Source organism: Sarcophilus harrisii, chromosome 1 (genome assembly GCF_902635505.1).
Source record: "Sarcophilus harrisii chromosome 1, mSarHar1.11, whole genome shotgun sequence".
Lineage (NCBI taxonomy): Eukaryota > Metazoa > Chordata > Mammalia > Dasyuromorphia > Dasyuridae > Sarcophilus > Sarcophilus harrisii.
Window position 1 is genome coordinate 440,309 of NC_045426.1, and position 70,098 is coordinate 510,406.

Here is a 70,098-nt window from a genome sequence, read left to right on the forward strand (position 1 = left end):
TGAGGATTCACCCGTTTGGGAGGATTCGCACCTTTGGGAGGATTCGCCCCTTTGGGAGGATTCGCCCCTTTGGGAGGATTCGCCCCTTTGGAAGGATTCACACCTTTGAGAGTTCACACATTAGCTCACACACTGGGTTCATGTTGGGGAGATTGATTTTGGCGGGCCACAATCGACCCTCAGAGGAGGGCCCACCTTTGGGTTCACACTTAAGAGATCATATAGAAGAAGCCTTAGAGCCTGGCGTCAGTTGGGGAGATTAAAAGCAGAGACTGCAGTCGGGCAGAAGGAAGGGTTCGGAGGAGCAGAAACAAGATTCGGAGGGAGCTGGAGGCAACAGAGGACAAGCTGCAAGAGCTCTTGGAACCAAGCAGAGAGAGAGGCCTCTAAGAAAGCTGCCCGGGCTATTTTGGAAGAGACAATAAAAGACTGTACTTAAATCCCTGGCTGCGTTTGGGGTGATTATTACTTTGAACCAAAACTAAGGCTGCCTCCAGAAACCTGCTCCCAGAGAACCATCATATATCTTAGAAAAAGAAGAGAACACCACTCCTGGTTATGTTTAACTTCCTGCCCTGGGCCCCCCTTCTAGAGGCTGGGGCAGAGACAGCCGGAGGCTTTAGGGCCACAGGTTTGGAAAGAAACTGATGAAAAGTGAAGAAATAAAAGCACCTCTGGAGGTCTCTAGGAAGCTGTTTGGGGGAAATGGCCTGGGAAGCTCAGCCGCCTGTGGTTGGATTGTAGTCGTCCTTCCCTGCCGGGAATGCTTCTGCAGAACCGGCTGATGGAGACCCGCCAAGGAGCTAAGCCAGATGTGCACTAGAGCCCATGAAGACGTGCGCTTCCTTTTAAAGGTCATTTCCCACAAGGAGGCCAACCAGAAACGTGGGTTTTCTGGGCTGGTGGATAGGTCATGGACTGGCCCCTCCCCCTCAGGGATGGAATAAGAAAGCAAGGATTTTGAATCACCAAGCAGTGGTCAACAGGAATCATAGGTGAGAAACACCAAAGGAAAGAACAGTACGATAGCTGTTGCCCAAGCCAAACTGTCCACCCCGGGAGAGGGAGGAACTATATGTAGTTGAGAAATAAAAGTAAATGGAACCAGGCCCAGGAAAAACTGACAGGATCGATTCTGTAGCTTTAGCAGCCTTGAAGAAATGTCTTCAGCATTCTCAGAATACTTTCTGCTTTAAGGAGCTAATGTCTTTTGCACTGACATTAGACACTGTAAAACCTCCACAACTCATTGTTCTTTTGAGCAATCCCCTTACAAAGTCCTACCAGATCTTTGGGATTAGCCCTTTTATTTTCACATCTCTGGCAGTTCATGACTTCGTTTTTTACCTCTTCTATTTTTGTAACTTCCAGGATCATTTTCCTATCTTTAATCTCTGTTGTTATCTAACTAAGACATATGAACAGTTGTCTACTTTTTTCCCTTCAATAGAGCTCCACAGCTGCCATTAAAAGGCTTAAGATTAATATTACATGAACATGAAAAGAATGCGACATAAGTGTTATTTCAGTTTTGGAGTTAATTCTTTTATATGTCATTCATTCATAATGTGCTGTTCGCCATGCTAGCATTCAGTCTAGTTTGGGACCCCATCCTCCTGGTTTCTCAGTTCCCATCCTCCAATTTTGACTTGGCTATCCTCTAGCCAGATTAATCCTATAGCCTGGAGTTGGGCTAAATTAAATCATTGCAGAATAAGGGGGGTTCCTGCTTAGTGAAGAACTTAGCACCATGGGGTGCAGTTGGCATGAACAAGGAAGGCCCAGACCAACCACAGGCTCCTATCATCACCAGTGATTCATACAGATAACCTCAGTAGGATCAGATGTCACAGGAGCTGAGAAAATTCTGATTAAAATAGGTCCAGAAGACCCCTCCCAGCAGCTGACAAAGGAAGCAGAAAGGTTTGGCTTTCTACTGATAGTAGTTATTGGAGGGGAAGAGAGTTACATTTGATTCCAAGGACCAACCCCTATTGTCCATTTCAACTCCCAAACTGAACATTTATGTTGCATTCTTTTCATATTGTTTTTTGGCAATTCCTCTCCAGTAAGATCACAAATCTATCCCTAAATGAAGCAAAGGTCACTTTTTGTGTATTTGAGAAATGGGAAAAGGACTGAGTAAGGAGTACATCCAACAGAATTTCTTTTTAGCTTTGAGAGGAGCATTTCTGAAGAAACAAAAATGTCACTCTTTGCAGATACGATGGTATAACTAGAGGATTAACTAAACTACTAGAGACAATAACTTTAGCAAAATTCCACTTAATCACCAGTATTTCTATATTTTACCAACAAAGCCCAGCAGCAAGAGGTAAATCCAATTTAAAATAACTGTAGACAATATATTTGGGAGTCTATCTGTCGAGAGAAAGCCAAGATATGAACACAATTACAAAACAAGATCCAAAGAACTGGAAGAGTATCAAGTGCTCCTGAGTAGGCCAAGGTAATATAATAAAAATGACAGTTTTATCTAAATCTATTCATTGCTATGGCAATTTAAACTGCCAAGAAATTATAGAGCTAGAAAAAAAATAATTCATCTGAAAGAACAAAAGGTCAAGAATTTCAAAGGAATTCAAGAACATCTATCTCTTGGGAGGACTGAGGAAAGAAATAAGATCTTGCCATTTTATATGAGTGTTCAAGGAGGTCCACCACAGTGATAGAAGGATAGGGCTTTCCCAAGAGCATCCTGGAAGCACTAAGAAAATAGATCTTTGATCTAAATGAACCTGAAGTTTTTTGTTTTTTTTTAAATATTTTTATTCAAAGTTTTGAATTTAAAATTCCAACCCCCCCCCCCAAGACAAGTAAGCAATCTTACTTGAATTAGGGTTATGTGAAATTATGTAAAAAGTTTCCATATTAGTCATTTTGTATAAGAAGACTCTAAAGAAAAAAATTTAAAGCAGAGAAAAACATGCTTCAGTCAGCATTGAAATAGCAGTTTGGAGGCAGAAAATATGCTCTGTTAGTCCTTTGGAGACTTGTGTATTTTAGATAACTCAGCCAATTGTGAACACTTGTGGTCACTGAGCTCCTTGTACTCTTTGCCAGGAAAAAGGCCTACTTTCCCTTTTGTAAAGGAAAACAGGGACATATTTCACAAACCCAAGAGCAGATCCTAAAACTAGAAGAGATTTGGGAATGTGGAAGAATAATCAAGTCTCTGATTTATCGACTAACCCTAACCCTAACCCTAAATGTATTTTAGGTCCTACAAAACCTTTTGGTCTAAAGCCACGAGAGAGCTGAATCATGGAAAGGTTTCTTAACATTCCTGGAAGGAAAGACTGGTCTTCAGAGACAGCCTGGGGCCATCAGTTGGATTCCCTGCTGTTTAGGAAGAAGTCTTGATTAAAAAGGAGGAGCCAGGTAGTTTGGGGAGCCCTTTTTTGGGACTCATGAACTAAAGTGGGAAAGTGGTCAGTCTACATATAGTCTCCTCCACCCCCTCCTCTCAAAGTCAGAAGGGTGAGAAATATGGAGCATTAAATGTAGAAAGCCACATTTTCATCTCATTTTTGGAAGGAAGTCTGTGCAGACATAGCTTTGTACGCAAATGGTACCCTTCTGTACCTGGTTCCATGATTGCTGCTCCCGTCAGGTCACAAGATCAAGGAGACTTTATGAGGGATGTCTATCTACAAGGCTTAATTTCTGCCCCCCCACCATGATGTCTCAGCAAGTTGCTATCATGAAGTTCTCATCTGTTTCTTGGTCTTTCTAGGACCACAAAAGAGTGCGTGAACCATATGTCAATACTAACCCAAAGGCCTCTTTTCTTGTTTAAACACAATTTCTAATGAAGTCTTTCCTACGTGAATGGAAGGCATCCTCCATAAACACATCCTTTAGCAGGCTTTTAGGAGAGTTATTCAACAAAAAGCTACATCTTTGTCCTGTCACAGTTAGCTGCCATGAGTCTGAAAAATGTTTGTGAATAACAAAAAAGCATTGAATTTGGAAGAGAAAACCATCACCTTAGTGTCTTTTCGAGTTCCGTCTCCCACCCCTCCATCAAGATCATTTAGAATTACATGAAGAGCCAACATCCAAAATGACGTCCTGTTTATTGCACTGATTTCTTCTTTTGAACGGATACCCTAGAGTGCTTGTATCTCAGATGTCAATTGGAATGCAAGCTCAGGCCAGAGTTGAGAAAACAACCAGGATGGATAGGTTTCAGAAAACTACAAAGTTCTTTTGTGACCCCATGCCTTATGGGACTGTGAAATGTGGAAGTAAGGGATTGTAGGACAAGAAAGGGCAAAGACAGTCATTGGGAGAAAGGGAAGAGGACTCCACTGGTGTCATCGTGATATAGAGAGCAATCAAAGGCAGCCTTTGGGTGTCCTCCCTGTAGTGAAGACCTAGGAGCACATGGACAAGAATCCCACAAGATGGCAAGCCTAGATGGGATGGGAACAGCAAGGTTGAAGAGGTCTCTTTAATCTGTGTGATCCAATTTGCAGAACATCTGCATTTGGGCATAGCCTTCTATGAGGGCAAGTTGAAAGTATTAGGTATAAACACGGTAAGATAATGGTCTTTGAGCTCAAGAGCTCAAGTTGTTTTTATGAATTTATCTCTTTGAAGTGGAGGAAGGGATTTGGGACAGGAATACAGCCCCATGTACTTTCTAAATGACTCTTGGCCGGCTGGGTGGAAGGCAGTTTGACTATAGTTCAGAGGTTGGATTCAAGCGCATACAAGTCCCTTGGGCCATACAAGTTCAGTATTCATGCCGAAGCATCCCACAGTAACCTAGAGAATGATCCTGGGTGTAAGAAGGAAGACATAAAGTGGCTGGGAGGCTGGCAGCTGTTGGAATTTGATGCTCCTCAGCATCAGCCCTTGGAACCTGTGGTACAATGTCAGTGATCCATCAAAGAGCCAGACTGCTCTGCCCCATTGCAGAGGATGAGACCAACTGAATTTTGAAGGAAAGATTCATGTTTTTTCAACAGTTTTCCTTCATAACTTATTCCACCTCCTAACTCTGAAGAGACTCAATATGTCCCCATTTCATCAATATAGAATAAAAGATCATAGTTGTGAAATGTGGGAGACGTAGCAAACTATAGTGTTTATCACTTAATGAAGCTACCCTCCCCTTTCATTGTGCTCTCTAGATAAATTTGATTTCTTCCTACATCTGGACTTAACTCCCTTTTGGATCTGATTCTCTCCTGATGACACGGCCTCCCTGTTCTCCCTTTTTAGCACTGACTGCACCTTCAGGCTCCCCAAATCAGTGGTCCAGATGGGGCAGTTGTAATACTCTAAACTCCCTATTGACACTTCTAGGTTCTCCTCTACCTACCTCCATCACTTAGGAACTTCTCTTCCTTTGAGGTTCATGCAGTCCAAATCTACCACCCAATCAAATTTTTTTGGCTTTAGGCCAAAAGGCTTAGGCCCCAGTCTTTAGGATGCTTCCCTTTTTCCTTCAGTAAGTCCAATGCCTGATTCATGCCTTTCTCTCCTCCCCCTTCCTACTCCCTGCCCTCATACAAGGGGATTTCAATATATATAATCATACTCCCCCAGGTACCCTAATAGTGTGAACAGGTCCTCAATTTACGTCATGTTTTTGATTGACCATAAGTGCTCTACATTCCTATTCTTGAACTCTGAAATTCTCTCATCTAGTCCCATTCTGTTGTCATTGTACTTATTTTGTCTTGCAACTACAAATCCAATTCTTCATCATGACTTCCCAGTCCCTGGACTCAATTCTTTCCTAAGCCAGCACCCCTGCCCTAGATACCTTTTCTTCTCTTCCCTGTTCTGACCTCTGCACTGTCCTTTTCTTTTAAATGTCTTATTCCTTTTAATTGACTACAAAACTTGCTTTGCTCAGCCCTGGATTCTTACACCTGCTATCTTCATTTCTACTCATCACCAAGTGAAGTTGGAGAAAAATCGCAAAAATGTTCTGACTATATCAATTGCTAGTTAATTGCTTGAGCTTGTAGAAACTTTTATTGGGTCTGGGGTTATTTAAGAGATTGAACAGTAATCCACACAAATCTCTCCCAAATGCTTATATTCCAATACATACTGTCAACTTCAAAGAAAAAAAGGTGGGAATGACCCCCGAAGACAATATGTATAATTACTATTTTTTTTGATTATTAATTGTGACATGGATTTAAATTGGACAAGACCAACCATGAATAGATCACGATTCTGTTGGTGGACATGTTGACAAACCCAGCACTTATGAGTCCCAATAAAACTAGCATGATATATCCCATGACCCACCTGACTGTATGTTAATAATAACATTATTTGCTACCCATTCATCATGAGAAGGGTGAACTAGGGAGGGGAAGGCTAAAGCCAATATTGTTGAAGTCACAACTGGGCAATAGGAAGGTTTGATTAAAAGAGGAAAAAAATATAATAAAAACTATTAAAGAGAAAGACAACCAACTTTTCTATTTTAATCATGGTTCTCTGAGGCGGGGGGGGGGGGAAGGGGGGAAAGCGGGGAGGAATGGAGACTCTGTACCCAGATTTCCATGTGATGCTGAAAGCATGTGTAGCTACTCCATGAAAATATTCCTTCTTTAGACTTAACTTTTTACTGTGCCATCTGATAATTCCTCCATGAACATTAGTGATTGGTAATGAGGTGGTACTTGCAGTTTTAGAACAGGGGAGATCTAGCTAGACTAGAGGGAACTCTGAGAAATTTGTAGAATTTGTAGCCATTCTTTTTGTAATAACTCATGCCTCCCCTACTGACTGGACTGGATGCAAATTAAGAGAGGACAATAGGAAGTAGCTCAAAATGGAATGATACATGGGAAAGTGGGCCAGGAGTGTCAGCCGTGCAAGGGGCAGGTATTCAACAATGTCAAGGTGTTCAGTCCCCGCAGAGCAAGCTGGGCTCCATTATCCCACTAAAAGTTCTTGAAGCAGAACTTGTTTTATGTATATAGCCTGTGGACTTGCCATCGGGACTGTAATTCCTGTATATAGGAAGCAGTGGAATTCTATCCTCCCAGTAAGGATGTATGTGAGAGAAAGGGTTTTGTTTGGATGGATGGAGGTGGTGTCCAAAAAACATTTCAAAAGAAGGTAAGTGTAATTTCACACACCTCTCCACCTTGGTCTGTTGTACAGACAGGACAAAGCTAGAGGAAGCAGATTAGACCATTTCAGATTATTTTAAGCTCCTATTCTTAGGCTCAACTTGACTTGAGCTTTGGGGAGTTAAAGTATATAGGATTTTGGGGTCACTCCTAGAGTTGGGAGAGGATAGAGTTGGTCAAGTGAGTGCCCTTGTCAAAGCCAATAAGGATCAGGATTTGAAGCAAGGGACAATCTTCAGGAGTTATAACTCCAGAAGATGATTAAAATCATAGCTTATCCTTCCAGAGCATCAAGTGTGTCAGTGACATCAACACATTGATTCCCTCTTGATACAGAATCAGTCCATGCCATGTGAGCAGGGCAGTTAACAGTGGCTATGACAGTTGTTTGTCCCTTCTTTTCAAAGAGGACCATGACATCATGCCATGACACACAAGTGAATTGGATTTGAGAGAGAGAAGGCTATTCAAGGTCACCTGCCTCACTTTCCCCTCCAGAGCTATCTGGGTCCAGTGGCCAGATGTAGATCTAGATGACTGGAGATGGGCCTGGATGCTGTGGGAGACCTGGGCCTTTTTAAGCTAAGGTCTTCAACAGATCTCAGTTTGACTGAGGCTGCTCCCATTCAGTGATTAAGATTAGTTAGCAATTGAGGCAAAGAATCTCTCTTTTTCTCCAGGGCAGATGAGATCTTTGATGAATTCTGCATTCATAATGATCTCATCAGTGAATGTAAAGATCTCTGTAGCCAGAAAATCTCCACAGTGTGGCAAACACCAAATATACATTTTGAGTCAGTATAGACTGGCCTTTTCTTTTCCTTTGGCCAGATGACACTCCTGGGTAAGGGCCATCTCAGCTGGACACTGGGATTAGCAGAGAAACTGCCAAGGTATCACACTCAAACTATAGCAGTGTCAGTATGTCAGGTAACCTCTAATAAAAAGGGCATCAGAAAGATCATTACAGGGCTTTTCAGCCACATCTACTATAAAGGCACAATCACGTAATGGCTTATCAGGTAAATCAGGGAGCCATGTAGCAGGATTGAGGATTTCACAGCATTGAAGAAGGACTTTCATTGCCCAACAAAGTCACTTCATATTTGGCAAGTCTCTGATGAGTCTGGTGATGGAGTAAAAGGGCTTCAACTTCATGGAGACTCTATATCAAAGGGAATCTTAAAATCAAATCAGAAAGGGGCAGCGGCAGCTATGGCCTAAAGATTTGGTGGTGGCCTAGTAACCAAAGCATCTGGCTGAGCAGAGAATTAGTGCAGGGTGGTCCTAAAGCTTGAGTTAGAAGAGCAGAATCCACCCTTCTCTGCTCATGTACAGAAGAATGAAGACTTCGTAATCTGGGAATCCCAGTGCAAATACTGATAACAGGGCCCTTTCATAGCTGAGAGATGCCCGGCAGTCAGCTGCAAAGAGGTGGGAAAAGCAAGGGGCTTGACAATTTCCCTGAAGGCGTCCACTAACCCTCACCTGACTGCTCCGGGGACTGTTCTCAGCTGCCATCAAGTGGTGAATGCAGAGAACTGCTGGAGAGCCTGAAGATGTTTAAAAGAAACATAAGAGGTTACCTTCACTCACAGGCACCTAATTCCTGAGAGCTTTCTCGTTATTAGGGCAGTTAAAAGGAGTACACAGAGACAGAGGGCATAAGTGTAATGCATGATGAGATGGTTATAAAATTAAGGGATGAGAAAGAAAAGGGAAAAGGAGAGGTAGAATAGAAGGTGCTTTTATGCTGGAAAGGAAGGGTGGGAGAATCAAGTGAATCATCAGAATTGGCTCAAAGAGGGAATACATACCACTCAGTGAAATCTATCTCATCTTACAGAAAAGTAAGAAAAGATGGGAAAAAGAGAGGGGGGAGTCCGATAGAATAGAGAGTGTATTACGTCCAAAGCAAAACACTTGAGGATGGACAGGGTGAAAGGAAAGAAAGTAGGATAAACCAAGAGAAGGGAAATAGGATAGAGGGGAAAACACAATAGTCATAACAAAAAAATTTTATAGCAAGTTTCTCAGATAAAGACCTCACTTTTCAAATAGAGAAATTAATCAAATTTATAAAATAAATCACTCAATTGAACAATGGTCAAAGGACATGAATAGGCAGTTTTCAGATAAAATAAGCAAAGGTAACTATAACTATGAAAAAAAATGTTCTAATCCATTAGAAAAATACACATTAAAACAACTCTCAATCCTTTCTGAAGCTACACTGGTTCTCAAGTAGATAACCATTTTTCAGGCCTATTAAAGAGGACTAAAAAAATTACCATCCTTCCGACTGTCACAGTACAATCTATTTCCTTTACCTTTATAGAAATAGACAATGGAGACATCCTTGAACACTTGAGTGATAACCTCTTGCCACATAGTTTTTGTATGAGCAGTCAACTCTCTGACATAAATCTCAAATGGAGTAGAATCAGCACCAGGAACTTTGCTCCATAAGAGGAATGGCATTAAAAATCTCTTCTTTAGATAGACGTTCTGCTAGAGAGAGACTGACTTCAACCTGAAATACATGGTCAATGGCTTTAGTATTGATTGGTGACAGACTGTTGAGAACATTATCAAAATGGTCAGTCAATCTCTCCAGGATCATGTTTTTTTTTATCATTAATCAATGTGATTAGCACTGAGCAGTGAAAAGGCATCATAGATCTCTAGCTCATAAGTAGCCTTCAGGGCCTCCTAAATGCACTTTGGATTCTTACCAAGAGCAAAAAGCTTAATTTCATTTGTCTTTTTACTGAGCCAAGAATCCTGAATCTAAGTTTCATATGCACGTTACTTTTGATGAAGTTAAATGCTGCTGTATCAGAGGCATGTGAACTATTCTACTGATCAACCCTTTGGAGTTGTTGATTTTCATTTAGTAACCTCTGAATTTCCTCATCATTTTCTCCAAACTAATCTTGATGTTTTTGAATATTTTGGCGCATCTGAGTAAAAGTGATGCTGCATACCAAATTTCTGAAAGCTGCCCATTTCTTTTCTTCTCCACTGTTACCTACTATATGTTGGCTCAATTTTCTCTCCAAGTTAGCAATGAGCTGTTCACACTAGGAGAAGTGCTCTAATCCACTGGCATTAATTCTACTCATCTTAGGGCCGCCACTTCTGTTAAATGCAGATTTGACTCTGTGCCATACACGGCCTTCATTATTCTTACATCCCATCTCTTCTCCTTACAATGATATAGTCTATTAAATACCAGTGTTTGCTTCAAGGGTGCATCTCTGAAGTTATGTTGCATTTAGTAAGTGAAAGAGTTGATGGTGAGAAGGTCATGAGATGCCCAAGTCCTCACTAATAAGTGACCATTGCTGTTGATGACCCCATTCCTCACATGACAAAGAGCCCTCTGTCATATCTAGATGGAACTACAGATGCTTGATCCTGTTATGCATATGTGGAATCATCCCTGGTGCTTAGACCTGGAGGATCAGTATTGATATTGTTGTAATCACACCCCTACTTGTCTTCCTCTCAAATCTATGAAAAAGAAAAAGTTAAGCTGTGATTTTTATAATGAATCTTGTTGCTGTAATACCTGTAATATTCAATCTGAATAACAGTCAATAATACCACATCCTGAACAATGAAGTAAATGAATATTTGACCTTGTCATCTGCCATTTATAAAAGATAAAAGTCCTTAAAATTTTCAGAATGATTTAAAAAGCATTACATAATATTGCAAGATTTGTGAGCCCAAGGTATAAATATATTATTTAGTGAAATTAAGTCAGAAAAACTTTTGATTTTGTTTTAAAGAAAAGAATTTCAGTGCAATCCATTTTATTTGATGAGAGTAACTTATGGAATATTTTGTGTTACCTCAAAAGAGAAGTCAATTTTATTTACATTTATTACTTACTGTAGAATTAATACCTGTCTAAGATATGTCCTGAAGTGCAGACATGTTTTAGTTTAGACAACTTATTTGATGTATATAGTTCTTTATGTACATTTTGGAATTAATTATCTAGCATAACTGTGCATCCCATCTCAAATCTTTTTCTACAACAGAGTTCATTTTGTACCTTTTATGTGAATTCATTTGTATATTAAAGGTCATCTTATAAAAAATTTTCTGTTCCCTATGGTTTTATGTGAGGATAAAATCTTTATCAGTCTCTATTCTCCCTAAGGGGAAAATTGAAATAAAAATTAATTGGAGTTCTAAGAGAAAAAATAGAATTGAAAATTTTGGAGTTCTAAATAATAGTTCCCCCCCCCCCCGAGGCAATTGAGGTTAAGTGACTTGCCCAGGGTCACACAGGTAGGAAGTGTTAAGTGTCTGAGACCAGCTTTCAACTCAAGTCATCCTGACTTCAGGCTGGTGCTTTATCTACTGCACCACCTAGCTGCTCCTAAATAATAAAGTTTTAAAAATATAAAGCAAAAAATGAATAAAAACTTTTTTTTGAAATTTTAAAGGTTTTAAGAGTTCTATCTAGTGTATTTTTTAAATTAACTTTTTATTTTTCAGTTTATATTTGAATTTCTTAAATATATCAATGAAACAGTATACTAATATATCATGGAAAGTTAAATGATAGCAAAGTCATTTAGAAAAGCACTCTTTGCCCTAACTTATTTATTTTGGTAAATATTAAATCTTTAACTAAAAGGACTCATTCTACAAGTCAGATTCTTATAGACATTTTTTGTTTGTTTCCACCTTTAGATTGTTGATGGCACAAGCATTAGAAATGATAGAAATAGTAAAGGATATTTAAGAACTGAAATCTGTGAAGTTTAAAATGAACTAAGATTCCTAATTTAATATTCTTTTTATAGTTTTATTACTTATTAGATTAAAACCACAGAAGTTGAACCTGAATAATTGAAAGAGTAAAATTTTAAAGCTATACTAAAATGTGTTGATTCTGTAAATAGTTTTAGCAGCAACATCTAAGAATTTTTCCAAGCAAAATGGCACCTCAGAAGTCAATCCATTAAAGAAGAGACCTATCTATCAGAGCTATCTTAAAAATGAGATGATGTTTTCAGAACAGACAACTGTGTGAGGCACCTATAATCTGAGATGAAGTATGTTGATGAACTGGCCACTGGAAGTAGATTACTATAATGTAAGGAAACTTAATGGTAATGATCATCATTGTATTTGTTTTTTTATATCTTTCCTTGCTGGGTTTTCTTAGTTATCCTGGAGATATGTAAAATTCCATTCTAAATTTAAGCTATGGTTTTTCAGTCTTAGTTTTGTTCTTTTTCAATTTTGCATTAATTAATGTTTTAAAGCCTATTTTGAACTTGTATACAAGTTTCCCATTTGAAAGTTCAAAATAGCTGTATTTCTAAAATTAACTCATTACAGGCCAACTGATCTAAGTTCAGAGACAAAGATCCATGACTTAAGCAATTACAAGACAAAATCAATTAATTGCAAATAGGATCAAGATGAATCAATCTTCTCAATTCCCCCCTATGGTCAATGAGAAATATGTATCTCTTATAGATCACTCATCTAATTTATTAGATTTTTAACATAATCATTATCAACAGTATGTATATAGCTCTCTTGATCTATTTTTTTGCCTCAGGGAATTTTGCTAACCTTGGAGCATGTGTATAAAATAAAAGATCCTATATCTTGCTTCACCAGATTATACTTCAAGAATGTCTGGTTTGCTCTCCAAAAGTCCGGGCAGTGCTCTCTCACCTGGACCCAAACAATGAACCCTTCTTAACCCCAAGAGAAAAGGAGAGTCATTGCTAGCTTCCTTCCATTACCAAACTTCCAACCATTCAATTATGTTCCCTGCATCTCAACTCTGAAACCAGTTGGGTTGCCAATGCCTTAATGTCAGCTATCCCAATCTGTCCTTTTGTTCTGTACTCCCCAAAACCTATGTAAAGGGACTGTTCTTTGATATAAATTGAAACAAGCCATTAACCTATTTATTGACAGGTAGCATGTCCCTGCTAATAAGTGTTATTTTGTGCAGAGATCTGCTTTGGTTTTCCCTTTTGTTAAATTGGAAACAATGATTTAAAAGAGAAATAAGGACTAGAAAAAATAGTAATTTATGTCTTAACAGCAAGAATAATGACCCAAATAGAAAAACTTGAATCTTCCATGACAAGTCTCACCAAAGAAAGAAAAAACAGCAGATTGGATTGAGAATGCAAATACACATAAGTGAAGGACAATCCAGAAGAAGAGAAGTTTAAAACAAGAATGTTAAAAGAAAATATAGTCATCATACAAACAAAACAGAGATCTGAAAGACAAACTGTGCAGAGAAAATCTAAAGTCTCCCAGTAAAACCTGACAAGATTAAATAAAAAAAATTAAAAAAAATTTTAAGACTGTAATGAAGAAATAATAGAGAACTGCCTAGAACTGCTGAACAAGGAAAATAAGTCCCAAAAGAAAGAATTAACAGATCACCTCCAGGAAAAAACTCAAGACTCCTACTTCCTAAACACACACAGAAGCAAAGGAAAGAGCATTTAAATAACATTAGACTATTCCACAGGAGCAGCAAATAGAATAATGAGTTCTGAAAAACACACAGGTTCATGATGCATCCCAGACTGATCTGTCCTGAAAATCTGAGCTTAATGACAGAGAATACAAAAGATGTTTGAAAACAAAGCAGTGTTTGAAACATTTTTTGAAAGAAAACCAGAACTGAAGAGATGATTTGTTTTTCCTTACCATGGAATATTGTGTATTTCAGTTATCTGTATTTATATTTTATCCCATTAGACAAATAGTTCCATGAAGATGTGAGCTGGCCAGATCAGAACTTCCAATCTCATTCAGCTTCCCCTCCTCCTAGTGGATGGCTGCTCCCTGTAGGTCTTTTTGTTGTAACCTTGATTGTAGTGTGGAAATCTCTCTATAAACGTGGCCTTGCATTTCACAGCCTTATAGCATTTCTAAAAACGGAACCACGAGCCCGTTTCTGTAGGGCACCTCCACCAGTATTTACTGCATCCAAAGCACCTGTTCTCTCTTGATAATACTAGTACTATATGTGTATTCTTGTATACTACTAGGGAAACACTTTTGACCTCACAAACCCTTGAAAAGGACATTAGGGATGCCCAGGTGTCTCCAAAATCTGCTCCATGAGCCATCATCTTCTAGTTCCCTGGGCCAGTTTAGGATTAAGGTTAAAGCTGGAGTGTAGGGTTAGGATTAGGGCATCTTTGCCAAGGCAATATATCCAACTTCAAAGTTGTTTCCTACTGGTTTGCAAGTTCCAGAACTTTAGTTTCATCTATCACTGACCCTTAAAGAGTGACTTGCCATGTCTTTGCAGGGAAAAAAAAAGCACATTTAGGGTTAGAATTGGGGTTGGAAGAGGTCCTGTACTGTCTCATCCAAGGGGGCCCAAGGGAAGGGGGCATGAAGCTGCCCTGGCCTCAGTAAGTGTGGCCCCAGACCCCCTTCCCCCGTCTGCTCACCCCATCCACTCCATCTCCAAGGAGGTGGGAAGCTTAGTGCTTCCCATAGCCTCCCCCCAGCATGACCCACCAGGGGTCGTGCAGCCTCTGCCACCCAAGACGTCAGAACGGGTTCCTTCCCATGTCTGGCTCTCTGTAGCCGCCACCATGGACAGAGTCTGGAAGACCAGTGCACTTCTCTCCCCTCTGGATCATTCATTCATTCGCCAAGTCCCCGATCAGGCTCTCCGTGCTCCTTCCAGCAGCTGTGAAGGGGATGCTTCAGCCCCTGCTGCCCATCACGGTCCCACTGATCAGACTCCTCTCTTGAGCATGGTGCCCAGAAGGGGAGAGAAGGTCCCTGGCCAGGGCAGCATGGGGAGCACAGAGCGCCTTCCCAAGAGCCGTCGTTCCAGGCTTAGGCACTTTCCGGTAGGATTCTTTCTTTCAGAAGCATCTTTTCTCGACCCAATAGCGGCCTCACAATCCAACCCGAGATCCCACCAGGCTAGAGTACAGGGGATAAGCTTCTGTGCGGCCCCTATTACGTACCAGGTTCTGTTCCAAGCACTTCATAAATATATCATTTGAACCTCCCTACTCTGCAAGCCAGGTGCTCCCATTATCTGCACTTTACAATTGGGGAAACCGAGGCATTCAGAGGTTAAATGACTTGACCAAGTCACACGGTATCTGAGGCTGGATTTGAACTCGGTTCTTACCCTGCAAACTCTGGTGCCACCCAGCTGCCATTGGCCTGTTTGGCCAACACATCCAATCTGTCCCTGCCCCCTACCATCCCCCACCCCCACAAAGTTTTTCCCATGAACTTTTCACTCAGTCATGACCCCACCTGGATCCCCTCACCTTTCCCAGCTGCACCCCGACATGTGACGCAGAGGTCTCCCCTGACCAGGAGCCCAGGTGAAGGAAACCTGCTCAAAGGCCCCTCCAATCCTGCCCGCTCTGTACACCATTCCCGAGGTGTGAGCAGGGGTCTGCCGGTCCTCCCCTCCCTCCTGGCTACGGGGTCTGCTGATCCTCTCCTCCCTCCTAGCTGCAGGGTCTGCCGGTCCTCCCCTCCCTCCTGGCTGAGGGGTCTGTCGGTCCTCCCCTCCCTCCTAGTTGCGGGGTGTCTCTGGGCTGGGCAAGGACGACCTCAGGGAGAGCCCCCCAGACTGACCCCACGCCGAGGAACATTTAGGGTTTATTGAGCCTGCGTCCACATACTGACCAGGGCTCTTCCAAACGTGCTGATTACATGACCTAGCAGGTGGGCGAGGCGGAGAGGAGAGAAAGGGGGCTTGTAAGCATATGTGATGGGGGTGGGGCTCTGGAGGAGACCCCCCTGCGTGAGGTGCTGAGCACCCCTAGAACTCTATCGGAATGTGGGGTGGGGAGACCCTTCGAGGTGGATCCTTTCAGAAATGAGGATGTTCCTCCCATGGTGCAGCATAGATTCTCTAGATTGGGCTAAATTAATTTTTTTTGGGGGGAGCAAATCCCTCTGGAACAGGTTCCACTGGGGAACCCCGCAAGGTTTTTCAGGGTCCTTCTGAAAGGAGAGAAGCTCTCTGGAGATGAATTCTTCCAGGCCTGGTGGCAGGTCCCTCCAGGAACAGAAGGTAGTTCTACCAGGAATACATCCCCGGGGTGGAAGGGAATGCCTCTGGGACTTAGAAGTGGGTTCCTTGAGGGTGGGGGAGATGCCTCGGGGGAAGAGGTCACTTCAGGATCCGGATGCTCATTTTGTGTTCCACGTTCATCTTCTCTAAGGACTGATGGGGAGAAGCAGAGAGGACGCCCGGTCCCTCAAACACTGGATCCCCGGGCTCCTCAATGCTGCCCCCGAGCCTAAGCCGTCCCAGAGCCCCGCGTCTGCCCCTGGTCTTCACCCCGCCCTCCTGTGCCCTCCGAGTACCCCGGCCTTTGGTCCCCCGGATGCTGCAGGGCACCACTAACCTTGGCAAACTCCACAAAGGACACGGCTCCGTCCCCGTCCAAATCGGCTTCTTGTACTGTGCGGTCTGCAATGACTTCCAGCTGCTCATCCGTCACCTCCACCCCCACCATCAACCTCAAGACCTGGCGGCACCCATGAAAGACAAGGAGGGAAATAAAGGCGCCAGGTGGTCTCTGGATTTTTCCAAAAAGGCCCTCGTCCCCATCCCTCTCCGTATTCAATGATCCATTACTGTCACCAGCCACCCCCACCCCAGTCCCTGTACCCAGCCCACCCACCCCAGCCCAGGACCAGGGAGGAACATGGAGGAGATGGAGAGGAGGCGTCCATTGGCACCTCTGGGTGCACACACACAGTCACAGACACACACATACTCTCACTCTCACACACACACACACTCACACCATACTCACAACCCCTTCCTTTCTAACCTGTAACATCTCTTTCTTTGAGATCTTTCCATCACAGTCCAGGTCATAGAGCTGAAAAGCAACTGGGCGGGGAAAAGGGGAGGTCAGGACGGAGCCCTCAGGACCCCCGGTTCCCCACTTCTCAAGGTCCAGGCCATGCTACAGTCACACAATGGCCAGAACCAAAGATGCTGGTAAAGATCTTGGGGCATCCGGCATCTAACCCAGATTCTGACATCCCAGAATGAGATACTCTCTCCCCAACGGGAGCGCAGTTCCCTCGGGCCACTCCAAGCTGGCCAAGCGCCTTGTGCCCAAATTGTCCCCTGCCAGGGTCCCAGGGCCATCTTCCTATAGAGTTGTTAGACAAGCAGATGCTTGGGAATGTGAGGGATCATTGGAGCTCAGCAGGGGAGATCAGAGGTATCAGCAGCCTCCCGTGCCCCAAGGAGGCTCAGTCCCCTCCCGCCCCGGGCACTTGCCCCTCTATCCTTTCTCGCATCACTGCCCAAGGGCTCTTCTCTATCACTGTTCAGGATACCACCACCCTTCCAAGCTCAAGTCACCGTGATCCCTCACTCCCCCTCTCCCAAATGTCCAATTGGTCACCAGCTGCAGTGGATTCAACTTCCATAGCACCTCTTCCACCCATTCCCTATCTACAAGCACTCACAGGTACCACCTGCTTCAGTACAAAACCCTCCCCATCTCTCCCCTGGATCCTCCCCATCTCTCTCCTGGACCCTCCCCATGTTTGTCCTGGACCCTCCCCATCTTCCCATCTCTGCTGGACTCTCTCCATCTCTTTCCTGGATCCTCCCCATCTCTCCCCTGGATCCTCCCCATCTCTCCCCTGGATCCTCCTCATCTCTCTCTTGGATCCTCCCCATCTCTCTCTTGGACCCTCCCCATGTCTCCTCTTCCCACATCAGCCTGCTCATGGCCCCCAAGCTCCTTGGCTTAAGGCATGGGTCTGAGCATACATCGTTGGCCCGCACAGGGAGGGCTGTTCCTATGGGGCTGCAGAGAGTGGCCAGGCTCCATCAGCTCTCCAGGCCCCCTGGCCCTGCGCACTGCCCTCCCACACACCCGGGCCAGTCAAACGGCCCTGAGGGTGCCTGGGTCTGTCCCAGGAGCCTCTGCTCAGAAGGCCTTCCCTCCTTGCCGCTGTCTCAGAGAAGCCCCAGATGCCTTCGAAGCTGGGCACGGGGCTCTCCTTTCGTCTGAGGTCCCTCCAAACCTTCCCAATTTGGGGAATTTTGCTGTTCTCTGTGCCAATAACATTTCTGGGTACACCATGTTCCCCCAATGTCGGCTCCTTGAGGTCAGGGATATGCCAATTTGGGCCTTCTGGCCCAGGGTCTGGCCAAAGGGAGAGCGAATGCCAGGCAAAGGCTGTTGGATTGACCCAAGGCTTCCAAGGGAATTTGTGGGATGGCAATGGCCATTCCTAATCTGTGTGTCCTGGAGATGGCTCCCCCTGCCCTATCCTTTGTCTCAAGGGGCGTTTACGGACATAAATAAGGGCATATAGCAGGTGACTCCTCTGCCTGGACCTTAGTTTCCTCATGGAGAAAATGAGGGAGCTGGATTGCCTGATGGCTGCCATGGCTGCAAACTTCAGCTCTAGCATCAGGCAGCCCCAGATCTGTCCTCCTCATGTCCCTTTCTTCTGGCAGCCCAGAAATCCAAAGTTCTGCCGAGGAGCGGGGTCCCCATCCTGTCCTATTAGCTGATGGCCACTCTTGTCTGCTCACAGACACCCATTCAGTCCCTCTTCTTCTCCCCTTCTCCTCCTTTTAAAAATTCCCTCCAGCCTGCCCTTCTCCCTCTAAGTCCAGAACTGACCCAGTCTTCTTCCAGCTTCCTGATCCTAGGACCCCCTGTCCAAGACCCTAAACACTTGCCTCCTCATCCTCCTCCACTCCCAAGACCCTTGTCTCTGGTCAGCTCCAGATTTGCATAGAAATAATTGTGATTTGGACTCCTAGCCCTTCCTCATCCTTGTTCAGCTGCAATTCCCCTGTTCAAAATTTTCCTAGTTTGGTCTGGGAAGGAGGCGACCTTCGTGTGCAAGGCCACTGTTCGAATGGGGAAACTGAGGTCAGGAGAGAAGCGACTTGCTAGATCATAAAATGACTCCAGGTTACACAGAGGGAAGGGAACAAGGGAGATATAAAGGTCATAAGGAGGATGAAGTCTCAGGAGACACTCACAACGCAGTTTGTTGTTCCGACTGTTTAGAGGCTCAGGCTTCTGGGGGTCCCTAACGGGATCCTCTTCTTCCAATGGTCGAAAGTGGGCCAGGACCCGGACAAAGCCTCGGAAATCCACACACTGACCCCTGAGTAAAAGAGTAAGGTTATCCTTCCCATGCCTCTCTTCCCAAAGAGGTGGGGACTTCAAGTCCTAGAACCCAGAGCTTAGATCTGAGCCCAAAAGAGTGAATTCTAATGTAACTTTCAACGGGTTCCCTGCAGGCTTTGGCCCTTCCCTGGGTTTTTGTATCCTCAGTCAGTGCTGTTTCCCGGGGCTCCCCATTCTTCCCCAGGCTCCATCGGCTCTTTCCCCAAGCTCTGTCCTCACCCATCTGGGAAAAAGCTGTTGATGATGCGATCCCCTAGAGGATTCATTTCCAGTTCTTTTATGTTGTGCAGATCCATCCGGCTGTTGGGGAAGGGATGAGGAGATTCAGGGTCAAAGGCCTAGCATCTGACTAGAAAGGTCACCTGCAGAGTTTGGGAGGGAGAGGCAGAATAAAGAAGGAAGCTATGGGGTGAAGGGGAAACCCCCCCATCGTGTTGTCACCTGGGGCTGAGGGGTCACAGGGTCAGGAGTCAGGGCTCAAGACTAGTCAGTCAATGAAGGGCTGGGGGAGAGGCTTGGGAGTCCCTGGCTTTCAAGTTTGAGGCGAGGAAGAGGGTGGGCTCTGCTCACCTTAGGTAACCCTTGTGATTCCTGTCCAAGTCCCGGAAGCGGTGATGGAGGCGATTGAGGTTGGCCAGAGAGACTGGAGAGTGGGAAGGGGGAGACATCAGCCGCTGCTGGGGGGCTCGGGAGCCGGGGAGAGGCTCAAGGCTCCCAGTTCCTGACTCGGGGACCAGAGAGTGCCAGGTTTGGGACTGAGGACTCAGAGACCCGGAGTCCCGAAGGGGGCACCGACTGTCTCAGGTTCAGGGCTCAGGGTTGGGGAGATCAGCAGGGACTCGGGATCCAGGAGCAGAGAACCGGGACGCAGGGCAGGGACGGCTGAGGGTGGGGCCGGGCAAGGATCAGACCTCTCTCCCCCCTTCTCCCGCTCAGCTCTCGCCCCTCCCCAAAGCCCTCGGGGAGAATGACCGGGAGAGCCCTCCCCTCCCTCCCTCCCGCCACAGGCCCTCCCCTCCCGTCCGGGACAGTCCCCTTCGACCGTTGTGGGCTCTGGCCGCAAATTCGGGCCGGACCTGGCTCCTGCCCGGTACCCACGGAGCTGGGGCCCCGACCCGTCGCCCAACTTCAGCCCCCGAGCCAGGAGCCTCGGACCCCTGGGTCCCCAGCGGTCCCACTCACAGCCGGTCTCCTCTTGGATCAAGTCCAATTCGGGTTCTCGTTCCAGGTGAGAGCCCTGAGATCCCATGGCTGCGGCGCTCCCGAATCCAGGGCGGATCCCGAGGAGTCCAGGGTCCGGGGGCCTGGGGCCCGGCCGGGATGGGCTCAGGGCGGAGTCCCGCCAGGAAGCTCTGCCTCCTACACTTGGCCTGGGAACCCAGGCGTCCCGGCAGCCCCGCCCTTCAGGAGCTCCCCTCCGTCCGATTGGAGCCGCCGAACCCTGGAAAGCTAGTCCTCCCGCACCGGGTTCGGAGGGTCCGAGGTGTCGTCCAACCGCCTGCGGGTTGTCCCCGCCTCGAGAACCCTGGTGTCCGGCCTCCCACCCGCCGCGGTCTAAGCTTGCCAAGGCTACAGAAACAGAGGTTTCGCCTCAGGGCAGCCCCGGGCAGAGAAAGTGCGGGGGCCGAGACAGAACAAGGGCAATATTCAGATGTGAGCTTCAGAAAGCCCCCTCAGGGGGACGGAGGGATGCGCTGGAGGACGGGAGAGGGGAGGGAGGAGGGTAACTCCAGGCGAGAAACAGACCAACTCCCAGGGGAAGGGGCTTGGGGGGGAGGGATGCCTCCCCCCCACATACCGGCCAAAGCCTCCTCCTGAAAAGGCCCCGCTATCTCCCCCCAGCCCCAGCCAGAGACTGCCCGACCTGAACCTCGACCAGGAGGCAGAAATCAAGACTGGAAGCGAGGTGGCCAAAGGGAGCGTGAGATAAAGTCAACCTGCAAACGGGGAAACAAGGAAAAGGAGCAGAGGCGCAAAGGAGAGCCCAGAGACCCGAGAGGCACCCCAGGTGGACGACACCCCACAGTGAAGGGCAAAGAGAAAAAGGCTGGTGTTCCCGGTAATGAGTTAGACATCTCTCCCTCTGTCTCTCTTCCTCCTCCTCCTTCTCCTCTCCCTCCTCTTCCTCTTTTCTCACTGTCTCTCTCTCTTCTCTCCATGTCTGTGTCTGTCTCTCTCTTCTGTCTCTCTCTCTTTACTCCTCCTCCTCCTCCTCTTCTGTCTGTCTGTGTTTCTGTCTCTCTGTGTGTGTGTCTCTCTCTGTCTCTTTCCTCCTCCTTCTCCTCTTCCTCTTCTTCTTCCTCCATCTCTGTGTCTGTCTCTCTGTCTCTGTTTCTGTCTTGTCTCTCTTTCTCTCTCTCTCTCTCCCTCCCTCTCCACAAACAGAGAGGTTTTGACCCCACACTTACAATGGAATAATAGCCTTACTGAAGGATAGATGCAGTCTGTCCAACTCCTCTGCGTGGTGGAGATAAAAGAGACAAATATCTGAGATGTGAAGGCGAGAGTAGGAGGGGAAAGAAGAGAGGAAAGGGCCTAGAGAAGGAGGAGAAGGAACTGGGGCGGGGGAGAGGAAGGAGAAAGCCACTGGGACAGACGGACAGAGCCAGAGAGAGCCTGTCCCCATTTAGGGTTCTACAGAAGAGGGTGGGGCAGTCAGAGAAGCAGAATCAAAAAGATAAAAAGAATCTGGCAAAAACAGCAATAACGGTAGTCACATGAGGGAAAGAAACCAAGAGATACCCAGAGATCTGGCAAGGAGCACAAACCCCCACAGAGAAGGGCCGGAAAAGAAGCCTCAGGAAATGTCCAGAAGTCAGTGATGGTCACTGACTCTGAGTGCCAAATGCCTCTAAATTTGGGGAGAACTGAAAGACCTTCCTCCTCCTTCCTCCTCTTTCCTCCTCCTCCTGCTTCTGCTCTACTGAGCTAGCCCATCCCACTTTGGGCTCTAATGGATGCTTAGAATCCCCCCACCCCAACACCAAACTAGAGTTTGCCCTCCCTCCTCCCAAAATGATCCCTGACTGCGCTGCTCTCTAGTGGCAAGCATAAGCTCCCTCCTCCTCCATCAGCTTGCTTTTAAAAAGAGCCTGAAAGACTGGATGGTCGTCTCCAGAAGTCTCCTCTTCCTCAGGCTCAGCATCATCAGTCCCCCATAGCCTCCTAGTACAACTTGAAAGCCTGCATAAGGTAGACTTGGCTTGCTGCACTATTTTGCAGAGAATGGGTGCAGTGGAGAGAAAAAGCTTGGGAACGAGTGAAAGAAAGAATAAATGAATGAAGAGTACTCAGCATTGTGTGAAGTGCTGGCTAAAGTGCTTTGCTCAAGTTGTAGGACTTTCCGTGAGCCAATTGGGAAACAGCCAGTTTAAGGGTTAATGAATTCTCCTGCTCAGCTGACATTATTTGTAGCTTTAAAAGAATTGATGTCAACCACAGCAAAGTGTTTTCAATGCCTTGTGGTCTCCTTCAGATGGTAGTGGCTTTAATAGTGAATATTTGAAAGGGAACTTAATTGTATTTTTTTCTCTTGTGCTAATTGGATTCTGGGAAGGAAGTCAGAGTACCTATAAAGTTGTTAGAAAATGTTCTTAAAATCACCCTTTGCATTGTTTGAGTCATTTATAATTAGAATCTGAAGCAAATCAAATTAATCATTTTAAAATTTTTCTGGATAAAACTTACCCTATTAATCACTAATCTAATAAAGATCAAACTATGCTGGAAACTCTAGCTAAAGAAGGTAAAGTTAGGGGGCAGTTAGAGTGCTGGCCCTGAAGTCATGAGGCTGGGAGTTCAAATCCAGTCTCAGACATGCAATACTTGATCGATGTGTGACCTTTAAGAATTTTCATTAATTTCACTTGCATTCAACTACATCACAGCCAGGACCAATTAACATTTAGAAAGTACAAAAATTAATGAAATGCTCTATATGAAGTCTGGAAGTTGTGAAGATTGGTACTAGAAAGGATGCATATCAAGGTACGTATTTGACTGAAAAAGATAGGGCTGAACATAGTACATGTAATATAACAAATGCCATGTTTTTCTTATGAATATATTATTAGAAAATATAATTCAACACATTAATTTATATCTTTTATCAGGCAGAAACAATGAAAGCATTTGCATTCTTTTTAGGAGAACTATATAGTTTTATAGAAGACTAATTTTACTAGTGAAAAAATATCATTTAAGTGAATTGTAAAGCATGTGATTGAACAATTTGGTAATGCTGTAGATAACACAAGATCAAACAGTATTCTAATTAATTTCTTTGATTCTACAAAGAGTTAGAAAAAAGTTATTAGCGAATTAACTACAAACTGACATATCTGCTAGCCACTTTGGGATGAACGATAAAATAAAATAACAAAACAATAAACAAAAAAATAAAACAAATGCAAATCAATCCAAGAAGATCCGGCCACAGAAGAATAAAAGTAGTCAGCAGGAATTTAAGAGCCCAAATACCCACCTGGTGGGCCTTAAGGAGTATGACTATAAAGTTCTGTCAGGAGAACAAGGAATTAGACAACAGAGACCTTAAACTCTCAGACTTGGCAAATAGACCACGGGGTATAATAGTTTCACTTGTCTATGCCATATGAGAGGCTTTGCTGGTGTTCCTCCTTCCCCTGAAGGAAGAAACAACACTCTTTTGTTCATTGTGGCCCATTCGTATTTTCTGAATGTTTTGTTATGTGATATCTGAGAATTTTGTTGTGTTGTTGAATAATAAACCTTTAAAATATTAAAATATTTTAAAAATATTAAAAATACTTAAAATTTCAAATATTAATAAAGCCTGTCTGAAGGTATATAGACCTTTGGATTCCCCTCCCCTTGGACTTTACAGCTTCTTCCAAAGGAAGATTAGAATGTGATGGACCTCCCTGAGCTTGAAGGTACACATCCAAGTGCCAGCTGTATTCAGAGAAGTCACGTGAATCTGACATGCAAACCTTCCCTTTCTAAATTTTAAGCTGTGGATTTCCAAGAAATAAATATATATATTTTAAAAGGGGAAGGAGGAGCTTATAGTTCTACTCAGCACAGATGCTGCTGCAAGAGGTTCAGTTTCAAGGAATAGCATTTGTATGATGGTAAGAAGTAGTTTAACAGTAGATCACACACCAGATAAAGGTAACACATTTCTTGGAAAAAGTTAGCAGATTGATGTGCAATTGAATTGATCAAATGGGGGTTGAATTGCAGTTACAGGTTAGATTATCTATGGATGCAAGCTTATCAAAAATCAACAGAATAATGGGAGGATCTATTGACAATATGGAATTCACAATAAAACGTTTATTTGTAAATTTTGTGCTAGATATCTTTTCTATCAGTAGCCTATTCTCATCTGTGTCCCCCTACCCAGGCTACTTGTAAACATTTGCAGCTTTCCAGAATGAGAGGAAAATTCACAACCATCTTCTGGCCTCAGGAAGTTTTCATTTCCATGAGGGGAAACCTTGCAGAAAAGAGAAAAATGTTTCAGTGTGGGAAGTGGAGGCCTCCTGTTGATGTGATCATTGCTCCCAGGGCAAGAGGTGGGGTCTGGGAGATCGGGGAAGGGTTGGACGTGAACTGAGATAGTAGAGCTGGGCAGAGAGCAAAGGGCACAGCTGGCTTGGAAAGCAAGATAAGATGGGAAACAAGGCTTATTGGTGCTGTCGTTCCAGTCCCATCTGAGTCTCTGAGAGCTCATTTGGGGTTTTCTTGGCAAAGGTACTGGAGTGGTCTGCCATTTTCTTCTCCAGATCAGAAAAGTGAATCCAACAGGATAAACTGACTTGCCAGGGTCATGCAGCTTGTATGTGTCTTAAGGTCCAAGGTGAGCTCAGAAAGATGTCTTCCTGACTACCAACCCAACCCTCTATGTACTATGATTGCCCCTTCTGCCCAAGGGGCTAAGAGTTGCAAAGTTAAGTGAATTAGATTGGCAAAGACATGAGCCTTACAGGTCCAGCCATCAGGAGAAAGCAGCAGGGCAAACGAAGATGATCAGAGTGAAGGTGACCAACTGTGAATCATGGTTTAGCCTAGGTTCAAGTTGGGTGCTCAATCCCTCCTGGCTCTGTGATCCAGGGGAGTCACTTCATTCCTCAATGATCCAGATAAGTCTCTGATACTGGGGGGCAATGAAGGTTCTCATCTGCCTTAGGTGAAGAGCCATCACCAAGAATTCCCTAGGCATAGATCAACATCTCACACTGTACACCAAGATAAGGTCAAAGTGGGCACATGCTTTAGACATAAAGAATGATATCATAAGCAAATTAAGAAACAAGGGATCATTTACCTGTCAGATCTATGGAGAAGGGAAGACTTTATGACAAACAAGAGAGAACATTATGAAATATGAGAATTTTAATTGCATCAAACTAAAGAGATTTTTTGCATAAAGCCTATGCAATCAAGATCAGAAGGAAAGTAGAATGCTGGAAAACAGGTTTTTTTATGGTCAGTGTTTTTGATAACGGCTTTATTTCTAAACTATATAGAGAATTGAGTCAAATTTAGAAGAACGCATTTTTTCCTCAATAATGGTCAAAAGGATACGAATAGATACCTTTCAGATGAAGAAATGTAAGCCATTTATGGTCATATGAAAAAATTCTCTAAATCACTATTGATTAAAGAAATGCAAATTAAAACAGCTCTGAGGTATCATCTCACACCTATCAGATTGGCTAATATGATAGAAAAGTGATAAAAGGGGATGTGGGAAAACTGAGACACTACGGCATTGTTGGTAGAGTTGTCAACCGTTCTGGAGAACAATTTGGACTGATGACCAAAAGGTCATAAAACTGTGCATACCCTTTGATCCAGAAATATCACTACTAGATCTTTATCCCAAAGAAATCATAAAAAATGAAAAAGGATCCACGTTTGTAGCAGCTCTTCTTGTGGTGGCAAAGAATTGGAAACTGAAGGGATGCCCATCAATCAGAAAATGGCTGAATAAGTTGTGGTAGATGAATGTAATGGAATACTATTGTTCTATAAGAAATGCTGAGCAGGAAGATTTCTTGAAATGTCTGGAAAGATTTTTGATTTGATTTTGATGAATTGATGCGGAGTGAAGTGAGCAGAATCAGAAGGACACTGTACACAGTGATAAAAACATTGTGAATGATCAACTTTGACTTAACTTCTCAGCAATAAAATGATCTAAGATAATTCCAAGAGACTTGTGATGGAAAATGCTATCCACATCCCAAGAAAGAACTATGGAGTCCGAATATAGATCAAAGGGTACTATTTCCATGGTTTTTGGTTTTTTTCTTCTCAGTTATTTTCCCTTTTGATTATTCTTTCACAGCATGACTAATGTGAAATATATTTAACATGATTGTACAATATATTAGCTTGTTTGCTACCTTGGAGAGGTGAGGGTGAAAGAATTTGGAACTCAAAATCTTATAAAACTTTATGTTGAGAACTATATGTGTAATTGTGGGGGAGAAATGCTATTAAGTGGGTGGGAAACTTTTTTTAAAAAAGAAACTGAGGGGAAAGAGAATTTCCATACACAGATGAAATAAGTCTAGATGACAAGGATAATAATAATTGACTCCAAATCCTTCTTAATTGAGAGCTGTTTCTCATATTTGGTCATTTTGTAATTTCCCTTTCTCAGCTTCATTTGCTTATTCTTATCAAAGTTACATGTGATAGCTATGGTCTCCTCCAAGATTATCCTTGCTTCTCTTCTCCCTCTATTTTACTTGTGATTTTATCAGTTCTCATAGATAATTCTCATCCTTATGATGATAATTGTCAAATATATTTATTCAGTCATCCATCATTTCATTTCCAACATTTCAAATGTTGGAACTCATTACTATCTCCCAAACATCCCTCTTTCTAATTTTCAGGGAATTTTTAATTCCTTATTATTATCAAGGATACCACCATAGCCCCACTCACCTATATTCCCACTTTAGGGGTAATTCTTACTTTTTCCCCACTCCATAAAATCAGCTGTCAAATTTTACTGTTTTTTTTTACCTTTATAACATCTATTGAATATATCCCCTTTTCTCTCCTCTCCTTACCCTTCTCACTTCAGGTTTGGAAAATTGAAATAGATGCTGATTCGTCTCTCCCTACGTGAGTCTCTCTTCCAAATATCCAACTGATCTTCCTAAAACACATCATCCTCCAACTCAATAAACTCTAGAGATTCCCTATTACTTCCAGGACCAAATATAAAATCTATCTATCCCCTCCAACCTTTTGAGATTTCTTAACATCCTTTACTCCAGTATATCTCCTGTGGGTCCAGTAACTAATGATTCTCTTCTGGACAGAACTCTAATCTCCTAACTTAAAGCATTTTCACTGACTGCGACTTTTGTCAGGATGACATCTAAGAGGAACGATGAACGAACTGGTTGCCAGAGTCAGAGTGAAGAACATCTTGCCAGGCTAAAACACTGGGAAATACCCACTAAGATAAAATTTAATGGGAGAAATACAAAAACTATTGTACAGATTGTGGAAGCATTTGAGTTTGTGGTCCACTAATACCACCACCACCACCACCACCACCAATCTTGATCCTTTTTTTTTTTTTTAAACTGAGTCTAGACATTGTTTTGAATACTCTTTTAGTCATCTGTTCAGTTCTGAATCCACCAAATTATATATATATATATATATATTTTTTATTATAACTTTTTATTGACAGAACCCATGCCAGGGTAATTTTTTACAACATTTTCCCTTGCACTCACTTCTGTTCCGATTTTTCCCCTCCCTCCCTCCACCCCCTTTCCTAGATGGCAAGCAGTCCTATACAAGTTAATTATGTCACAGTATATCCTAGATAAAATATATGTGTGCAGAACCAAACAATTCTCTTGTTGCACAGGGAGAATTGGATTCAGAAGGTAAAAATAACCCGGGAAGAAAAACAAAAATGCAAGCAGTTTACATTCATTTCCCAATGTTCTTTCTTTGGGTGTAGCTGCTTCTGTCCATCATTGATCAATTGAAACTGAATTAGGTCTCTTTGTAGAGGAAATCCACGTCCATCAGAATACATACTCATACAGTATCGTTGTTGAAATATATAATGATCTCCTGGTTCTGCTCATTTCACTCACATCAGTTCATGTAAGTCTCTCCAAGCCTCTCTGTATTCATCCTGCTGGTCATTTCTTACAGAACAATAATATTCCATAACATTCATATACCACAATTTACCCAACCATTCTCCAATTAATGGTCATCTATTCATTTTCCAGTTTCTAGCCACTACAAACAGGGCTGCCACAAACATTTCACCAACTTATATTTTAATCTACCCAATGACTCCCCATCCTTTCACAAGGATTTCATGAGAGGTTTCTATCAAATGGAAAGCGTTTGATAGCTCTTTCTCTGGGATTGAACAGCATTTTTCATCATAAATCCTTCAATTATTGTTGCATCAATGCATCATTGTATTGCTGAGAAGAGCTGTCATTCACATCTGATCACCTTTCAATATTGCTGTTACTTTGCACAGAGTACATTTCATTTTCCATCAGCTTATGTCTCATCTTTTCTGAAAGCATCCTGTTCATCATTTCTTATAGGACAATAGTATTTCATCATAATCATATACCACAATTTGGCCAACCTTTCTTCAATTGATGGACATCCCCTCTCAATTTCTAATTCTTTGCCCCCAGAAAAGAGCTGCTATAAATATTTTTTGTACATCTAGGTCCTTTTTCTTTTTTTATATCTCTTTTGGAACATAGATCTAGTCGTGGTATTGCTAAATCGAAAGATATGTGTGGTTTTATAGCCCTTTGGGCAGAATTCCAAATTGTTTTACAGAATGGTTGAATCAGTTCACAACTCCACCAATAGTGTATTACTGTCTCATTTTCCCCACCCCCCACCATTTGTCATTTTCCTTTTCTGTCCTATTAGCCAATCTGATATGAAGTATCATATTACATCAGAATTGTTTTTATTTATATATTTCCAATCAATAGTAAAGTAGAACATTTTTCATATGGCTATAGTTAGGTTTGATTACTTCATCTGAAAACTTCATAAGTTTTTTTTTTATCATTTATCAATTGGGGAATAACTTATTTTTGTAAATTTGACTCTTTTCTCTATATGTTTGAGAAATGAAGCCTTTTGTTCTCTTCTTTATAATATAATGGTTCTCTCTGGGAGCAGGTGTCTTGGGGAGGTTTTCTGGAGGCAGCCTTAGTTTTGGTTCAGATCAATAATCACTTCAAATGCAGCCAGCTAATAAAATCCAAACGTTTATTTCTTATCTCTTTCCGTGGGCCTGGTTAGCTTTCTTAGAGGCCTATCTCTCTGCTTGGTTCCAAGAGCTCTTGCAGCTTGTCCTTTGCCTCTGCTTTCTTCAGCCTCCAGACAACACAAAGGTGGAAGATGGAATGAATCTGACTCTGTATCTGAGAGTGGGCTTCTGTATCTCCCAGAGTGCTCTTTGGCCCTGAGAGCTTCTTGCTTATATGCTGTTCACTAAGTACACACCAATCATTACATCACTGGGAAACCATTATTTGTTGTATGATTAAATCAATTCTAAACTAGATTTAAACATTGTCTCCTCAATTCCACTTAGTACCTTGTTTCAAGTTCTGGCCCATAACATCTCCTCGTAGGATCAGATCAATCATACTGAACCATGCTAAATTAGATAATTATTGTCTCTATCAACTCTAATGAGTTAACACTTTGTAAGGATTCCAACAGAAATTTGTTTCAAAATTTTTTCACAATTACTTTTGCTAATCATATTTTCCTCTATCGTTCTCCCTATCCTGGTTAATCTCTATTCTCTTTCTCCTTTCATCTGGTTCATATTTATCTCATACCTCTGTGCACTCACACACACTCACACTCTCTCACTCTCTCTCTCTCTCTCTCTCTCTCTCTCTCTCTCTCTCTCTCTCTATATATATATATATATATATATTCCTTCTAGCTGATCTAATAAGTTCTTATAAGTTGCAGGTATCTTCTCATATAGGAATATAAACAGTTTAACCTTAACCTTATTAAATCACTTATGATTTCTCTTTCCTGTTTACCTTTTTATTCTTCTCTTGAGTCTTATATTTGAGAGTCAAATTTTCTATTCAGCTCTGGTCTTTTTATTAGGAATACTTGAAATTCCTTTATTTCAATGAATATCCATTTTTTCCCTGAAGGATCATACTAGTTTTTCTGGGTAAGTGATTCTTAGTTGAAATCCCAGGTCCTTTGCCTTCCAGAATATCATATTCTAGGCTCTTTGATCCATTGATGTGGAAACTTCTAAATCCTATGTAATATTGACTGTGACTCCATGATACTGGAATCATTTCTGAATGCTTGCAGTATTCTCTCCTTGACCTGGGAGCTTTGGAATTGGGGTATAATATTCCTGGGAGTCTTTATTTGGGCTTTTCTTTCATAAGGTGATAAGTGTTTTCTTTTAACTTGGTTCTAAGATGGAGGGCAGATTTCCATGATAATTTCTTGAAAGATGATGATGTGACTTTCAGGTAGTCCCATAATTATTAAATTATTGCTCTTGAATATATTTTTCAAATTGGTTGTTTTTCCAATGAAATATTTCACATTTCCTTCTATTTCTTCATTCTTTTGATATGATTTGATTTGATTTTGATGGCTCATGTAGTAATTAGCTTCAACTTGTCCAATTCTAATTCTGAAGGAATTACTTTCTTCAGGGAGGTTTTGTACTTCCTTTTTCATTTGGCCAATTTTGTTTTTAAGGCATTTTTCTCTTCCATCAATTTTTGTGTCTCTTTTTATCATTTGGCTTTATCATTTATCTATTTTGAGTGTTTTTCCTCCAATATTTTTATGTCTCCTTTACAAAGCTATTGACTCTTTTTTTCATGATTTTCTTGCATCACTTTCATTTGTCCTCCCAATTCTTCTTGTAACTCTACTGTAGCAGTTTTGACTTCATTGTCTTGGGTTTGTATTTTTGAGCTTCCCTTTCATCAAAGTAACTTTCTATAGTTAATTTTTTTTGTTGTTGTTGGCTCATTTTTCCCAGACTATTTCTTGACTTTTAATTTCATGTTAAAAGTTGGACTCTGCTCCTGGAATGGAGGGATCATTGTCCCAGGCTTCAGGATGCCTTTTTTTTTTTTTAACTATTTTCAGAGCTAGTTCTGGGTGTCTGTAAGTTTTCAGTTCTTCCTTGGTGGTAGGGTCTAAGCAGAGGTGTGTTTACTATTCTCCTAACCTGTGCTGTTCTGTGAGTGACCACACTTGCTCTTTCAGGTCCTGGAACTTTAACCATGGTTCCTGCTCTCCTGAAAGCTAGTGCTAGGGCTCCTTCCTGCCTGTGATCCTGACCCAGAACTTCGAGCCAGTTCCACAGAGTGACAGGAAGAGAAGGGTGGGATGGATTACTTACAGACTGAACAAAGATTGTCATGGATGCCAATCTTCTTACAACAGCAAAAGTCCATTCTCTTCCCCCTCCCAAAAAAAAGAGTTTGCATTTGTTAAGTCCTATGTATCAGGAACTAGGCTTGGTGCTGACAGCACAAGTATGATCCTGAGACAGGTCCTGGCCCCAGTGAGTTTACATTCTACTAGAAGGATATGAAACATTCAAGAGAAGTAAGTACACGATAAACCCAAAAGAAAGAGAAAGTGCTTTGGGGAGAAGAGCACAAACAAATCAGGGAATAAGAAATATTTTGGAGACGAAGGGAGGGAAGAAGGGGGAAGAGAAAAATCTTGAGAGAGACAAAGACAGTAATAATTGTTAGTATTTATGTTGTGGATTTTGACCTAGTCAATTCCATCTCCATTATTAGAGTAATGAAACAAGCCCATCATGCCTCATTTGTATAGGATAATGTGAAGCTGGAGCTCTCCCAGTTTTCTAATCCATCCTGTCTCCAGCTTCTGAGATTGTCTAGTTAGGCTCTTTAAACAGTCTTTACTCAGACAAAACTTGTCTTTCTGGATAACAGAGATGCTCCAGAACAGATTTTTGCTCAAAAACTCAACCCACTCCCTCCCTAGATCTTGCCTCCCTCTCTATCTCCTTTGCCTATTAAAAAATTGTGTTCCCCCAAACCCATTTGCTCAGTCAGTGGGACTGCTTCCTGTGTTGTATCTGCTTGAGTCCATAAAGCTCTTTTCATGTAAAATAAAGAGCACTGAAAAAAGTTCACATCCGGATTTACTAAGGTGTCCTGCTGGTTGAAAGCTTTTTCACATTCTTTACATTTAGATGATTTCTCTCCAGTATGAATTATCCAATGTTTAAGGTTTGAGCTGTACAAGGAGGCTTGCTCACATTTATTGCATTCAAAGGATTTCTCACTTTTTATTATGTGAAATTTGGACTTCAGCTGTAGGCTGCTTCAACATCAGTACATTCAAAGGATTTCTCTCCAGTATGAATTTCTTTATGCTTTTTAAAGTTTTCATACCACTTAAAAGCTGCTTGCATTTATAAAAAAAGTCCATCTTCTCTACACAAACATTTTTACCAAGTGTTGCTGGGAAGTAACAAGTCCAGGAACACACCATCTCTATAGGACTAGCCAGGAATATCCCAAGGACAAGGGATGTCATCAAAGAATTCTATGGCACAGTGATGAAGAACAGATCACTGTAAAGGGCTGAAACTCTGAGTAGATGCACTGGAATCAGGCAGCCGAGCACTTAAGGCTAATTACTCATTGGACAATACTCTATTAGCATATGCTTGGAAAATGGTCCTTCCCACTGTTCTGTGCTGGCTTGATCTTTTGGTGTATATAGAGAATTGTAGGAGGGATTAGGGGGTGGAGAGACAAGCCAGAGTCACTTTGGCGGTTGACGAGGAGAAGGGAGGTTGTGGAGATCCTGCATCCATCCCCTTCACTTCTACCCTCAAAGACCAAGAATAAAAACCAAGGACTTTTGCTTATCCTGACTCCGGCTGATTCTAAGGCATCCAGGGTGCTAAGGCGGTCTTCACAAATCACATAGCAGGTGGATGTCTGAAATGTGTTGGGTGGAGTCACGGTGATGACCTTAGGAGAAATCATGTTCAGGAATCCTGCAGGAATTAAGGTTATGATCTGTGTCAATTAGGGGGAACACTGAATTGAAAGTATAGTGAAGATAGAAGAAAGGAGGGGAACAGAAACTGGATATCAGTCACACAGTTTACTGAATAATCTTCATTCTCTCCCTACCACATGCCCTCCTTCATTTTCTGATTTTTTTTGCTGTTTTCTCTTTATTCCTTAGGTCTCTCTGTGTCTTTGTATCATTTTGCCTCTGTCTCTCCTTCTTTCTTCTGTATGTCTCTTCTCTATACTGTCTCTGTATCCCAGCTTATCTCTGACAATCTCTGCAAAGATGGTTCCCAAATTTCTAGACCCACTGCTACATTTTTTTTCTCTGAACTTCAAAACCAGATCATGCTTTCTATGGCTGATTTTGGGGAAACCAAGTGAACAATTTTACATTTATCTTTATTGAATTTCATTCTACTAGTTTCAGTGCAAACCTCTATCCTGTCAATATCCTTTTAAATACTAATTGTTTTATTCAACAGGCTAACTTTACCTCTCAGCTTTCTGTCATATGTAAATGTGATAAGCTTACCATATATGCCTTTTCCCAAGTGATCACAAGTTACCCAGCCCAGAGCAAAGCACAGATCTCTGGGACATCGCATTGGAAACTTCTTGCCATGTTGCCCTTGAACCACAAACAATGACTCCATTGGTCCAGCCATCCACCATTTTGATGATGAGAGAGGATATAAGCTCGGACAAACTCAGCCAGAATCAGAACTTGGGAAAACAGACAAGTGATGGCAGGCTCTCCTCCTTCGCTTCTCCACTGAAACCGAGATCCAGAAGGCCTCCAGAAAGCTGCCCAGCCCCAAGTGAAGGAGATAGGACTTTGAAGGAGACAATAAAGGATTTGGACTTTAACCCCTGGCTGCACTTGTGGTAATTATTGAACTGAAACAAAGGCTGCTCCCAGAGACCGCAAGAAAACCAAACAGAGAACATTACGATTTATAGAGAACATTACACACTGGCCTGTTGGTGAAGCTGCCAAAGAAGAACCTGAGAGATTAGCATGATCTGTTGCTTTTTTAAAATTTTAATAGTATTTTATTTTTTAAAATACATGCAAAGATAGTTTTCAATATTCACCTTTCCAAAACCTTGTGTTCTAGATTTTTTCCTCTCTCCTCCCCACCACCACTCATAAGACAGCAAGCAATCCAAATATAAGTTAAACATGTGCAATTCTTCTAAACATATTTCCATATTTGAAGCATGATCTGTCGTAAGAGAGTAACTATCGGGGCATCTAGGTGGTGCAGTGGATAGAGCACCAACCCTGAAGTCAGGAGGATCTGAGTTCAAATTTGGCCTCATATACATTTAACTCTTCCTGGCTGTGTGATCCTGGACAAGTTACTTAATCCTAATTTCCTTGGGAAAAAGAGTATGACTATAACAACCACTTCCCTATCTGGACATTCACCAATCATACTGTCATTGACCCATTCTAGAATTTTCCCAGAAATCAAAGTCAGGCCCAAAAACCTTTTATGGACATCAGCATATTTTTTCTTTGCCAATCCCGTGCTATCTTCCCCTCTTCCCTTTAGTATCACCTTTCCTGTAGAGCTCCCACCAGTGGCTGAGGAACTAACTTATCAGAATCCAAAGATAGAATGAATCTGGGCCAGGTGCCTTGAATTCATCTGGTAGCTAAATTGATCACACTCTTTCTTATATTGGGGATGAACTCCTCTTGGTCATTTTTATTCTGTCACAGTCAGAGTAAAAGTCACAGTCCATTATAGAAAGGCAAGACCAAAATGAGCACTAAGCAGCAGTGCTTCCTTTTGATGGCAGGTTTCCAATATTCTGTCTGCCACAGGTAGAGCCAAGCATTTATCCCTTCCTCGATGCTCCCTTTTCTCTTGACATTAAAAGAATCCTTTGTGTCGTCCTAAACTTCCCTCACCAAGATCGGTCCCTTCTGAGTTTTACCCTTCACAATAGTTTTTAGCACAGTCCTATTCCCTATTCCCATTTGCTTACTAATGCATTGTAGGATAACCACCATCACAGTCTCCACTCGGTTTCCACCAACTATGTGGTTGTATAGGCTCCAGCTAAAAAATCTGCTCTGGAGCATCTCTGTTATCCAGAAAGACGAAGGATGGGCAGATGGGGTCAAGATTCTGCTAGAAGCATTAGCATTTTCCTGGGAGCATCAAAGACTTTGCTTAACTTAATGAAATGCATCGTAACTCAGTCTGGTATATTTGTAACCCTCCAGCTCCCACAAGAGGGCCACATTACTATGTAAGAGACTTGTGCTTGATCCAGCTATAAATAAAGGCACGTCACTACCGACAGGAGCATCTGCTTCAGCAGTCCCAAGCCCACTAACTCATGTGCCCAGAAAGCTGAGCGCCAGGAGCTCTCACCTCCCCAACCATGTAGTTCCACTCTCTGTGGCTGTCCGTGGTGCTGAGAATCCTTCTCTAAGTCTCCAAGCCAAATACTTCAAGACTTTCCACAGCTGCCCAAAGTCTCTCAATCCTTTCAAAGTTGTATCACCAGCATATTCTCAATCTGGCCCAACTCATAGGCCTGACCTTCTTTAGAGCCTTTTCTTGGTCTAGGGGCATGTGGCACAGAGATGTCTGTATGCTGGGATTACAGAATCACTCAAATCAAGCTTTTTAGAGACTTCTTTTTTTTTTTTTTTTTTTTTTTTGTCCTTTTCTGGCTGGATTACAATTTTCTACAAATCTTATCTGCAAGTTTTGCTTAGACAGTTAATGTCTTGTGTGGTTGACAGCTTTAAAATGACCAAATGCTTCCGAATCCCTCTCTTTCCATGCTGCTGTTGTACACCTGTCCTATACCTAGCTTTTGGGAGTCAAAAGTTTCTAAGTCCACAAACATTTGCTAAATGCCTACTCTATGCCAGGTAGCAGGGATTCTTAGAAGGGCAAAAACCAATCCCTCCTCTCGAAGACCTCATAGTCCAATGCAGGAGATTAAATACAAAGAAGGCGATGCATGCATATGGATGTTCATACACACACACACACACACACACACACACATACAGGGATAATATCAGAAAACATTAAGAAGGACTAGGGAAGACTTCTTGAAGAAGGTGAAATTTGGAGAAATCCAGAGAAACTTGGAAGAAGAGAGAAGGAGGGAATTGTGATTTCTAGGCATGGGGAACAATTGGTAAAAAAAAAAAAATGCCCAGAGTTGGGAGATAGAGCCTCTTTTTTGAAAAACAGCAAAGAAATCAGTGTCATTGAATTTCAGAGTATGTGGAGGAGCAAAAGGATATGAAAAAAAAACTCTTTTTCAAGCAGGGCCAAGAGATCATTATATACTTCAACAACAATACTATATGATGACCAATTCTGATGGACTTGGCCATGCTCAGCAATGAGATCAACCAAATCATTTCCAATGGAGCAGTAATGAACTGAACCAGCTAAGCCCAGCGAAGGAACTCTGGGAGATGACTAAAAACTATTACATTGAATTCCCAATCCCTATATTTTTGCCCACCTACATTTTTGATTTCCTTCACAGGCTAATTGTACAATATTTCAGAGTCTGATTCTTTTTGTACAGCAAAATAACAGTCTGGCCATATATACTTATTGTGTATCTAATTTATATTTTAATATATTTAACATCTGCTGGTCATCCTGCCATCTGGCTGAGGGGGAAGGGGGAAAGAGGGGAAAAATTGAAACAAGAGGTTTGGCAATTGTCAATGTTGTAAAGTTACCCATACATATAACCTGTAAATAAAAGGCTATTAAATTTTTAAAAAACTGTGTTTCAAGGGGCATTAAAAACCAACCAGATCATGTATTTGTGATCCTGGAAATAACAGGGAATTATTAAGAAAGGGAGGGAAGATTAGTTTTCCAGCCTAATGAAGGATGGACTGAAATGAGGACTTGAAGCAAGATCTGCAAGAAGCTATTGCAATAATTCAGATATGAGATGATAGGGAGCTGCACCAAGGCAGGAGCAGTATCAGAGGAGAGGAGGGGACTCCAAAGGGTGAAATCAATAGGACTTGGAAAAAGTTTGGGTATAATGAGGTGAAAAAGTACGGGAAACCAAGGATGACATCTAGGTTGAAAAATTGAGTGACTGGAGGATGGTGGTACCCTCAATAGCAATAAGGAATTAAAAGGAAAGAGTTTAGGGCAAATGATAATTTAGTTTGAGGCACATTAAGATACTTATGAAATAACCAGTTTGAGATGTCCAATAAGCTGCTAGACATCAGCAGAGACTTGAAAATCATCAGCATAGAAATGAGGATTGAAACCCTAGAAACTGATGAGATTACCAGTGAAATAGCTGAAAGATAAGAGGATCCAGGACCGAGCCCCATGGGGCATCTACAGTCATCAGGCATGACTTAGGGGAAGATTCAGCTACAGAGACCAAGCTATAATGGTCCTCAGCAAAACCTCCTGGACCAAATTTCTTTACTCCCCTCAGTTCTGCCATAAAAGTTGCTCCTCACTCAGGTCCATGTAGATTAATTTAATTTTTATGTATTATCCTAAGGGGAGGAACTAGAATTCCTTTGTACTGAATATTTAGATGCAATTAACAGCTCCTAATTATAATTTAGGGAACAATGGGCCATGATCCCGGAAAGATATTTCACTTTTGGACATTAATTTCCTTGGTATATGAACCCATAATTTGGTGGTTAGATCAAAGGATTTGGAGAATTAATATTTCTTGCAGATTTCCTAAATGTTTTTTTTTTTCCCAAATGGTTCAACTCACAATTCCAACAGCAATGAATTAGCATGCCTAATTAACATGTCTTGCAACAACCTTCCAGTGTTAATCTCCCCACATCTGATAGATGTAGTAGTGTATCTCAAAAGAGTTTAAATAATCTCTTAATTGTCTTTCAGTCTTCGAGGCCTGGATACTGGACTTGAGATTGCTGACTACTCAATTCCTCCACTCTTTCTTGGCTGGATTTAGGACACTGCTCTCTCTGTGTTCTCCTTCTGTCCTGCCTTTTCTACAATCTCTTGATGCTTTATCACCATATCACAACCTCCAACCAACGGTGTCCCGCCAGGCACTGTCTCTCTTCCCTCAACACTGTGTCCCCAGGTTTCTAGTCTGTCCTATGAGCCCCAGTCACATATAATTGGCTTGCATGCTTCATAAATTAGCATCTCAAAGTCAATATGTTCAAAATGATGTTTTCCTTAAAATCTAACCCTTTCTTCAATCTATTTAATAAAGGAATAAAAACAATTTCTCTTGTTTTTGGCAATACATTTTATTCCATTTTTTAAAAAAACATTTTTATTTAAAGTTTTGAGTTTCAATTCTATCTCTCCATTCTTCCCCTCTTTTCTCACTGAGATAGCAAATAATCAGATGATACATGTGCAATTATGTAAAACATTTCCATATTAGTCATTTGTACAAGAAGACTTAAATAATTGAAAGAAAAGAAAGTGAAAAATAGCACGCTTCAGTCTCTATTCAATTAATATCAGTTCTCTCTGGCAGATAGCATATTTCATCATGGGTCCTTTGGGTTTGTCTTGGATCATTGTATTACTGAAAAGAGCTAAATCATTCACGGGAGTTCACTGAACAATATTGCTGTTACTGTGTGCAATGTTCTCCTGGTTCTGTTCACTCCACTGTGCATCAGTTCATGTAAGTCTTTTCAGATTTTTTTCTTTTTTTATATCAATGCAGTGTTTTACTGTCTACAAAACTCTTGGTATGCAATATGCCATCTAATCATCACAATAAATTTATTGGATAGGTAACAGTGTTATTATCCCTATTTTATAGATTATATATATATATATATATATATGGCAGAAATATCTATAATAGCTATGTATAGTAGAAATAGCATTAGAAAAGACAAGGGTGTGGAGAACATTTCAATTATTCTATGAATACACAAAGGCAATTGCTGAGGGCAATACAGTTTTGAGGGTATTAAGAAAATAATGCTTCCCAAAAGAGGGAAAGTCCAGATTTTTCTGAAATGATCCTGCTTGTCTTTTTTGTTGTTGTTGTTGAGACAATTGGGATTAAGTGACTTGCCCAGGGTCACACAACTAGGAAGTGTTAAGTGTCTGAGGCCAGATTTGAACTCAGGTCCTCCTGACTTCAGGGCTGGTGCTCTAGCTACTGCATTATCTAGCTGCTCGACTGCTTGTCATTTCTTATCATTTCCTATCACAAAATAATTTTCCATTACAGTCAAACACAGCTTGTTTAGCCATTCCTTGATTGATGGGCAGCCTTTTGACCTCCAATTCTTAGCCACCACAAAAAGAGCTGCTAGAAATATAAAAGAAGGATTTCTAAAATGCCAGGTGCCAAGTACTAAACTACAAGTACAAAAGTGAGGCAATTCCTTTGACTCTAATTTATAAGAAATCAAGCCATTCTCCAATTGATAAGTGGTCAAAGAAAATGAACAGACAATTCTCAGACAAAGAAATTGAAACTATTTCTAGCCATATGAAAAGATGCTCCAAGTCATTATTAATCAGAGAAATGCAAATTAAGACAACTCTGAGATACCACTACACATCTGTCAGATTGGCTAGAATGACAGGGAAAGATAATGCGGAATGTTGGAGGGCATGTGGGAAAAGAGGGATACAATACATTGTTGGTGGAATTGTCAATACATCCAGCCATTCTGGAGAGCGATTTGGAACTATGCTCAAAAAGTTATCAAACTGTGCATACCCTTTGATCCAGCAGTGTTACTACTGGGATTATATCCCAAAGAGATCTTAAAGGAGGGAAAGGGACCTGTATGTGCACAAATGTTTGTGGCAGCCCTGTTTGTAGTGACCAGAAACTGGAAACTGAGTAAATGCCCATCAATTGGAAAATGGCTGAATAAATTGTGATATATGAATATTATGGAATATTATTGTTCGGTAAGAAATGACCAACAGAATGATTTCAGAAAGGCCTAGAGAGACTTACACGAACTGATGCTGAGGGAAACGAGCAGGGCCAGGAGCTCATTCTATACTTCAACAACAATACTTTATGATGATCAATTCTGATGGACCTGGCCATCCTCAGCAATGAGATCAACCAAATCAGTTCCAATGGAGCAGGAATGAACTGAACCAGCTACACCCAGCAAAAGAACTCTGGGAGATGACTAAGAACCATTACATTGAATTCCCAATCCCTATATTTTTGCCTGCTTGCATTTTTTAAAAAATTTCCTTCACAGGCTAATCGTACAATATTTCAAAGTCTGATTCTTTTTGTACAGCAAAATAACAGTTTGGACATGTATATTTATTGCGTATCTAATTTATACTTTAATATATTTAACATCAACTGGTCATCCTGCCATCTAGGGGAGGGGGTGGAGGGAAGGAGGGGAAAAACTGGAACAAAAGGTTTGGCAATTGTCAGTGCTGTAAAATTACCCATACATATAACTTGTAAATAAAAAGCAATTAAAAAAATAAAATAAAAATAAAAAGACAAATTACATAAAAAAGTAGGGCAATTCCTGACCTCCAGAAGCCTACATGGAAACAACATATAAAATGGAAGTCAAGGGCAACAGAGAGGCAAGAGGCACCTGCTGCCCTTACAATGAGCCCAACTAAGCTGCTAGTTAGAATGCACTCAAGGACAAAAGGCCTGAAAGCACAGCAACCTGTTAGAAGGTCATTGTCAGAATCTAATTTGTCCAAAGCTTCAAGAAAACGAGAAGAAAAGAATAAGAAAAAAGCCCTAGATTCAGCGATTAGCAGGTCCATGGTGACCTTCTGCAGAGCAGTGTCAGTAGGATTGTTTCTTATTATGCTTCGCATTCTCTGATTATGAACAGAAGATTTGGAGAGAATGGAAATGCCAGGGTTGCCCTCCGCCCCATGCATTAAAGATGGCACATGCAGGATCTGCCAGAGCACAATATCACCAGAGCCGTAGCTTACATCCATCCTGAATATGTTCCATGGCCCTGCCAGAGAAGCAGACTCGGAAGGGAGTCTGGCTGATCGTCTGGCCGTGAGAGAGCCCCAGGATCATGAAGAAGAATGTGGAAGGGATTCCTAAGTACTGCAAACTTTCCTAGAACAGTAGAAAAATGCAAGCTTTCCTAAGGAGGCTCTTGCTTCCCTTGTGTGTTGGGATCTCCCTTTCCATTTGAAAATTTTCCAGTTTATGACTTCTAAATCTCTCTTTATACTAAACTACTAATGGTTTGTCAATTTTATCATTCTAAAAAAAGAAAAAAAAAACTTCTGGAAGAATGGAATATATACCATAAAAATTAATGAGAATGAAGGGACAGAGAATTCTGACGGGGAAACATCAGAGGAACCTTCTCTAGAGGCTCTGGGATACTTTGGGTATTGAAACCGATTCATTTGAAAGTAGTTACAAAGAAATTTGGGTTATTTGGACTGATATTCAAAGTTATATTTCTAATGAAATACTTAAAGAGTTTACTGACATAGAAGATGGGTTAAACAGAGTTCCTAAGTAAAACCCTAAAAGAATCACAGTGCATCAGAATAGCTGGGAACCTCAAAGACTAGGAATTCCTCCCCTACATTACTGGTAAGTGGTCAGCCAGTTTTCTCTAAAAGATTCAGGGAACTAATGGCTCATCAGTAGCCCATCCACTTTGGCACAATTCCAATTATTAGAACTGTTTTCAAACTTAAATCTACTTCCCTACCATTGTTTACTCCAAATCTCCCAATTCAATTTCCTTTGGCCAAATAGGACAAGTTTAATTAACTCCCTTGGTTTTGTGGCAGTTCTTTAAATTCTTGGAAATAGCTAGCATGTCTCCACGAAGATTTTTCTTCTTCTCGTGACTAAATCTCCTCGTTTCTTCTAAATATCCTTATATTTCTTGGGATTGAGGGAAGTCACCAACTAATTCCTTTTTTATAGATGCCTTCCAGATTATCACAACCTTCCTAATGATAGAGGGCTATTTCACCCTCCCCATTCCCAATGAATGTCAATACCAAGATGCTTTATGTCCTATCACCTTTATCAGGGAGAATGCCTCTTTGATTCAGCTATACTATTCACTTAATCAAATATATAGTTTGTAATTCCTAAATAACTAGAGTTCCAGACACCTCTATTGAATCAATCAATCAAAAGTTACACCTGAGGAGCCGAGAAAGACAGGTACCACTAAGGGGTAATGTCCAGAAAAGGAGAAACTAATCAGTCCTGGGCATCTTCCCAGTCCAACTGCAATTTCCAAGTATCTGTAGGATTTTTAGATGGAAAAAATGGATTTATTCTTTGTACCTCTTAAAAGGAAAAATTAGGTCAAGGGCTAGAAGATACAAGGAGGCAGATTTCAGCTCAATATGAAGAGAAGCTTCCTAATAATTAAATGGATATGGAAGCAGGAAGTCCTACCTTCTGAAGCAATGGGGTCATTGTAAGTGTTCAAGAAGCTAGGTGTCTCTGTGTCTAATGATTCAGGTGGGAAGGCAGTTTTCTTGATATTTCCTACAGCAGGATTATAGACCATACAGTTAAAGAGAGATCTATGAATCCCAATTATAAGTTACCAAGTAATTCAATTTAATTGATGAATCCTTTTTAAGCCCTTCCTGTGGACAAGGCACTGAGACTCCAAAGCTGCAGATCTTGACTTTAGGAAATTGGCATTCCACTGGGAGCATAGAACATATATGCAGAGTCAGTTAGAGGTCATTAAGAAGGGTTAGAGCTTTAACTTTGGGGAGAAGGGATGGCTCTCTGGAGGAAGTGGTACCTGACTCCATGAATGCTCTGAGGAGAAATGGAATGTGCAGGTCAAGGACCAGTTAACAGGCTGCTTTGTCTGGAATACACGTGAAGAGAAGTGGTGAGTGAAATGTCTCCAAGGCAAGGACAGAGGAAGGAGGCAAGCTCTGAGGAGTGGTATGATCAGACCTGGGCTTGGGGAAAAGGTGGTATGAGCCAAGGAAGAGGTTCAAATCATGGAGGCTGGCTCCTCACAGTCATGTCTTTGGTTGGATTGCAGAGAGTCACCAGAAGCACACTTGTTATTGCCCAGAACTTCTAAGGCACCAGTCTGGTCACATTATGGCATTTCTGTGAAATCTCAAGCATGCTTCCTTCGTGGTGCCCTTTTATTATGTCCCCATCCCCTGTCCTTTTCTTGCTTTAGCCAAAGTGTACTCCATCCCTCCAAACTTCCCTCTCTGGCCTTCTTCTAGAATTCTCCAGTCTTCCTCACTTTGATGGATGACCTTTTTTCAAAATACTTTTCTGAAGAGTGACCTTGTTTGTGTGTGGGAAGGAAACAGGAGCAGAGTCTCTTTGCATGACGGGTAGGTGAATTTAGGATGAATGGAAAACCCCATGTGAAAACAACAGTGAGAAGAAATTACTGGCAATTTTATAAAATCATGTAAGTGTCAAAACCACAATAGTGACTGACCTGTCTACATTTTTCTTCCCCATTCTCTAAAACCCTGACATTAAGGAGAGAACATCTGCTGTTTGGCACAATGCACGCGGACAAATTAATAGGAGGACATTAAAGGACAAAAAGGGTGAAAGAGATTACATATGGGAAATCTGGCAAATGAACAAAACTTGCATCCTATTGAGGGTTACAACATGTACACAGAAAAGGAGATGAAGACATTTTGAGGACCCACACTGACCAGCAGAAGGCCCAGGCAGTCTGGGGTCAGGGTCTTTGACATTCTAACCAGAGGTGGCAACTGGGGGGAGGGAGCAATGCGGGAACAGGGCAAGGCTGTGCAAAGCTGCAGCAGGCTGTGTGACATCGGGGATGAAGGGGGTTGATGTGTGACAAGGTAGGAGAGGTTGACTTGTCCTAGACAAAGAAGGGCTAAATGCAACCCACGGTATAAATCTGTATGAAATGAACAAAACAAGCAGGGAGCTTGGGGAGATCTTAGATCTGGCCAGCAAGCATGGACGCTGTGAGCTCAGAAGCCTCCAGAGAGAAAAGACAACTAAATGCTCCGATTTCAATGACTACTTCCTGGCAGGAGACAAATTACATGAACAATATGTACCAAGGCATCCTGACTCAGGGACATCCTGTCCTGACCATAATCCCACTTATCTCAAGGGATTCCAGGCACAAACAATAAGTCCATAAACATGGACTGAGCTGCTTCCATAGGGTTACATTTGAAGCAAAAAGAAGGCTTCTTTTCAGAGTCAGGCACTTTATCTGCTAAATCTAAAGACTGTTGGCCATGTAAACTCATCCAGAGTTTCATCAATTTATCAGAAAGCAAGCAGTGAGAGCAGCCAGGCTCATCTCAGCCCTGCATCCCTTCTCTCTGCAGAGAGAGAGCCCTTAGACACATGTCCAGGCAGCACTTTGGGGAGTGACACTGTTGGTCAGCCTGGGCATGTGTCTCCGGAAAGGTCCTGGGTTCTGGAAGTGATGGCCCAATATATTCTACTCTGCAGAACATAGGAAACCATGACTGATCTAGCCCGCTCCATAGAGATGGGCAAGTCTAAAATTTTGAGGGGGACATTAGCAGGTGCAGTCGAAGATGAGATTAGACACTTTTAGGCCAGGGAAGCCCATTCGGGCTTGAGGGACAGTTTTACTATCCAGGGAAAGCACAGGTTTTTGGTGATTTGCAGAGTACTGGCTCTCCTCTTTCCTCAATGAATCAATAAGCATCTATTAGGTGCTCACTGTTTGCTGGTCCCTATGCTAAGTGTTGATAAAAACCCTACATCCAGTCACCTTCATTCAAAACTACCCTCACACAGCTGCCAGATGGACCTTCCGAAAATGAGTGGGTCACTACCCTGCTAAGATGCTCACTGGCTCCCTGTAGCCTCTAAGATAAGTTAGAAATGGTTCTGGCTTCTACCTCAGTTCAGACTCTGCCTCCCACCTGCCTTTCTTGGATCCCTTCTATGCACCTGAAGGTGCCCCAGACTCCGCTGCTTTCTCCTCTTCTTGGAATCCTTGACTTTCCTCCCTGAACCCTAGTGCTCTTCTCCCGTGTTCTTTATGTTTTGTTTTGTTTTTTTAACCCAACTCCTGCCAGAATGCCTGGGATTCAGGAAATGCTGTTGAAGCTAGCTTTCATGTGAACAATCTCGGGACCATGGAGAGCTCCAGGGGCTTTGCCAAGACTTGGAAGTTTCACACAGCTTTCTGCTTCCTCACACATCATCCCTTCTCTCCACACAATCTGGTTAGTAACTAATAGCACCAGTCATCACCAGGAGCCCTTTCTAAAGACTTCAAAGTCTGCAAGAGCTTCATTATGCAGCACTGGAAGGAAGCTACTGCAGGATGAGGGAAATGAGGCTGCTTTCAGTATCAGTAGGAATAAAGAAAGGGGCATTTGGGGGCAGTCCAGAGAGAAAGCAAGATTTAAAATGAGTAGGGAGGAAAAATGAAATGTTTTTCAGAAAAAAGACTGAAAATGTGGGCTTTTCCAGAAAAAAGTATGAGGAAAAGAGGATCAGAATTAGGTCTTTTTTGCACTTTAGGGCCCCAGAGTCAGCCCCCTCTCCTCAAGAGAATAGACTCTGTACCAAGGGACCCCTTCCCAAGGGCCTAAGGATAGGGATCCTGCCCCGAACCAGCAGTTAATGCACTTCCATTGGGTTTTGTCTCCCAAGAAGTTCATACTGGGGAACAGTAAGATTAAGCATGTTCAGGGCCCAATGACCTTCTCAGAGCAGGCAGCCCTTTGCTGATGAGGACTGCAGACAAATCCTGGTGTCCCCGTCTGAGACGTCATCAGTCACTCGCCATGTCCATGCCCTCCAGGCCATCTGGGAGAGAATCCCCAAGCCCTGCCTCACCCTGGGTATGGGTTGGAGGGGATGAGGGTCCAAGGGCAGAGGTCGAGGCTGGAGAGAACCAGTGAACTTTCAAAGCAGAGGCCTTCAAGCAAATGCCGGCATCTTGAGAGAAGACATTTCCATCAGGAGCAGTGGCTTCTGAAGCCTCCTACGGTCACCTGTCTGCTGGGACCTTCTCTGATCAGTCTCGCAGTGTTTCCAAGACAGTTTTTACAAAATAAGCCCCTGAATTGTCGACGGGGCTGATTTTATCAAGATCAAGCCAAAAGTACAGCCCCCAAAGCTCCTTTCCTCCCTTGCCTCCTAATCCTGCAGGGGTTCTGCATGGGAAGAAAAGCATTACCTGCAGGAGCTCCAGTCGGCCAGGAGAGGGAGTCGCAGGTCCATTACCGAGCCATCATCTTGGGGCTAGCAGCCAGTGCAGCTCTCTGGGCACTGGCTGTTTTAATCCTGGGAATGGAAAAAGGAGAAACCTCACATGTCGTGGGAGATGCCCGAAAGGGGCCTTTCTCTTGCATTTGTCTTCAGTCTCCATGCTCCTCCTGGGATTCCTGGCAATGACTCGGTTCCTCACTCTTTTTGCCCAGTTTGTCCCAAGCCCAAATTCCTCCTCTCTGCTACAGGAGGCAGCACTGCTCAAAACCTTACTTCTGTCCCACTCTGTCTCCGATGTTACAAATTCTAAACCAGCCCGGTCTTTGACAGCTTCCCTGACAGACTGCAGGAGGAGAAATCAATTAGAAGATCAATTCTGGGTGGTTGGAGAGGAGGGCTGAACTAGGGCAAGGGCTGAGAGGGAGCAAAAGGAGCCTGAATTCAAGAGATGCTGTGAAGGTGAGAAGATAGAAACTGTGGGCAGGAGAGGCAGGGAGGGGGAGGCAGGGAAGAGTTACAGAAGACCCCAAGATGGAAACCGCTGGGATTGGAAGGATGGCAACAGTGAGAACAGGCAAGATTGGGTGAATGTAAGAGTGAAGGAGGGAGTGAAGGAGGTTTGGTCTGGCCATGTCGAGTCTGAGGGATGGTTCATCTGGGCCTCTGCAGTCAGAAGTCAGTGCAGGAGTGAGGGTATTTAGGAGTCATGGAGGTACGATGCCACAGAAGACATCTGAGGCAAACCCCCTCCATTCTACAGATGAGAAACCTGGTATATTAAAGCCATATGTCGTCCCTAGTTATACAGATAGCACTAGAAGCAAGACTCAAGCCCTTGTACTCCCGAGAAGCATTCCTCCTAGGGGACCAAGTTCCCTCATCTGGGCCAAGCTAATCCTTGAACCCACAGATGAGGAAGCAACTGAGAAGGAAGGGAAGACTGGGGAGGGGAGAGAAGTGGAGAGTCTTTCAGAATAGATGGAGAAGGAAGAAGAGAAGGAGGAAGAGGAGGAAGAGGAGGAGGAGGAGGAAGAAGAGGAGGAGGAGGAAGAAGAAGAGGAAGAGGAAGAGGAGGAAGAAGAAGAGGAAGAGGAGGAAGAGGACACCAATGGAACAAAGGAGACTGAGAATTAGTGTTTGGACAGGGAGGAGAAGAATCCAGAGAGAGCAATGGCAGAGAATTCCTGCTGATAAACATTTCTCTGAGCACATGAAGACTGGCAAAGAGTTTGAATGTAGATTGCTCACGCTGTCAGTGTCCCCGTTTTACAGATGAGGGGGCTGCTAACCCGTCTTGGGACGGCGAGGATCACGTGGCTAAAACGCGCCCTAAGATGAGGCTGAATTCAAATCCCAGCCCCAGGGTCGCCCGCTGCCTCTCCAGGAACATGAAGAGACAGGAGTGGCGGCGCTGGTGGGTCTTGTTTCACCTTAAGTTCAGAACACATTTTGGTTAAATAGATAAGTAAATGAATGAGAAATTCATAGAAATTGTCTCAAAGAATTGCACAGTTGCCACCAGGTGGTGCTATTGGCTGCTAACCTGAAACTGTTCAACAGGACAAAGCCGACTGGGGGGGACGCGCATCCTCGGCCCCCAGCCCCTCCTCCCCGGCCTTCCCCGCCGCCGGAGGCCGAGGCTGCTTGGGACCCATTCATTATGAGGAAGAGGGAGGGACCTCTCTGGACAGAAGCTTCACTATCAATTTCTACTTGTTACCAGTGTCTGTAACCCCCCCCTGCCCCCCATACAGTGGCTAGCACCCCCCTATCAAATGAACCAGCGAACGTCCGTTAGATTTTACACGGCTTCCTTCCCTGAGAATGCAGCACAAGGACAGAAATACGGACTTCCCAAGGCCTGCCCTTCTTGACTACCTTATGGGGGGGGGTGTTCCACACCTGAACTGGTCAGTGGGGGGGGGGGTGTTCACACCTGAAGTGGTCAGTCGGGGGTGGGGGTTCCACACCTGAACTGGTCAGTGGGGGGGTTCACACCTGAAGTGGTCAGTCTGGGGCGGGGGTTCCACACCTGAACTGGTCAGTAGGGGGGGTCCACACCTGAAGCGGTCGGTACCCCCACTGAACTCGACCAAACACAGCAGAGCCAGGGAAAAATCACGGTCAGGTCTTTCCTCCAGGCTGCGACAGCCACTCGCCCGGCGCGGCTCTGATGGCCCGGCATTCCCTGCCCCTGCCGCCCGTCACTGCAGCCCTTTCAGGCTCCCAATGCCCTGCCCCAAAGGAAAGGAGATAGTGGCGGGAGGAGACCCCGTGCCAGGTGCGACATGCCCAGAAGACTGTCCAACCGGCAGGTTACCCGGGAGGGGGTAGGAGAGGTTCCCTCCACACACTTTCCCTCCAGGGCTCTTCAAGGCCAGCAAGGAGACACTGCTTTTCTCCCCTTGGGCTTTTATGGGCCCTTCTGGGTCTGGCTCAGCAGTGTGCCAGAAGACCCTATTCCACAGCAAAGAATTCAGAGCATCCCTCCCAGGTGGGCTTAAATCCCGCCCCCTTCCACATCACCACATTCCCCCAGAAGCAGCTCCCCAAACTCCAACATCCTACCTGTTCCCAGGATTGAAACCTCATTGGCCAGTCCCTTGTGACCCATCCCACTCCTCCTGGAGGGAAGCCACTGTCTTCCTAGCTGCCATGATGCCCTTGGAAGTGGATTGTCTTCCTTTACTCTTGGAAGAGTCAGGGCAAACTGGACCCTCAGTGACCTCCTGAGCTCCACGTGGCCTGGGAATGGACTTGTTCCTCTTGTGTCCTTTGAGCAGGGGCTGACCCAAATTCCATCCAAGTGAACAGAGTTCTGCCTGAGCTTGGCCATGGATGCTGAGGTGCAGGATCAGGGACAGCAGCCTCCTGAGGGGAAAAAGAAAGGACATTTTACTAGACCCAGCAGGAAGAGATGGGCCGGAGGAAGGGATGATTCTGCATCCACATCAAATCTGTGTTTCTCTGCCTGAGAAGGAAAACTAGCTTCCTCACTGGATGTGGTCACCCCAGCGGTTCCTTAGGAGCTAATCTGGGTTCTGCTTGGAGAACTGGACCTCAAGTCCTTGTACCCTGTGGCACACGGGTACAAGGAGCAGCCTTAGACTGGCTATCTATCGCTCCTCTTGTGGGCTGGCAGGCACTAGGACAGGATCACTGAGCTGGCTCGGAGAGTGAGAATCCCCTTGTTCTGGTTCACATTAAAATCCTGGAGTGCAAGGCACCCGTCCAGGAACTGACAACTCTCCATTCTCTCTTTGGAGTCAGAGCTGGAGGCTTTCGGAGGTTGGATGGATGCTGCCAGCCACGAGCTCCCTTTCTAGGCACATCAATGAACCACTTCCTAGCCAGTGATGACCAGTGGGAGCCAACACCAATGAAAGAAAACACGAACCCCTGGCTTTATGGCCCATCTGAATCCACTCCCATCGTAGTAACATGACAGAGAAATAGTGCCCTGAGAAATTCTGTGCCCCGGATATCCATGCCAGCCTCGTGCCGGGCGTTCCACTGCCACCTCCCTTTGTCAACCAATTTTCAGAAATTCAGACAAACTCAGAGTCTTCCTCTTCTTCCTCCCGGATCCTTGAGTGTTGAGCTGACACTTTGATAGGGGTTGTTTTTCGAGGCGATTTGGGTTAAGTGACTTGCCCAGAGTCACACAACTAGTGAGTGTTAAGTGTCTGAGGCCAGACTTGAACTCAGGTCCTCCTGACTCCAGGACCAGTGCTCTGTCCACTGAGCCATCTAAGTGCCCCCCCCCCTTTTTTTTTTAAATAAGTTTTTATTGACAGAACCCATGGCAGGGTAATTTTTACATTATCCCTTGCACTCACTTATGTTCCGATTTTTTTCTCCTCCCTCCCTCCACCCCCTCCCCCAGATGGCAAGCAGTCCTATACATGTTAAATAGGTTACAGTAGATTTTAGATACAATATATGTGTGCAGAACCAAACAGTTCTCTTGTTTCTCAGGAGAATTGGATTTAGAAGAACAAAAATGCAAGCAGTTTACATTCATTTCCTAGTGTTCTTTCTTTGGGCGTAGCTGCTTCTGTCCATCATTGATCAATTGAAACTAAGTTAGATCTTCTCTTTGTCAAAGAAATCCACTTCCATCAGAATACATCTTCAAACAGTATTGTAATTGAGGTATATAATGATCTTCTGGTTCTGCTCATTTCACTCAGCATCAGTTCATGTAAGTCTCTCCAAGCCTCTCCGTATTCATCCTGCTGGTCGTTTCTTACAGAATAATAATATTCCATAACATTCTTTTTTTTTAATAGTAACTTTTTATTGACAGAACCCATGCCAGGGTAATTTTTTTTTACAACATTATCCCTTGCACTCACTTCTGTTCCGATTTTTCCCTCCTACCCTCCACCCCCTCCCCTAGATGGCAAGCATAAGTGCCCCCTTGTTAAGCTGTAGCTGCCAGCTATATTCTTCCAATGATCTCATTTTCTTTATGTGATTGTTGGGGGCTTAGCAATGAAGTAGACAAATTCATTTGCTCTCACTGGGACCACCCTACGAATGAGAAGCAAGAAGACTCTTGGCCAATATCCTTGGGAGGCCAGAGCGTCCACAGTGATGAGTCAGAGGCCTTTGGTCCCCTCGCTTGTTGACAAGACTTCCCACTTCTTCATGCTGTAACGAGAAAACAAATGCTTGATTTCAAAAGACCTTTCAGCGAAAAGTTATTTATATCTTTATCTCCTTCCCACCTCTAGTGGCCCCCAGATCACCCCATTTTCAGGTGAGTCTGTTTCTTATTCCTCCACTAGTTACCCCTTTATGCAAGTGCGTGACTGAGCATCCTCCAGGCTGATTGAGTCCATTTGCACATCTAGTTCTGATAGAATTATTCATTGTCAGGATACTCCTGGGGCCCTTCCTCCTCTTTGTATAACTTTGTGCATTAATTTATCTCCCACTCTCTGGCCTCCGGAGGTTGATTATGATTGTGGAACATTGCAGGGCCTGTTTGCTCAAGGACACCAACTTCCTTTCCTTCAGCCCTTCAGAGAGGGTCTTCAGCTACAGGGACCAATGTCATCCCCAGTCTGTAGCCAGATCCCCCAGATACAGCATCCAGAGCAGGATATGAGGCACCCACTAATCAGACTGAGCTGGGAATAGGCTCCTCGGCCTCCCATGTGCCTCACTCCCAAGGCGGGCTGGGTCGGCTCCCTGACCACAGCCTGGACACAATCACTCTGTGTATGGTACCAATGATACCGAACAAGGAGAGACAGCATCGGAATACCCGTCAGGCAAGGTCAAACCGGCTCTGCCCCGGTGGGCTGAGGGCACAGCGTGCTGCAGATAGTTCCAGTGAACACACACCTAGTCCTGCATGCTGGACTTAGGAATTAAGAGCCTTCTGAGGACTTCAGGAGCTTCTAGTCCAAGTGGGAGGCCAAGTCCTGCTGGGAAGCGGTCCACGAACCATGGTACGGTTTCTGGAGAAGGGCCTCTGTCTCCAAGGTGACAACTGAGGGTGGAGGGGGCAAATCAAGCAGGTGGTCCGAGCCCTGCCCATCCCTGCCCCCTCAGAGGCTGGCAGCCGAATGCCAGAAAAAGCATATGCTAAAAAACAAGAACCAAGGTTCCCTCTCCAGGGGTCTGAGGAGGAAGAATCCCAGATGTCTCTGCCTTCCCAGGCAGCCCAATAAACTTTAATGCAGCTCTCATTGTTCAGAATGCTGCCTCTGCTTAACCCTTCCTTTGCTCTGGGGGCTGGGGTCTGCCTTTTGAAGTCAAGTGAGACAAAGCTAAGCCCAACAGCAAGAAATGATTCCTCTACCTGACTGAGGAATGAATGACTAGGTATAAACTTGAGACCCTTCCTCATCCTGGTGTCCTGCCTAAACATTCTCCAAAGCAGCCAGAGCTTTGAGGCTTCTTTTTATTTTATTAAAGCTTTTTGTTTTTAAAACATATGGCAGATAATTTTTCAGCATTGACCCTTGCATATCCTTGTGTTCCAAATTTTCCCCTCCTTCCCCCCTCTCCCTAGATGACAAGCAATCCAATATATGTCAAACATGTTAAAATATATGTTACATCCAATATGTGTAAACATATTTACAAATCAGATCAAAAAGGAAAGAAAATGAGTAAGAAAACAAAATGCAACTGAACAACAACAAATAGAGTGAGAATGCTATGCTGTGATCCACACTCAGTTCCCACAGTTCCCTCTCTGGGAGCAGATGGTCTCTTCATCACAACATCATTGGAACTGGCATCAATCATCTCATTGTTGAAGAGAGCCCCATCCATCAGAATTGATCATTGTATAATCTTGTTGTTGTGTAGAATGATCTCCTAGTTTTGCTCATTTCACTCAGCATCAGTTCCTGTAAGTCTCTCCAAGCCTCCCTGAAATCATCCCGCTGGTCGTTTCTTACAGAATAATAAAAGTCCATAACATTCACATACTATAACTTATTCAGCCATTCTCCAAATGCTCACTTTCTACTCCTTTCCATCCACTCATTTTCCAATTCCTTGAGCTGCCACAAACATTTTTGCACATGTGGGTCCCATTCCCTCCTTTAAGATCTCTTTGGGATAAAGGCCCAATAGTAACAATGCTGGATCAGAGGGGTATGTACATTTTGATAACTTCTTGCAGCTAGTTCCAAACTGTTCTCCAAAATGACTGGATCCACGCACTGCTCCACCAACAATGAATCAGTGTCCCAGTTTTCCCACATCCCCTCCAACATTTGTCATTATCTTTTCCTGTCATCTTAGCCAATATGACAGGTGTGCAGTGATATCTGAGTTGCCTTAATTTGCATTTTTCTCAACAATAGTAATTTAAAGGACCTTTTCATATGGACAGTCCACTTCTAATGTGACCAGCCCAGAGCAGAGGGCAGAGGGATTCTCATATCTTTAATCAACTCAATTCAATTAACAACACTTCTTAAGTCTACTACAGGCTAGGGATTGGGCTTACAGAGATGGGTCTTGCCCCTTAAGAAGAGAATATTCTAAAAGGGAAGAGGAAATGGGCACAGATAATTCAATACCCTCAGGGTAGGCCCCTGCATGTAGGAGAAACAGGGAGGAGGGACTGAGCCCAGAGGATGGGCTGAGCCATGAAGGAGAAGCTCAAGATGCCAAAAGGCAGACATGAGAAGGGAGACCTTCTAGGCAGATTGCTGGACAGAGGAAGCTTTTTGGCTGAGGGGCTTTTGGTAGGGGATAATATCTTCTGACAATACAGACTATTTGTAGGGACCAAAGAGCACCCAGTACTGAGTACTGGGAATTTAAAAAAAGAAACAAAAACATGATCTCTGCCTTCCCTTAGTTAAATGACCAGACCCTGAAGAACATTTATTTATTAATAACTAAATTACTCCATGGCAAGAGTTCTCCATTGGAATGGCCCAGGGACCAGAACATTTTTATCAATGAGTGAGGTAAAATTATTAAATTTGCAGACTATACAAAGTCGAGAAATGGCAAATCCGCTGAAGCTCCATATCGGAGTCCAAAAAAATCTGGTGAAGTCATGGTCTGGGACCCAGTCTAAGAAGATAAAATTCAGTAGGGATTGGAACAGAGAGACTCCCAGGTATTTTATATATTCTGTAGTTATGTTACATGAAGTTTTTCTTTTTCTCTCTTCCTATTTATGATATAAAGAAATACTGGTGATGTATGTGGCTTTATTTTATATCAGGAAATTTTACTGAAACTGTTTTACCATCTTCTACATTGATTTCAAACATCCTTAAAGATCTGAAAAATTGGGGTGAATTGTAAATGAACTGAGTCTGGATGGTGGTAATGAGGCAGCCCAAGAAACTAAGGCAATCTTGGCCCCCGTTTAGTAGGGTTGAGCTTCCAAGAAGAGTGGGGTAAAGATTCCCCTGGACTCTGACCTCATCGGACCACTTCTTATGCACACCAGACCTTATCAGATCAGTCATATGCTCAGTTCTGGGCACCAAGGTTTAAGATGGACCTTGGCCATCTGAAGAGTGTCTAGAGGAAAATACCTGACATTGGGAAGGGTCTGGAGTCCTTGCCAGGAACTGGGAGACATGAAAGCATCTCCAGGGATTTGCACGGCTGCCCAGGAAGAAGGAGTGTGCACTGTACCCAGATGGAGGTGGGGGGGTCTGCACTTGGGGAGGTGCTCCAGCAGAGGCTGCACCAGCTCTTATCAGGGTGCTTCCCTCTTAGAACCAGGTCACTCCCAAGATCCCTCTCAGCCCTAAAGCCTCTGCTCTGTGAATTCATGTAGGAGATAGGATGGTTGTTACACTTGTCCAAAACCTTTTTGGCATCTATTGACATAATCATACAATTTTCTTATTAATGTGACTGATTATATTTACAATTTTCCTAATATTTAACTGGCCCTACATTCTAGGTATAAATTCATCCTGTTCATAGCATATGATCTTTGTGACACATTATAATCTCCTTGCTATTATTTTATTTCAAACTGAGGAGTTTTTAATTTGTTGAAGTTGGTTTTTTTATTTGTATGCTGAGTTTGTTGATCTGCTTTTTTTCTTTTATTGATGAAAGTGTTTAGAAATATAAATTTCCCCCTAAGCGCTGCTTTGGCTTCATACCAAACTTTGGAGAAGGTAATCTCATTGTTGTCATTCCCTTTAATGAAATTATTGACTGCTTAGATGATTTCTTCTTTGACTGGCCCATTCTTGGAGATTGCTATTTAGTTTCTAATTAATTTTTAATCTTTGCCTCAAAGACCCTTCACTGAATATAATTTTTCTTATGCTTGGTAAAGGATGCTTTTAATATTTCTCATTTTCTGCATTGGTTTGCAAGGTTTATATGCCCGAATATATGGCCATTTTTTCTTTATGAAGGTGCACAGATGAGAATTAGGTTTGTTCCTTTTTATTCCTATTCAGTATTTTCCAGAGGGCTACAATAGCTAACTTCTCTAAAATTCTGCTCAGGTTCTTCATTTTTTTTTGGTTTCTTTGTATTAGATTTATCTAGGCCTAAGAGGAAAAAATTGAGGTCCCCCACCATTATAACTTTCTTCTCCTTTCTCTTTAAGAATTTATATGCTAGCACATTTGGTGCACATGTGTTTAGCATTAGTAATAATTCATTGTCTATGGTACCTTTCCATAAAATATAGCCTCTTTCTCTCTCTCTTAACTGAGTCTAATTTTGTTGTTGCTTTATCTGAAACCATGATCGCTGTCTCTGCATTTTTTACTTCAGCAGAAGCAGAATAAATTCTGTTCCAGCTCCTTAGATTCACTTTATGCATCTTTCTGTTTCAAATGTGTTTCTTATAAAGAATGTATTATTGGCTTCTGGTTTTTAATCTTTTTGACTCTTGGGACTAGTGACCAGCCTGCTTTTGTGCCCACAGGTGATCACAGCCCCTCCAAATTCCAGCCCTGAGGCTGCCAGCCAGTGCGGGCTCCCACCAGTGGGACCATCTTTGCTCTCTAGAGCCATCCTGATGGGCTGCCTCATTTGCACTCGGATTAAGGAAATTCAAAAATATTATGAAAAGACATTAAGAACACTTCCCGCCCTCCCATTGCCTCTGTTCTTAGAACATCCATGTCGGAGCACGCCCAAAGAAAATTGAAATTGTAAACTCAATCATTATGCCGCATGGAGATTAGCCCTCCTGCCCCAGGGATGAGCTGGGCTTGCCAGAGGCATGTCAACAAGAGTTGGAGGATTAGAGTCAGTGCCGGTGGCCATGGAGTGAAGGCCACTGGGTCTCCCTGGGGTTGGCATTCAAGGTTGTCTCAAGTCTAGCTCCCATTTGAGCTCCCTTTCATCATATCAGACTCCCAGGATCCCTCACCTTTTTATGGCCAAGCAGCCAGCCCTTGGGGAACCAGCCCCAAGAAGGAGAAATTGGGAGAGGATCCGTTCAGAAGTTGCTGCTTGGGGGAAGTATGATCCTTGTTTGTTTTCCTATGTGTCCAAAGCCAACACGAAATGCCACTTATCAGGACATGTGGCCATTTCATACTCTGAATACTTGTAAAAGCCCCATTCTATCTCAAGTACAAAGCTCAGATGTTCTCCAGACCCTTCAAACTAAGCATTAAACCATACCCATGACTGCCATGGAAAAGGGAGTGGAAGTGAGGGGAGTGGAGGTGAGGAGAGTGAAAAGGAAGCAAATAAACATTTATTAAATGTCTGCAAGCATTGTACTAGGCATTTTATCCCATTAGGTCTCCACAATAACCTTGGGAGTCCGACGCTATGACTATCTCTATTTTGTGGATGAGACAAAAGAGGCAGACGAGGGTCAAGTAAATAGTGAATGTCCGAGGTCCCATTTGGACTCGGGTCATCCTGGTTCCTGGGCCATGGCTTTACCTTCTGCTAAATAATTCATTCCCCCCTGAATTTGGGGGAATCAAGGAATGAATGAGACAAGGACTGGCAGACCTCACAGTAGCCTTACATGCATGGATTAGGACTTTTTCCTGGAGAAAACCATTGGACATACATAGCAAGAACTGAATTACACCAGCCCTCCCCAAAATGGAATTTATTATATTTTAATAGGCAAAAAACCCTGATATCTATGTACAGTCAAAGCCCCACTTGTGAGAGTAAAGATAAAAATTAAGACAAAGAAAAAAATGAGAAAACAATGACAATGAGAGATATGGTACCTGCATACCTAAAACCTCTTCATGCTGACCTAGTTAAACAGCTTGCTGGTGATTAAGAAAAAATGGCAGATGGGCAATTGTTCACTTTTTTCTCTGTATCTCCAGTCCATGATATTGGACATCTAGCAAGTTCTTTATAAATGCTCGTTAAGGTGAACTGAGATGGACTGAAGAAATAACAAAATAAACAAAATAATTTCAATTCAAAAGTCCAAGCAAGGTAAATCAATTGCCATAATAAGGAAAACAGAAAAGCTTTTAAAATCTCCTGAACCAGAACACATTGGACTTTTCCCCCAGGTGGAGAAGCCCGGCAGGCAAGGTTAAGAACTCATTTATTCAATCTTGTGGAGAAAGATGATGAACAGCAGAGTGGGAGGTAAAACTAGCTTGATGGTGAAAAGGGAAGGAGAATGACAAGCAGGCAGAAGGAACTGAAATGTGTCTGGGTGATGGGAACAGAGCAGGCAGGGCATCTTAAAAAGCAGAAATTGGAAAGGAAAAGATGCAATTTGAATTTCAATATCCCCTGGAAAAAAGTGTACCTGCTCACCTCTTGGCGTTTTCTGTCACGGTCATTACAGCCTGGTCCTAGCTATTCTGATCTTCACATTAACTTTTTTATGAGTAAGTCCTTTCTTCTAGGACTGTCATGATTCTGAGATTTCAGGCCTAGGGACCTGTCATTATAGTAATACAGCTTCCCCACCACTGGGTATAGATTTTGTGTCTTCTCCAATATCTGGAAGATTTCTACCTATGCCACTTGGTGTGAGCACTCATTATCCTCCCTTTCATAAGGGTGTTTTATTTGAAAGTCAGTAGGCTATCATCTGGAACCAGAGAGAGAACTATAGAAACTGAATGTGGATTAAAGCATACTATTTTCACCTTTGTTGCATTTTCCTTTTCATGGTTTTCCCCTTTTGTTTGGATTTTTCTTTCATAAAATGACTAATATGGAAATATGTTTAAAATAATTGTACATGTATAACCTATATCAGATTGCTTGTTGTCTTCGGGAAGGAGGAAGTAAGAAAGAGAGGGAGAAGAAAATTTGGAACTCAAAATCCTATAAAAATGAATGATGTAAGCTACTGTTACATATAATTGGAAAAATAAAATGGTACTGATTTTTTAAAAAGGCAGTAGGCTATTTTAATCACCAGTGACAGGAATCAGGCCATGTTGAAAGGGGCTTCAGAACCAAAGGCTTTAGAGAACCAAGAAAGACCAAAAGTGATTAAGAATCACCCCTGATAAGCACTGACAATCATCCTCTCTTCCTGAGGATTTGTTATTAATCCTTCCTTCTGGAAGAGGACCACATCTTCAGGGAAGTTAAGCCATGACATTCAAATGAATTAGATTTAAATGAGGAAGGGCTACCCATTCAAGAGAGCCTGGCAGTGCTGAGATGAGCTGGGGCTGCTCAAGTCTGCTGGCTCCCAAGATTCTGCCCTCATCATGCAATGGCCATGCAATGGCCAAAACTTCCCAGATGGCTAATTGCCCAGTGGTAGTCTACCCAAATCCCAATTAGGAAGCTGTGGGATTCAGACCAGAGTCCTCAATGATCAGACATTTCTCTGTATCAGGCTACTCTGTGAATGATGAAAGTTTGCAAGTCCTTAGACTTAATGCAATATTCAGTTCCCTGAGAAAGTAACAACAGGACCAGCCCCAAACTTCCCTCCAGAAGTATGACACAGCCCAGCCCTGGCATCGAGTCTGATTCAGAAAGTAGCCTGGAAGAATGGGCAGACATAAAAAGAATCCCACTCTAATGAGTCTTTGCGGTAGCAGAGATCCTCAAGACATAAACCCAGAAGAAGAGAATGACTCCAGAGTAAATACAAACAAATCCTCAAAGAAAAACCCAGCTTAAACACAAATTCAATTAGAGTTCCCAGAAATGATGAAGCAAGATGTCTGGATTCTTTTTTAAGAATTAATTTTTTTCAATGAAATTATAAATGAAAACAATGAAAAAGAAATGAAAGATTTGGATAAAAAAACTGAAAAAAGGGGCCAGCATGGTGACATGAGTAGAGTATCAGCCCTGAAGTCAGGAAGACCTGAGTTCAAATCCAGCCTCAGACACTTAACACTTAACACTTAACACCTAGCTGTGTGACCCTGGGCAAGTCACTTAACTCCAATTGCCTCAGGGGGGAAAACAACTGAAAAAAAGGAATTAACAAGTTAACTTAAGAAGCATAAAAGCTGGCCAAAGCAACATTTCCTGAAAGTTAGAATGGACCAAATTAAAGTCAATGACTTCACGATACAAAAAGAAATATTAAAACAAAGTCAAGAGACTGATAAAACAGAAGAAATGTAAGGTATCTTATAACAAAAACAATTGACCTAGAAAGTACAAGAAGAAAAAAAAATTAAACTAAGAATCATCGTCTCAGCAACATGACCAAAAAACAACCCCAAAACAAAAGTCTAGAAATTATCCATTTGCTATTCTCTGTCCTGTTCTTAAAAGATAGGTTGGATATATTCTCATTCATATTCATTCTCTCTCTCTCTTTCTGTATGTATGTATGTATGTATGTATATATATATATATGTCTTGCCTCTCCTCTCCCTCTCATTCCCCTTCACCAGAGGATGAGGGAATACAAAGAGAGGATACTAATAAATGAATGAATGAATTGACAGTGATGCTTCTGCTTTTTAATAAGCTGTCCAGATTTGCCATAACTTTCCTTCCAAGAAGCAAGTATCTTTTAATCTCATGGATGCAGTTACCTTCTCTAGTGACCTCTGAGCCCAAGAATGTGAAATCTGATATTGTTTCCATTTCGTAGTTCTTATTGAGTACCTACTATGTGCCAAGCACTGTACCAATCCCCATGGGTACAAAAGAGGAAAAAGACAGTCCCCATTCTCAAGGACTTCATCTTCTAATGGAGGAGACAATATGCAAGCAAACACATGCAAAGAAAATTATAGACTGACTACATAGGAAATAACAGAGGGAGAGCCTGAAAGTAAGAGGGGCAGGGAAAGGCTCCTGTAAAAGATGGGATTTTTATGATCCCATCTTAGATAAAGAAATTGAACAAGCCACCAATGAAATCTCTAAGAGAAAAAATTCTCCAGGCTTAGATGAGTTCACACATGAATTCTACCAAACATTTAAACATCAGCTAATTCCAATACTTTATAAACTATTTGAAAGGATAGGTGAAGGATAAGTCCATACAAATTCCTCTTATAGTACATATATAGTTCTAATACTAAATCAGGAAGAACAAAAATAGAGAAAGAGAACTATAGATGAATTTTCCCAATGAATATATTGATGCAAAATTTTAAAATCAAATACTGACAAGAAGATTACATCAATATACCACAAGATTCCTACACTTAGACAAGGTGTGATTTATAACAGGAATGCAAGACTGGTTCAAGATAAGGAAAACTGAGTATGATTGATTATATCAATAACAAAACCAACAGAAATCATATGATTATTTCAATACATGCATGTTGGAATCTTTACAAAGTGTTAAGCCATTAGAGTTGATAGAGACAATAATTATCTAATTTAGCATGGTTCAATATGATTGATTTGATCTTAGAAGGAGATATTTTGGGCCAGAAGTTGAAACAAGGTACTAAGTACAACTGATAGAAATGATGCTTGTGTTCACACCTTTAGAGAGCTCATAAGTATCTAAGTACTCAATAGAGTTCACACATTTGGGAGATTTCAGGGCTTACTTAGTATGGCTTAGTATGTATGAGATATCCGAATTCACACCTCCCTTAAGGCCAGAGAGCACTCTGGGAGATAACCCAGCATCCCTCTCTCTCCGGAAGGAGGAGTTAACCTTTGGGAGATCATATATATACAGGAAGCTCTTAGAACTTGAGAGAATTTTTCTTGGGAGCATTGACTGGGGTCGGAGAGGAGCACTCTGGGAGGAAGCCCACAAGCCCTATCTTCGAGGCAAAAGAGATTCATTGTATCTTCCAACTTGGTGCTGGCTGGAGGCTGAAGAAAGCAGAGGCAGAAGCCAAGGACAAAGCTGCAAGATCTCTTGGAACCAAGCAGAGAGATAGGCCTCTGAGCTAACCGGTCTATATTGAGAAAACAATAAAAGATCTGAACTTTTATCGCCTGGCTATATTTTGAAAAAAGAACCTCACACATGCAGAAAAAGTTTTTGATAAAATGTAGTATCCATTCCTATTAAAACACTAGAGAGCATAGGAATAAATGAAGCTTACATGAAAAAGAAAAGTAATATTCATCTAAAACCATCAGCAAATATTATCAGTAATGGGGATAAGCTAGAAGCATTCCCAATACAACCAGGGCTGAAACAAGAATGCTCATTATTACCTTTATTATTTAATATTGTATGAGAAATGTTAGACATAGCAATAAGAGAAAAAAAAATTAAAAGAATTAGAATAGCAATGAGGAAACAAAACTATCACTCTTCACAGATGATATGACTATATTTAGAAAATGCTAGCAAATCAACAAAAAAAACCATCTGAAATTATTAATAATTTTAGCAAAGTTACAGCACACAAAATAAACCCATAGAAATCATGAGCATTTCTATATTACCAATAAAGTCCAGCAGCAACATAGGAAAAGTGAAATTCCATTTAAAATGATTATAGACAACATAAAATACTTAGAAATTTACCTGTTAAAGAACTATATGAACATAACTATAAAACGTTTTTCACAAAATAAGTCAGATCCAAACAACTGGAAAAATATTAATTGCTCATGTGTAGACTGAGTCAGTATAATAACATGATAATTGAAAAAAAATAACAGTTCTACCTAAATTAATCCATTTATTCAATGTCATATCAAACTATCAAAATTTTTTTATAAAACTAGGAAAAAATACAAGAAAATTCATCCGGAAGAACAAAAGCTCAAGCATATCAAAGGAATTGAGAGACAGACAGAGACACACACAGAGAGAGAGAGAGAGACAAAGAGAGAGAGAGGGTTTTTCTAGGCATACTAGATCTCAAACTGTATTATAAAACAGTAATTATGAAAGCAATCTGCTACTGGCTAAGAAATAGAGTGGTAGATTCATGGAATAGAATATATACAATTACATTATAGTAAATGACCACAGTAATCTAGTATATATTAACCCCAAAGTTCAAGCTTTTTGAACAAAAACTCATTATTTGACCAAACTATTAGAAAAACTAGAAAACAGTGTGGCACAAACTCAGTGTCTCACACTATTTACCAAGATAAGATGAAAATGAGTTTTCACATCTAAAGTGTGATACCATTTGCAAATTTAAAAAGCAAGTAATAGTTTATCTGTCAGATTTGTGGAGAAGGGAAGAATTTAGGACCATAGACAATATAGAGAGTATTACAAAATATAAAACAGATAATTTTGATTATATAAAAGAAAAAAGTTTCACACAAACAAAATCATTGCAACCAAAATTATAAGGAAAGCAGAAAATTGAAGGGGGGTGATATGAGGAATTGCAATAAGTTTTTCTGATAAAGTCCTCATTTCTCAAATATATAGAGAATTGCATCAAATTTATAATAACACAAATCATTCCTCAATTGATAGTCAAAGGATATAAACTGGAAGTTTTCAGACAAAGAAATCAAAGCTCTTCATAGTCATATGAAAAAAATGCTCTAAATCATATTGATTGGAAAAATGAAACTTAAAAACAACTCTAAGGTACTACTTCACACCTTTCAGAGTGATTAATATAATACAAATGGGAAATGTTGGAGAGGATATGGAAAACTGGGACACTAATGAACTGTTGGTAGATTTGTGAACTGATTCAATCATTTTGGAGAGCAATTTGGAACTATACCCAAAGGGCCGTGAAACTGCGTATAATATTTGATCCAGTCATACCATTGCTAGATTTATATGTCAATGACATCTAAAAAATGGAAAGGAACCTATTTGTAAAAAATATATATATTTATAGCAGTTCTTTTTGTGGTGAGTTTTTTTTTCTTTTATTCAAGTCTTCTTGTACAAAATGACCAATATGGAAATGTTTGTGATTGAATGTGTATAACGTATATCTCATTGTTTGCCATCTTGGGGAAGGAATGGAGACAAGAGGGAGAGAGGGATAGAATTTGGAACTCAGAATCTTAAAAATATTTTAGGGAAATTTTGATGGAAAAGAAGTTGGGATTTTAATTAGGACTAAAGGGAACTAAGAAAGGCAGGAGAAAAGATGACTAAGGAGAACATTTCAGAAATTATGGGACAACCAGAGAAAATGTCAGGAGCCAAAAGATGGAGGGTCTTATTTAAAGACAACCAGGAAGCCAGGGTCCCTGGATCAAAAAGAACATATAGCAGAATAAGATATATATAGACTGGAATGATAGGAGGGAGCCTACAATGAAGGGTTTTGAATCCTGAGCAGAACATTGTCTATTTGATCTAGGAGGCCATGGGGAGCCTCTAGGGTTTCCTGAGTAGGTGACATGGTTGGGCCTATGCTTTAGGAAAATCACATTAGTGGCTGAATGGAGGGTAGGGAACCTCCAGCAGTGGTTGTCATTGTCCAGGTAGGAGGTAGTGAGACTCTGCACCAAGGTGAGGGCAGGATCAAAAGAGTGAAGGGGAGATCTAGAGAGATGTTACATGGGTAGGAATGGCTGACCTTAGCAACAAGGATGTGGGAGGATGTGAGAGATGATAGAGTCAAGGATGACTCCAAGTTTTAGAGCCTGGTGGTCTTTTTGACAGTAGTAAGAAAGGTAGGAATTGGGGAAGGTTTGGGGGGAAAGATAAAGAGCTTGATATTGGACATGTGAGCAGAAGATGTCTGCTGGAAATCCAGCTAGAGATGGGAGATGGCAGGTCATTAAAGAGTTTGAAGCAGGATAGGTTAATTAGCGAATCCTTCCCATAGGGGTCTTTAAATCTATGGCTGCTGAGATCTCCCAGTGAAGTAGGAAAGAGGGAGAAGAGAAGTGGGCCCAAGACAGAGCCTTGAGGGACAACCATGGTCAGAGGATGTAGTGTGGAGGGGGATCCAGCCAAGGAGGTAGAGAAGAAGCAGTGCCTTCCCTACAAACAACCTGCTGGAACCTAAGATTACTATCTTTGGGCTGGGAAAGCCCGCTATCAGATTTAAGGTATCCAGGAACCCAAGTTTTTTTAAGACCTCTTTTCTGAGGTCACCTCATCAAGTCCCTATTAACTGCCAAGGAGAGGGGGAGGAAAGATAGGGGATGAAGAAAGGGAAGGAGAGAGGGAGGGAGAAGAAAAATAGAGGAAAGAAGAAGGAGAAGAAAGGAGGGGAAGTGAATGGGAGAGGGACAAAGAGAGGGAGAGGGAAAGTGAAAGGGGGTAAAGACAGAGAGGAAATAGGAGAGGGGAGGGGAGGGAGAAGGAGGTGAGAGATAAGGGAGGTACAGAATCCTTTCCAAGTCCCTCTGCTGTTTTCTCCAGGAAAAACAAAGTGAACACTGAAGAGGAGATTAGCGGTGAAGGGCTGTGAGAGTCTGACCCAATCTTTTTCACAGCTGGTGTGTTTCTCCAAACTGTCTTTGTTGATGGTCCCTCTTCATCATCAGAAGTGCAGAAAGTTTCCATCCTCATTCAGGAAGTTTCCAGTCCTTAGCCAGGACTTTATCACCCTTAGATTCCCCAGGTCCCTTTGAGGGTTGCCTTTCATCCCCACATTAGCACCCAGGAGTGGGACCCTTTGTACAAGTCCCTAGGATCATAGACCCTGAGGAAGGCATGTTCTAAGACATTTAGTGCCCACTAAGACATTTAATTTAATTTAACATTTAATGCCTCACTAAGACATTTCTCTGCCCAAAGAAGAGAAGATGATGATTTCTGATTTGCTGCAATAAAAATTCCCTCCTTCAAAAAATGAGGAGCCAAGGAAGGGGAGCCAGCACTTGCTCCAGATCTGATTCTGACCAGCAACAAGGATCCTACTGCATCATCTGCAACTTGGAGAGGATGGGGCCCTGCAGGGGATGCTTGTTCAAAAGGGACAAGGGGGCTGAGATGTCTATAGCACTAGACCTTGGCCTAAAGGAAAAGATAAGCAGAGGGAGGGAACAGTTGGCTACAAAAGAGCCAATATGGCTTTGGCTATAATGAGTTGGGCCAGACTCACCTTGTTTCCTTTTTAGAAGCAAGGTCATTTAACTGATTTCCAGAATTAGAGAAAATGCTGCCTCTTGGAGAAAAGGCTTGGGGCTTGGAATCTTTATTAGAATCTCCCAGAGCCCCCATCCCCATGGCACAACCTTTGATGATCACCGATGAGAGACAAGACAGAATGAATATGTGGACTCAGAAGGTAAACATGGGCAATGTTTCACTTTGAAATATTAGCATTCTTCTGGGGGATTGCAAACTCAATTATTTATAAATAAAGGCTAGAAACAAGAAGCAAGTTTTCAGCAGAGAAGAACAAGAAAAGCATTCTATAGTCTATATTATATGAAAAAGAGAACCAAAAGGGTCATTCAATCCATGTCCAGGAGCGGCAAATTTATGGACATTAACTTGATTTCTGTTTTTTTCCTTGAATAAAAAGAAACTGCCAAGATGCTTGGGTAGTCTGGTTTACCCACATTTGATTGTCTTCTCTGGCTTTTAATCTGAATTTCAGAGCAGACTAATTGTGTGTGTGTGTGCACGCATGCGCACACTGGAGCATCTCTGTGTGTTAAGAAGAAGAAAGAAGAGGTTCCCAGATAGACTCAGGCTGTGACTAGTCCTGCTGGGAATATGGCAAGACCCAATTCTTTGGATCTCTCTGTGGAGTGATAATGTTTTTAACTCCTTTGTGCAGACTCTCCAATTTTGCTGGATATGATGTTTTTGGCTGCAGGCCTATTTCTTTTGATTGTCAGTAGATATAATTCCAGGACCTGCAGTCTTTTATTATGGCTGCTGCTAAATCCTATACAATTCTAATTGTAGCTCCAGTATATATTTTTTCCTTGTTTTTTTTTTTCCCAGAATGTTCTCTTTGATATGGGAATTTTGAAATTTGGCAATAATATTTCTATTGTGTTTTCTGCAAAGGATTTCATTGAGGTGATGATTGGTAGATTTTTTTTTTTCTATTTCTACTTTCCCCTAATGTTCTATCACTCCAGGACAATTTTCTTAAATTATTTTTTGGCATGATTGTTTCAAGGTCCTTTTTTTGGTCACAACTTTCGGGCAGTCCAATTATCTTTATATTTTCTTATCGATCTGTTCTCTAGATCTGTCATTTTTCTTATAAGATGTTTCACATTTTCTTCTATTTTTTCATTCTTTATAATCTGTTTTGTTATTTCTTGGTCTCTTATAGCTTCACTGGCTTTTCCTTGCCCAGTTCTAATTTTTAAAAACTTATTTTCATCTTTGAGACTCTGTATCTCCTTCTCTAGTTCTTTAATTTTTTTTCATAATCGTCTTGTTTTTCTTGGATAGTTTTTATCTATCTGTTTATTAGTTTTCCTCTCGTTTTACTTCTAAATTCTTTTTTGAATTCTTTGATAAATTCTCCCTGGGCAGGGAGCCAATACACAGTACTCTTTGAGGTGGAAGCTTCCTGGTCTTCCCTTTCCCTCTAGTATGTTTCTATAGAGGAATTCTTTCTGTTTTCTAGGCTCATTAAAAAAAAAAAAAGAGGTATTAGTGTAACCAACTCTAATCCTGGCCCATTGAGGGAAGGGCACAACAAGATCAAAGACATTTACAAGATAATTCCACAGAGTATTCAAGGAATGATTCATTTGAATGGTAGACAAACTCTTAGGGGGAAAAAAGGGAAAGAAGTGATCTGACTACATTCCTTCTATGACACAAATTACCCAAACCAGGAGAGGCAGAACAGAGAAAAAACAACATGTTCTCCTCCCCTCCTGCAGAGGTGGGGGTGGGGATTCAATGGCCCCCAGAGCAGAACCAAGGCTTCTACTGACCTTCCTCTGTTGGAATACACAGGAGCCACTTGACAGTGGCTGCTGGAGATACAACCCAGACCTGCAGAATGGATCTCCTTTTAGAAGAGGATGATACAAGGAGACTGAGACAGTTGCTTTTCTCTGACCTCTCTCACTGAGAGGCCGTTGCGTTATCTGACCTCTCCCCTCTTCCCCCTGCCTCCAATTTATCTCATTCCCAGTCCCCAACACCTGTGTCAGCAAAGGCTGCCCTGAAACTTCTTCAGATGTTATGATCCACAGCTGCGGAGGCTCTTGGAGAACTGACCTGTCCCTTAACATTCTTCCATCCCTTCCCAACCCCTTTTTATTTCAGTGCCTTCCTGTTTCCCATTGATCTTTCATATAACTTGCTTTGTATAGATATAGTTTGCATGCTGTCTTCTCCATAGATTGCAACTTCCTTGACCAGTGACTCTTTTATTTCTTTTTGTATCCCCAGCACTTAGCTAGGATCCTGAAACATATTAAGTGATTAATTAAATATTTATGAACTAATTGATTGACTTGTTAGGATTCCATTATAGAATAGAAAGCTGGAAGGCCCTTAGCGCTCAGCCTATCTCCCTACCTCTGATGGTGAGGAACCTGGCCCAGTGAGCAAATTACCCACGAGGTGAGTGATGGAGAAGGGAAAAGAGACACTCAGATTTGAAAGTTTGTTATAGTTTTGGGTTGTGTGTACACTAACATTGGATTCTAGATCGAGAAGGAAGCTGCCCTGTTCCCTCTCTTTTTGTTTTCTGGTAGCTGGACATCCTATGTGGACAGAGAGAAGGGAAGGGAAAAAAGGATTTAGAGACCTATTAAAGACCTGAGCTTGAAAAGGCCAAGGTCTCCCATTGCATCTGGGGCCATCTCCAGCGTCCTGAACTTATCTAGCCATTGGACCCAGATGGCTCTGGAGAAAGTGAGGCTGGTGACTTTGCACAGCCCTGCCTAACTTCAATCCAATTCATTTTCCCTGTCTTGGAATCATCTCCCTTATGCCCCATCCTCCAAAGGACAAACAACAGTTGGACATCAGAAATGCACCTGCAGGTGGGATGCTGAGAGGATGAAGCAGTAATCCAGACTCAGGATCCCTAAATTATAACCTCGGGCACATTATTGAATCCTTCTTGTCCTGAGGTCCCCAATCTGGAGGGTTAGGGATTGGAAGAGAATCCTTAGTACCCTAGAGCAAAAGAGATTTAACCTCATAAAAGTCATGTATGAGCATCAAGCCCCTTTTTGGAATCACTGGATTTGTAGCTTCTCTGAGGACTTCCTGGGGCCCTGTTCTTTTATTTCATTTTGTCTCTTAACACTCTTCTGATCTCCAAAATGCTGTGAAATTGGTACTTGGAACTCAAGAGTCTTTACCAATAATAGACAGCTAAGTTGGCAGTGTCAAATGAAGGCTCTGCTAAGTTGAAAGAATGGCCTTATTACTAAAGTGCTTATTGATTCATTCGAAAAGATTTCCTCTTTTATAAGTCACTTCAACCAAATGGATCTCAATAGACAAAGACTAGATGTTTTTCCAGTAAAAAGTGAAAGTGGACAGGATGGCCAAGCCACCCTACTTTAAGCAACGAAGATGAAATCTACCCCTTGGGTACAGTAAACAAAGTGTTCCCAAGAGTCACTGCAATGTGCAAAACAAGCTCCTTGTTTGGAGGGGCAGAAGCTCATTTTATACGTGGCCACACATTCTCTGCCTTACAGCAGGGGTTTGGGGTGGTTCTATGTTCAGTTGGCCAACCTGGACTTGCCCCTGTCCTCTTATCTCTGGAGATTTCAATATCATACCCTGCGAAATAACTCCTTTTCTCCCTTAGGGAACATCATGGACCCTGTGGTCCACATGCTGCTCCCCCTCAGTTTTACTTCTTTATGGAGTTTACATCAAATGCAAAGTTAGTTGCAAAGTCACAATAACCCAGAGCCCCCAGTTAGGGAATTTCTCATGTTCAGGCAGAAGTTTGTCTCTTTTCCCTAAATAAAATTTATATTTATTTCCGGCGGACCTGTGGACCCTTTCCGTCTGAGCCATCAATGAGGAAGCTGGTAGAGTAGATGATGGCATGTTGGACGCTGGAAGCCTTGAATTCTTTCTGCCCCAGAAGCTTCCAAGCTGGGAGGTGCACTGGAACCCCTCTTTCACTGAGAGAAATGGCTTCTGCTACAAGTAAGGATTTGACTGTGTTTTATTGGCTTCTGGACTTAAGAAAGAGTAAATAATGAGCTTATATTCTAACGGGGGATTGAAAAGTTGGGAGTAAGGAGGTATTGGATGCAGGGGCATGATGAAGTCAGAGCTGTCCCAGAGGAGGGCAAATGGGATCGCAACGAGGCAAGTTCTGAGCGGAGATCTCTCCGACAGTGGAGGTTGAGCCTTTGTGCACCCCCAAAAAAACAGAGGCAGGGAGGATAGTGATGAGGTAAAGTCGCAAGACTGATGGGGCCTTCCAGGATGAAGATCACAAGCCCATCCCAATCACAAAAACACCTCAAAATAATGAGGAAGAAACTGAAAAGTCTATGCAGACCTTTGTCTTTCCAGAAAGCTTAGCACTAGAAAATTGTCCGAGCTCATCAGGGATGTAACAGATGTCTCAGAGAATGAAGCTATCACCAGCTGGATTCAGGGGGAGTTATTCTTATTAATTATTACTAATAATAATGTTTTCAAGGTTAAATTAAGTCCATTATCTAATTTGAGCCTCATCAACTCTGTATGAGATCCTGAGCAAGTCTATTAATCTTTTACCTCGAGTTCCTCATCTGTAAAATGGGGATAATATTAGCACCTAACTCTTGAAGTTGTTGAGAATC

General features: G+C 42.4%; 2 protein-coding genes across 2 annotated transcripts; one reads left to right on the forward strand and one right to left on the reverse strand.

Moving 5' to 3' along the window:
* Positions 1 to 14,749: 14,749 nt before the first annotated feature.
* On the forward strand, positions 14,750 to 38,668 carry LOC111719491. The gene is made up of 5 exons (XM_031949155.1): positions 14,750 to 15,013; positions 16,532 to 16,710; positions 20,329 to 20,974; positions 21,164 to 21,380; positions 38,322 to 38,668. Exons 1-5 carry the CDS (start codon positions 14,750 to 14,752, stop codon positions 38,564 to 38,566), a joined length of 1,551 nt encoding a protein of 516 aa, XP_031805015.1. The 3' UTR covers positions 38,567 to 38,668.
* On the reverse strand, positions 15,979 to 20,753 carry CHP2 (calcineurin like EF-hand protein 2). The gene is made up of 7 exons (XM_031951225.1): positions 20,504 to 20,753; positions 19,892 to 19,964; positions 19,541 to 19,621; positions 19,171 to 19,298; positions 16,976 to 17,037; positions 16,544 to 16,666; positions 15,979 to 16,359 (listed from the first exon to the last, which is right to left on the reverse strand). Exons 1-7 carry the CDS (start codon positions 20,568 to 20,570, stop codon positions 16,306 to 16,308), a joined length of 588 nt encoding a protein of 195 aa, XP_031807085.1. The 5' UTR covers positions 20,571 to 20,753; the 3' UTR covers positions 15,979 to 16,305.
* Positions 38,669 to 70,098: the final 31,430 nt, after the last annotated feature.

Excerpts from the sequence above, each read along its gene's own strand:
- CHP2 (XM_031951225.1), bottom strand. The coding sequence starts at position 20,570 with ATGGGATCTCAGGGCTCTCACCTGGAACGAGAACCCGAATTGGACTTG. Across the intron at positions 19,965-20,503 it reads GATCCAAGAGGAGACCGGCT|TCTCTCTGGCCAACCTCAAT; the intron begins GTGAGTGGGACC and ends CCCACTCTCCAG. Across the intron at positions 16,667-16,975 it reads CAAAGAAAGAGATGTTACAG|GTCTTGAGGTTGATGGTGGG; the intron begins GTTAGAAAGGAA and ends GGGTGCCGCCAG.
- LOC111719491 (XM_031949155.1), top strand. The coding sequence starts at position 14,750 with ATGGACAGAGTCTGGAAGACCAGTGCACTTCTCTCCCCTCTGGATCAT. Across the intron at positions 15,014-16,531 it reads CCAGGCTTAGGCACTTTCCG|GGCACCACTAACCTTGGCAA; the intron begins GTAGGATTCTTT and ends CGGATGCTGCAG. Across the intron at positions 21,381-38,321 it reads GAAAAAGGCTGGTGTTCCCG|TCTTCGAGGCCTGGATACTG; the intron begins GTAATGAGTTAG and ends ATTGTCTTTCAG.